This window comes from Chiloscyllium plagiosum, chromosome 26, assembly GCF_004010195.1.
Source record: "Chiloscyllium plagiosum isolate BGI_BamShark_2017 chromosome 26, ASM401019v2, whole genome shotgun sequence".
Lineage (NCBI taxonomy): Eukaryota > Metazoa > Chordata > Chondrichthyes > Orectolobiformes > Hemiscylliidae > Chiloscyllium > Chiloscyllium plagiosum.
In genome coordinates this window covers 8,025,406-8,097,494 of record NC_057735.1, presented here as the reverse complement: position 1 = coordinate 8,097,494, position 72,089 = coordinate 8,025,406, and the positions used below count along the sequence as shown (strand labels likewise).

Here is a 72,089-nt window from a genome sequence, read left to right as displayed (position 1 = left end):
CTAGGCTGACATTTCAACATTGTAATGCTCTAAACTGCAGGAATAAGACTCAAATCCATAACTCTTTACACTCATGAGAAAATGCCAGCATCTCAGCAAAACTGGTAGATGTCTGATGAAAGACAACCAAAAGCATATAACTAGAAGTGAAAAGGGAATGGACTTCTGTTTCAACTATAAAAATTTAGAATTAATGCTGTGTAATTTACAGTTGGCTGCCTTGGCAAAATAATGATGCAAAAACATTTAAGTATCAGAAATGGACAACATGTATTCTTTAATGTTAATTATTTGAGACACTGCACTGGATGTTACACCGTGCACCATTAGGCAATTATTATTCCTTACATCAAATGATTGTATGATGTAAACATATAATTGAATTTTTCCAAAGTACAATAAAATTTTAGCAACTGAAATGATAAAACAGACCAAATTCAAGGATTGGATATTTGTTTTCTTTTTCAACTGCAACTTTCCTGCCAATGAACTTATACAAATAGATCTGCAGTGCACCTTCTCACAGAGTCATAGAGATGTACAGCATGGAAACAGATCCTTCGATCCAACATGTCCATGCCGACCAGATATCCCAACCCAATCTAGTCCCGCCTGCCAGCAACTGGCCCATATCCCTCCAAACCCTTCCTATTCATGTATCCATCCAAATGCCTCTTAAAATGTTGCAACTGTCCCTGCCTCCACCACACCCTCTGGCAGCTCATTCCATACACATGCCACCCTCTGCGTGAAAAAGTTGCCCCTTAGGTCTCTTTTACATCTTTCCCCTCTCACCCTAAACCTATGCCCTCTAGATCTGGACTTCCCAACCCCAGGGAAAAGACTTTGTCTATTTATCCTGTCTATGCCCCTCATAATTTTGTAAACCTCTATAAGGTCACCCCTCAGCCTCCGACACTCCAGGGAAAACAGCCCCAGCCTGTTCAGCCTCTCCCTGTATCTCAAATCCTCCAACCTGGCAACATCCTCGTCAATCTTTTTTGAACCCTTTCAAGTTTCACAACATCTTTTCGATAGGAAGGAGACCAGAATTGCATGCAATATTCCAACAATGGCCTAACCAATGCCCTGTACAGCCACAACATGACCTCCCAACTCCTGTACTCAATACTCTGACCAATGAAGGAGAGCATACCAAATGCCGCCTTCACTATCCTATCTACCTGCGACTCCACTTTCAAGGAGCTATGAACCTGCACTCCAAGGTCTCTTTGTTCAGCAATACTCCCTAGGACCTTACCATTAAGTGTATAAGTCCTGCTAAGATTTGCTTTCCCAAAATGCAGCACCTCGCATTTATCTGAATTAAACTCCATCTGCCACTTTGCTGCCCATTTGGCCCATCTGATCCAGATCCTGTTGTAATCTGAGGTAACCCTCTTCACTGTCCACTACACCTCCAATTTTGGTGTCATCTGCAAACTTACTAACTGTACCTCTTATGCTCGCATCCAAATCATTTATGTAAATTACAAAAAGTAGAGGACCCAGCACCGATCCTTGTGGCACTCCACTGGTCACAGGCCTCCAGTCTGGAAAAACAACCCTCCACCACCACCCTCTGATCCAGTTCTGTATCCAGATGGCTAGTTCTCCTGTATTCCATGAGATCTAACCTTGCTAATCAGTATCCCATGGGGGACCTTGTCGAATGCCTTACTGAAGTCCAGATAGATCATGTTTACTACTCTGCCCTCATCAATCTTATAGAGTCATAGAAATGTACAGCACGGAAACAGACCCTTCGGTCCATGCCGAGCAGATATCCCAACCCAATCTAGTCCCATTTGCCACCACTTGACCCATATCCCTCTAAACACTTCCTATTCATCTACCCATCCAGATGTCTTTTAAATGCTGTATCTGTGCCAGCCTCCACCACTTCCTCTGGCAGCTCATTCCATACACACACCACCCTCTGCGTGAAAAAGTTGCCCTTAGGTCCCTTTTAAATTTTTCCCCTCTTACCCTAAACCCTTCTTTGTTACTTCTTCAAAAAACTCAGCTAAGTCTTTGTAGAAAATGATGAACTTATTACACAGTTGACCACCCTACCTCAAACCATCATCTTACGAGACAAAAGGCTGCCACTTGAATGAAATTCTTTAACATTCCTGGAAGTGCAACGCAATCAGACCCACACTCCACCCATAATTAACATTTTTCATTGTTAACTGCAGATATCAATCAGGGCAGTAAGCCACACAGACTTGCCTTTTTACTATCCATAAAGAACTGATACCAACTATAGTGCTACATTGTCTGTAGTCATTTTACTCAAGATTTCCCCCGCTATTATGTCACACTACTTTGGTACATTAAGCACCAAGTTAAGCAGATCCAGTAAAGTAATTTCACAGAGCAACCTGACAATAATCTGAAACAAACACTCTGATTTAGTGGTATATAATGTCATTGGACCTGCTCTAGCCAAGATGTGACTCCAGATCCACACCAATGTGGCGGACTCTTAACTACTCTCTGTTGCTGAGCCATTTCAGTCAGTTCTAGGTCAATTAGGGATAACAAATGCTGGCCTTGCCAGTGACACTTATGTCCAAAGAAAGAACACAGACTATGAATTTTTTTCCTGAAAGAAAGACTGAAATGTCAAATGCATCAATGAGAGTTTTAGTGGAGGAAACAGATTAAATAGAAAAGATACCACTGCAGGAGAACATACCTTGGAAAGCTTAAATGGAGAAAAGAGATTTCACAATTAATTTCTTCCAATTATTTCTTAATAAAGATATACTATTGAAAGAGGAGGACTATGTTAACCAACTTACCCAATGGTTTTCTTGATTTTGATTTCATGTGAATTTCTTCTGCATCATCCAAAACAAGGTTCATATATTCATCAAACCCCTGTGGTTAAAAAAAAAGTCATTATTTTACATAACAGCTGGGACTGTCATTTGCCAAGCTTAAGAGAAGAAGATTAATTACAAATCAGGACCAAAATCCACATTCACAAACTCAAGCTAGAGAATTTCAGCCATGCTCCAGAATTGTGCAGGGGAATACAGCTAATAGATTTTACTGAAATCAGAGACCTCTACTGCTGGAAAATCGATCTGACACACCAAAAACCCACAGAAAAGGTATCCAAAGATGTTCTTACTAATTGAGTACTTTTTTTTTGTCACATCTATGATAAATCATCAGGTTTTGAGGTTAAACCAAATGTTGCTCTCAGTATGCAAATCTTGAATGTTACCAGTGTTTGGGATCAAAACACACACAACTTAATGCCCCCATGAAAACAAAAAACCAGCAGCATTCCTGAAAAAAACTAAAATTTTGAAAAAGATATAATCAGTTGAGGGAGAAATAGTGACCAGGTCACCAGAACACACACATCTTGAAAAAGTGTCATAGTATCTAATATCCAGTGCAACAGGCAGACAGCACAGTAGCTTAACATTTCACACAAAGTGTCACCCCAACAACTTACAATTTAATCCATTGACTTCATTAAGTTTCAAGAGCACAACTATACAGATTACAAATAGTAGAAATGAACAGTCTTTATTTAAGGAATGATGCAGGAATGATTTAAGGGTAGGTCTTGCCTTACAAGTCTGATTGAATTCTTTGAGGAGGTGACCAAGCATGTGGATGAGGGTAGAGCAGTGGATGTAGTATACATGGATTTTAGTAAGGCATTTGATAAGGTTCCCCATGGTAGGCTTTTGCGGAAAGTCAGGAGGGAGGGCTGTTGTCGGCTGCAGAGGGACTTGGATATGATGCAGAGCTGGGCTGAGGAGTGGCAGATGGAGTTCAACTCTGCCAAGTGTGAGGTTGTCCATTTTGGAAGAACAAATAAGAATGCGGAATTCAGGGTTAATGGTAGGGTTCTTAGTCAGGTGGAGGAACAGAGGGATCTTGGGGTCTATGTACATAGATCTTTGAAGGTTGCCACTCAGGTGGATAGAGTTTGTAAGAAGGTCTATGGAGTATTATCGTTCATTAGCAGAGGGATTGAATTCAAGAGTCGTGAAGTGATGTTGCAACTGTACAGGACTTTGGTTAGGTCACATTTGGAGTACTGTGTGCAGTTCTGGTCGCCTCACTTTAGGAGAGATGTGGAAGCTTTGGAGAGGGTGCAGAGGAGATTTACCAGGATGTTGCCTGGAATGGAGAATAGGTCGTACGAGGATAGGTTGAGAGTGCTAGGCCTTTTCTCATTGGGACGGCGAAGGATGAGGGGTGACTTGATCGAGGTTTATAAGATGATCAGAGGAATAGATAGAGTAGACGGTCAGAAACTTTTTCCCCGGGTACATCAGAGTGTTACAAGGGGACATAAATTTAAGGTGAAGGGTGGAAGGTATAGGGAAGATGTCAGGGGTGGGTTCTTTACCCAGAGAGTGGTGGGGGCATGGAATGCGCTGCCTCTGGGAGTGGTAGAGTCAGAATCTTTGGTGACCTTTAAGCGGCAATTAGATAGGTACATGGATGGGTGCTTAAGCTAGGACAAATGTTCGGCACAACATCATGGGCCGAAGGGCCTGTTCTGTGCTGTATTGTTCTATGTTCTATGTCTATGTTCTATGATGCAATAGCATTACAAATATTTCAGTTAAGGTCCACTTGACTGATACTTAGGATACACAGGGAACAGCAGGGGTTCATCTTATGAGGAAAGGTTACACAGGCTGGGTCTGTACCTATTAGAGTTTAAGAGTAGAGGCGACACAATTGACATAAAGAAGATGCTGAAATGAACTGACAGGGTGCATGCTGAAAAGATCTATCTCCTTGTGGGAAAAACTGGGACACAGTTTAAGAAGGAAATGGCCTTCAATTTAGGACAGAAATAAGGAACTTCTTTTTTGCCTCAGACATTCGCGAGCCTTTGGAATTCTCTTCCCCAGAAAATAGAGGCGTCCGCATGATATCTTTTCAGGACTTGAGCAATGCCAATAACTTAGTGTAGATGCTCTCTAATTTTATAAACCACACACAAATCTGTCCCAGATGCTCTCAATAAAAATTTTTAAATTACAACAGAAGGATAGATTTTTTCGACAAAGCAACAACAAATTCTCCATATGTCCTCACTGAGTAAATGATAACTAAATCAGTAGTTTTCTGCAACTGCAAGTGGTTTGAACTTATACTGCTGCTCAAGCTGACAAAATGTATCATAGTGGTTTAGCGGAGTGAGCAAATTCTTGAATGTTTCATATGTTTTCAGGCCTCTGTCAGAAATATCATCCTTATCCTCCCCCATCGGCCATAATATCCATGATTAACAATTGGATTAGCAAGAACATTCAGGACACATCACACATGCAATGAAAAGTTCTTACGCAAACGTATTGTCCCAGTACCCCAATAATATCTATTTATGCAACCAACTTCAAAAAGGTTGTCCATGCATGTACAAACAAGTTTCCACCAAGATTTAATTTTAAAAACTTTTTCTCAACAAAAAGAATTTAATGAAAGCCAGTTTTTCTACTGGTTTGCTGGAATTTAAAAAATGAAATTTGATCAGCTAGGGATATATGCAATATTATCCCCACCAAAAAATGTAATACCATTACAGGACAGACAAGAACAATGTGCAGCACATGGAGTCACAATTAATTAAAAATTATTCCTGTACAAGCATATACAGTATACAAATAGCCACAAGAAGATATTATTCCAGCATGGTCCCAATTTACAAATGCAATCTCATACAGTGGTGTTTTTTAATTAAAGACCTAACAAATGTACATCTCCTGTACTTATGAACAACTCCTTTATATTGCCCTGTATTGTGTTCCAATTTGTGGACAAATCGACTTGCAAACAAACCCCAGAATAGAACCTGCTTGCAACCCAGAGACTGACTGTACAGATAAATTCCTGCCTAACAAGGGAGTTAATGGATATTGCGGGTAGGCAGGAATGCGGATGTGCTATTCAATCAGAACAGCCATAATCTGACTGAATAACAGAGCAGGTAAAGAGGACTCCTTATCTGTATGATCATTCATGTTAATAACTGCAGATAAACCACAAATTAAGGACTCCAATTTCATTAATCTATCTTGCTGTTAGGTTATAGATAAAGGTTTGCAAATCCTCTGTATTTTTCACCATTTTCTACTGATGATACCATGCAGTCAACTCCAAAAGCAAATAAAGCTAATTCTTTCAAGTTGCATTGTTGTATAGCTAGTCTTGAGATTAGGGCTCATGCTTGCATTATTGGGGTTGGTTATACTTTAAACCACCATCGTTCCATCTTGTACAAGTTTGCACAAGGAAACAGTACATCGCATTTATAGCTGGCATCACACTTATAGAAAACATCTGATGGTTGCACTAACTTGATGCAACTTCAGGTTTTCTGGTCTGTTGTCAACCAAAACAGCTTGATTCACTTTTCACAACCCAATTAACTACACAACAGAACTCCAGGCTAATTTTCATACTTACAATTATACAGCCTTCTATCCTCATGTTGACTTGTTCATATAACCATACTTGGATCCTGGATCTCTGAAGTAAAGAAAAAAGTCAGAAACAAATTATATCCAGATAGTTTGAATAAAACAGTATCTCTAAGCTGTCAACACTCCTTCAGTAATGCATTAGAGTCAGATTAGATTGTGTTCAAGTCTCTGGAATGGGTATGAACTCAAAATCTGACTCAGCAAAAAGAATACAATTAAGCCGAGATTTAAACTGCTCTTTGATGAACTACTGCAGCAGTCATTATTAAGCCGGGTTCACTTATGAGCAGGTACAATCAAACACCACTGCCACAATAACTTAATTATGTAAAAAGTTAAACAGTAAGTACTTACATTCTGAAGGTATCTGAAAATAAGATTCTGTTGCACTCAGTTAAGGAACATATTTACATATATCTGGATCAATGGTGCTGGAAGAGCACAGCAGTTCAGGCAGCATCCGAGGAGCTTCAGCAAAATCGACGTTTCGGGCAAAAGCCCTTCATCATTCCTGATGAAGGGCTTTTGCCCGAAATGTCGATTTTGCTGAAGCTCCTCGGATGCTGCCTGAACTGCTGTGCTCTTCCAGCACCATTGATCCAGAATCTAGTTTCCAGCATCTGCAGTCATTGTTTTTACCATATTTACATATATATTATATAATAAACATCTCCATCATAAGAGGCATCATATTTTCATTAGAATGGTGCCCATACCACAGACTGGTTATAGACAGCATACGAGGTACATAGAACAATATTGATTATCTGAATGAGATGGGCAGGCAACCTCAATTGTCTGAATATCGATTATCCAAATTTCGGATTATCCGAACAAGATCCCAAGGACCTGTAAAAACGGCATTAGGCAACTCAACATTCAGTTACCAGTTAAACGGCATTATAGCGGACATTGACAGATAACAGAGGCTTGTTTGAAAAACCGGCACTCAAATTACCACTTGTTTTACAATCAGATCAGTTATCCAAACAATACATTATCTGAACAAAATACTCACCACTCAGCTTGGTTGGATAATCAGTTTGTGGTATGGGCACCATTCTAATGAAAATATGATGCATAGTTATACCTACCTCAAAATTGTTTACAGTCACAGTACTGTTGTGTTTGCCTGGGCAGTCACTACGATTAATGTCAGCACTGAAGTCAATCCAAAAATAGTTATTAATAAATGTATCTCAAATAACTGTCTACAAACTGCAGAGCATCGTAAACTCAAATGGTACCCTCATCCCACATTCACAAACAACCATTTTCAGAATGCATATACTGGAGGATCAGGAAGATGAACCCCAGTGGTATTCCCCCTTTTAGCTTATAGAATTAAATTCAGAAGACAAGTCTATACCTGGCTCTGACAAAAACAAAAATCAATGAAGCTGGGTGCATCCAAATTTGTACTGACAGCTAACTCCACTACCTAGGTGACATTCAGGTCTGAGACTAAACCCATATTAATGTCCAGATCCTGATGAAAGTTTAGATTCGGTATGTTTACAAAAGTTTCCACTCAGTAAAACTGCCATACCCACATTTATCATGATCCTGTAAATACAGCAACATTATAATTATATTTTCTCGATAACTTCAGTTGCAGAATGGATACAAATACAGGGCAACAGTATTATACCAAAACTTGCTCTTATAAACATTGACATAGGAATTCATAATGGTAGCATAATAAAGTGGCTTCAAAATGATGCACAATTTTGCACATATTCCCATGTCATTTATCCTGCAGTATTTAACTTCAATTCAAACAAATGGATTGCTCTTTCATCCACCACCCCTACACTCAATCAATTTATAATGTTTCCTGGTCAAACAATGTTGCAATGTGAAAGTTTTCATCTTTGTTTTCAAGTTCCACCATGCAATATTGCTCAACTATACAAATCTGTCATAAAAACTAAAAGAATTGCAGGTGCTGTAAAATCAAAGACAAAAATACAAAGTGCTGGAAATGTCCAGCAGGTCTGGTAGCATCTGCGCAGGGATAGCAGTTAATGTTTCTAGTGACCCTTCCTCTGAACAGATGCTGACCGACCTGGTGAACTTCTCCAGCAATTTCAAATCTCTGCCCTCATCTGATTCAAACCTCTTGAGCATTCCTGATTATAGGTGCTTTGTTATTTATGACTGCATATATTTAACTGCATACCCCACTTTCCAGACAAATCATAAAATCTACCTCTTTAACCAGGCGTTTGCCATCTAATCAAATATCTCATATGGCCTGGACACAAATTTTGTCCAGTAATACTCATGGCTTTTCACTACTTTAAAAGGCGCTACATAAATGTCAATCATACTTTATGAGGGCTCCCCACGTGCCAAACAACTGAGCAACTACTTTACACTTGCCACAACATACCACACTGCATATCAGATTATTAGTTTCAACAATTCCTACAAAACATAAGAGAAGTAGGCTATTTAGACCACTGACTATTCTGCCATTCAATGAGATCATGGTTGATCGGATAATCCTCAATTCCACTTTCCTGTCTTTTGACCAATAAATTTAGATTCCTTTCCCGATTAAAAATCTACCTCAACCTTTAATACACTCAATGACAAAGCTTCCACAGCTGAGTGGTAAAGACTTCCACAGATTCACTACCACCGGTCAGGATAAGTTCCCCGTTTGTTTTAAATGGACTCCTTGCTCTGAGAGATTATATCTTCTAGACCTAAGCTTCCCCAAAAAGCGAGACGTTTTCTGCATCTCCCTAAAATCCCACTTTGTTTCAATAAAGTCTCTTATTGTTCTAAACTCCTAGGAGTAACCGGTCCTTCCAGGTCCTGAGGATGCTCTAAACACGGGACGGAACATAACTTTAAAACAGTGAGTTTAAAAAGCCGGGGTTCAATGGGAGTGAGGGCGGACTCCGGCAGCACATGGAGCTCGTGCTGCGGAGCCGCTCGCCATCCAATGACACGGCAAATTGACCGACACAGGAGGCCTCATGGAGAGAGAAAGGGGCAGGCTGGCTCCACGGCCGCGATGCCATTGTGCAGGCCCGGGCCGAGAGTCTGGTCCGGAGTGTCGGGTTCGGGTTCAGGTTCAGGCCCAGGCCCGCGGCCTCGAGTTGCAGCTTGATCCTCCTTCCCGCCCGCGATCGGAACCCTTCCCCACCCACTGGAAGGATACGATGGGCTGCACCATCACTTTCTGCACTTTCTGTGCCTGCCCGCGGTACGCCATGACTCCGGCTCCGATCCCTGCGACCGCCTCAAGAAGAAAACACAACCAACAGAAAACGGAGACAAAATGGCGGCTCCCGCTTCACGCACCGTGACCTCTGACCTCCCCCCGAGCTGCGCGGCGGATTCTGGGAGGCGGGCACCGCTTCTATGGTAATAAATGGGCGGGAACCCGCTTCTATGGTAATAAATGGGCGGGGCTTGAGGCTGTGACCTGCTCCACAGGGAGATATTGGTTCTGGGGAACTAGCCCCACAACAAGTTAGAATAACACTCTTATCACAACCTTTCTGTTTTACTGGAGTAGGGGGGCCACTGAACCAGCATTTAGAGATATTTATTCTTTCATCCCCTTCCCTCCGCCTGGTGTAAAGTTTAAACTCAGTCTGACAGTTAATTGTCACTCATCATTATTTGGTGTATTAATTTCTATGAGGAGAAAGTGAGGACTGCAGATGCTGGAGATCAGAGATGGAAATGTGTTGCTGGAAAAGCGCAGCAGGTCAGGCAGCATCTAGGGAACAGGAGAATCGACGTTTCGGGTATTAGCCTCCTTCCCGCCCGCGATCGGAACCCTTCCCCACCCACTGGAAGGATACGGTGGGCTGCACCATCACTTTCTGCACTTTCTGTGTCTGCCCGCGGTACGCCATGACTCCGGCTCCGATCCCTGCAAGAAGGGCTAATGCCCGAAACGTCAATTCTCCTGTTCCCTAGATGCTGCCTGACCTGCTGCGCTTTTCCAGCAACACATTTCCATCCCCGTATTAATTTCTATGCCAACACATTTATCCATGAGCGCCCTGCTGTGAAAGAAATAAACATTGGTTTTCCCATGAAGCTGTTTTTTAATTCACCTGATGAGTGCAAGAGGAAATCTTATGAGAAAATGTGTCTTCTGTTATGAGCAACATTTCCTTATTGTGTGGTTGATGCCACACCATTAATTTTAGGTTCTTTACAGACTGTTTGAAGGCAAAGCAAAGCCAAGGACCGAGCTCAAATTTAGATCTCAAATAAACACTATTGATTGGCCATGATCATATTGAATGGGGGAGCAGGATTAAAGGGCCCACTCGCCAATTTGTGCTACTTTCTATTATTCTATATTCATTATACATTAAATGTTGTTGTACATGCTAATCATTGACTTATTATGTTAGGTAAGGACTAAACTTCTTTGTGTGTTTATGTCCATATGCTCTCAAGACTCTGAAGTTCTAGTCCAGTATAGTGAGGTATGTTCCAACCATGCCTTTTCTGTGCTATTTATATTCAGTAATGTGCAACTTTGTGACATGATTGCAATTTTGGTCTTCTGTTCAGGCAATAAAAGGAGTGTTGGAGAAACTAAGCAGATTTGGCACTATCTGTGATGAGAAAGCAGAGTTAACATTTGAGTTCAACCTGATTGTTCAGAAAGCAATATCATGCTCTTAATCAGACTCTTGAGACCAAGGATGACTTCTTTCTACTCCGCAGTGTAAAGAATATATGTTTTAATGTTACATTATATTTGATTGTGTATTGATTTGGTCAAAGGACTATTTCATATCAAACAACTGAGGAAGGAACTGTTGTACTTTTAAAAGGTAAGTTACTGAGCCTATTGTAAGTGATATTACACTTTTCCTTTGCAAGCAGTGGGGGAGGATGTAAATAGATGGCATGATACCAGTTTCAAAGATTTGGCCAGCAACAACAAATTAATTAGTTTATGGAATTGTGACCAGTTATGGATGCTAATAATTGTCAGGTTAGTTTCTGGACTCCTGGTAGATTTGTGGGTGTGAACAATGCAGTAAGAAGCCCTTAGACTTCTGGAAGGAGTGGTAGGCTGTCTCTCTCTGTTAAATTACCTGAAGTTAAAGAAAGCCACTTTTCTTTCTCACATTTGTTGATGTAAGCTGTTGTTTTTAAAGTATAAGGCAAACATCATTTAATATGTGAAATAGTTGCTGTGTGCCTCCTGTAAGGAGTGAAAGAATCCAAAGGATAAGAGGACTGAAGGACTTAGAAACAAAAGGAACTCCTCCATCGAATCCTGAAGCCTGATGCTATTGAACTGTTTCACCAACATTTAATACCTTTTCATCCTTAAACTGTCTTTTTGTTGGCATGCATGTGTGTGTCGGAGGTGTTTATGAAAAGGGTTAGTAGAGTAATATGTTACTTGTTCATAGATTTTCCCTACAGGTAAACAACTATTCAAATCAAACAAATAGTAGCTCATTATGTACAGAAGCTTGGCTCACATTTACTGTTAATCTGAGTATGATCATATAGGAAAATTGGTAACTTTGTGACTTCTGATAAAATTTTCAACTTCTGGCAGGGCTTGATATCCAGCGGGCTGTTCCAGCCACTGGTAACATGAGTTGTGAATCGTGAGGTAACTGAACTGTCCGACATGAATCTGCACACCCTGCCATTGGTGAGGCTAGTCAGGTTCGATGAGGTGGATGTTCAGGCTGTTGCAAGCTATTCCGTTAATTCCTCTCCTCTACTCTTTCCCACTTATGTCCAATTTTCTTTTATAAGTTGGAGTGTACCTGCTTTCTTTACCCTTTCAAGTAGTGCATTATAGAATATAAATCACGGTATTTTAATTCTTTTCCCCCATTATGAAGTTGACCCAGTCAAACCCAATTGAATTTGAACTTTACAGTTTTGATGATATCAAACCAGTGAAATAAATCAAGTTTTGGGGTATAAATATCAGGCATTTTGAACAGTTAGCCAGAGCAGCAAATAGCATCAATACAGACTGCCCACAGCACCATTTTCTGAAAGGTACCTTTATCAATGAAAGACCTGGGCAGCCGAAGACTGAAGAACTCACACCGGAAAATCTACAAAGGGAAGGTCGACAGCTGGCTGGTTTTGAAACTCGATGTTTTTGTAAACCTTAATCAGGGTTTTTTAATTGGATCAGTATATTGTTGTAGAGTGGGAGGTAGATAAATCAAACAGACAAAGTAGGCTTACAGTGTGGATAGTTGTTGTTTAATATTCTCTTTTTGTGGAGTTAAAAAATAAATTGTTAAAAGATTTTTCTTTAAATAGTGCAATTTGGGTAGTTCTTTGTCATTCATACTTTAACAGATTACCAGGTGAGGTGAGCTTTTCTGTGTGTCTAGTTTAAATTAGCAGAAGAGTTTAGCCCATGTCATAACAGTTTGGGGGCTCATCTGGAATTTGGACAGGTTTGAATAGATTTGGGGTATGAGAAAAGCTGAGTAGGTTTAAATGCTTGCCAGTTAGTGTCCTAGATCTTTAAATAAAACACAGATGAGACACTTTGTTTAATTTTGGTTACTTGTAGTTGGTTAAATTAAAATAGAGAGAAATGGCCCTTAAAATTGCTAAAAAGGTTCTGGGTTTGAAGATGATTCCCAAATTTGCCAAGAAAGTTTAGAAGGAAAGAAAAAATATCATACTTACAGAATTAACAAAGAGGTTAAAATTGGGATAGAAGTAAATTTTAAGGGAATCACTGAAGGTGTGTCAGAGAAACAGACAAGTGCAGTAGAGTTAGAAAAAATTAAATTACAATTGAGGAAAATGGAGTTAGAAGATAAAGAAATAAAGAGAGAGAGGAAGCAGAGAAAGAGAGGAAAAAGAAAGAGAGAGAACGTTCTTAGCTGAGCAAAGAGAGAGAAAAAGAGAGAAAAGAAAGAGAAATAGTGAGAGAGTTTGAACTTCAGAAATTGCGTCTTAAGAAAATCAAGTTAACAGGATGGAAATGAAGAGAGAAGGTAGTATATATATATATATAAATTGTCACATTTTGATGAGAAAGATATCAAAGCCTTCTTTATTCCATTTGAAAAGTTGGCTAGGCAGACGGACTTGTGGGTAATGCTAGTTCAGACTAAACTGGTAGGCAGAGCTAGTGAGGTATTTGCAGCGCTGTCAGATGGGTCAAGGGATTATGAAGAGGTTAAATAGGCTATTTTAAGTGCCTACAAATTGGTACCAAATGCTTATAGACAGCGGTTCTGAGACATAAAGAAAGAACCAGGTCAGACTTAGGTTGAGTTTGAAAGAATTAAACAGTCATTTTGATAGATTGGTGCGGGCCTTAAAAATAGGTAAGACCAATGAGGCTCTCAGAGAGATTATTCTCCTGGAGGAGTTTAAAAACCCACTTCCATGTGGGTGAACAGAAAGTTCAGGAAATGAGAAGAGCTGCAGAGATGGCAGATGAGTACACATTGGTGTATAAGACAAGCTTCCAGCAAGAATTTCATTCTGTAAGGGATAGAAGTTGAGAGATGGGGAGATCTTACACTACAAAACAAAGAGTAGAGAACACTGGTAAATGTTTACCACAGGTTCCAAAAGAACCCCAAAAGGGTGAAAAGGAAGTGAAAGGCCTCAGCTGTTTCCACTGTAATGGAGTGGGACACAGAAAATTACAGTACCAGTGGTTTATGAAGGGCGCTGGGTGAAGGTGTTTTCACTGCCAGAAAGTGGAACACGTAAAGTCACAGTGCTGGTCGTTACAGAAAGGTACTGTAGGAATAAATGTGGGAAAAGAACATAAACATTAGTGAAAGTAGTGAAGGAAACCCTAAAAAAGGTCAAGGAGCTGCAGGAGTGTGCACAGCCTAGGCAGGGGCTGTGTATGGGGTTAGTGCTTGATCTCTACAAAGAATTCGCCTTTGTAAGTAACGTTTACTCAGAAAGAACAGGGGAGAAGGGCAAGAAGTTATAATTTTGAGAGATACAAGGTCTAACCAGTCGCAGATAGGAAGGGATGAGCGAATATGCATTCTTTCTGAGCTGTTACCCAAGAAAGTGGTAATTTGTGGAATAGATGGGCAGAAATTTAGCGCTCCCTTATGTAAGATCAGGTTGGAGTGCCAACTCAAGACTGGGGAAGTAACAGTGGGAGGGATTGACAGAATGTCAGTTCCAGGAATACAGATTTAGCAGGATCCAAGGTGGGAGTGACACCCCTTGTTGTGGAGAAGCCCAAGGAAGACCAGGAAACTGAGGAGTTAAAGAAGAATATCCTGGTATTTTCTTAGACTGTGTGGTAACAAGATTCCACTATCATAAGTCACTGCACGAAGCAAAAACTAAAGAGAAAGATGAAGGAGTTGAGGTTCAGTTAAATGTTTGACATAATGGTGCAGGAAAAACCTGAACAGGCAGAGGGTCAAACAGAAGTGTTTAGTACTGAAGGGCTAAGGGACTACAACAGAAAGACAAGACGATAAAAGATATATATGTGGATGCGTACTCTGAAAAGGAGGCAGAGAATATTCCTGAGGGTTATTATCTGAAAGATAGAATTCCAGGATGAAAGTGGAGACCATGGCAGGTTAGTGCAGTAAAGAAATGGGCAGAAGTGCACCAGATTGTGTTGACGGTAGCAGATAGGAAGTGTTACGGGGAGTACATGATCTATCTGTACGAGGTCACCTAGGTGTACAGAAGACTCAGGCTGAGATACAAAAGCATTTCTGTTGGCCTGGAATGCACAAGGATGTGGTTATATTTTGCCATACGTGTCATACATGCCAAATGGTAAGTAAGCCACAGGCAGTAACAAAACCAGCACCTGTGTTGCCAATTCCTGCATTCAAAGCACCTTTCACATGGTTGGGACTTGATTGTGTAGGTCCCCTCCCGAGAACTAAAAGTGGGAACCAGTAGTTGCTAACCATAGTGGATGTATCTATCAGATTTCCGAAAGCAATTCCATTACGGAATATTAAAGCAAAAAGGGTGGTAGAGCAGTTAGTAGCTTTCTTCACGCTGTGTGGGCTACCCAAAAAGATTCAACCAGACCAAGGGTCTGATTTTAATGCTAGGCTGTTTAAGGAAGTCATGGATAGCTTAGGTCTACAGCACTTTAAATCAAGTGCATATCATCCTGAATCCCAGGGAGCTTTAGAAAGGTGGCATCAGACCCTGAAGACCATTTTGAGACCATACTGTCAGGATTACCCGAATGATTGGGATAAAGGTATCCCATTCGTATTGTTTGCCATGAGAGATGCCCCAAACGAATCTTCTCAGTTTACTCTCTTTGAGTTAATATTCAGGCATGAAGTGAGAGGACCTTTGAAATTAATTACAGAGAAATTGACAGGAACAAAGTCGGGGATCTCACATTTAGATTATGTACTGGAGGTGATGGAGAGATTAAATTGAGTAGGTGAGTTAACTAAACAACCTAAAGAGGGCACAACATAGGATGAAGCAGGTGGCAGATAAAAGCTCAGACTCGGACGTTTTCCCGAGGAGTTCAAAACTAAATTGTTGAAAGATTTTCTTTAAATAGTGGAATTTGGGTAGTTCTTTGTCTCTCATAGTTCAACAGATTACAAGGCTAGGTGAGCTTTTGTGTGTGGTTTAAATTAGAATTAAATTAGAAGGGTTTACCCCATTTTTGTAACACCCCTTTTGTCACTACTGGTTCTATTGCCAGGTTTTTTTTTAATTCATTGCCTGACTTATCAAAATTTTTCATACTGAAAATAACATTTTCTTATTTATTCTAAGCAATTCATTTCATGATCTTATAAGCAACTTTACCGAATCTCCAATTTCTGAAGAAGGGCTTATGCCCGAAACGTCGATTCTCCTGTTCCTTGGATGCTGCCTGACCTGCTGCACTTTTCCAGCAACACATTTTCAGCTCGAATCTCCAATTTGTCTATTCTCTCCATCCCTGTTGCCCAGCTCATTAAGATCCTCTAAACCTAAAGCCTTGATATCCTTCCTACAGTGTGGCTGGTAGAATCAGATTCAATACTCCAGCTGGGCCTACACCAGCATTTCATTAATTTTAGAAAACAATCCTTGTTTGTGAGAAGACTTTTTTTTATAAAGCAAAGAATTTCATGTCTATTAAAAGCTTTCTCTGTTTTCTATGTGGAAATACACTCAAATTTCTGCTCCTTTAAATTTGTACCATTTAGTTCATATTTCTTTTGACCAAAATGTAATGCTTTACCTGGAGTTAAATTTCATCCATCCATGTGCCTACCCATTTTACCAGTTCATGTCCCCCTGAAGTCTGTTTACTACATTTCCCAAATTTATGCGATCTACAGACTTAGAAATTGCTAACTGAATCAAATTCATTAATGTCCTAAGAGCAGCAGTGGCTATCAACCACTGGGAAATGACACAATGTTTCAGACAAATGACCGTTTATTACTACTGTGAAATAATAGAAAATGTGGAAAATCTCCTCACTGCAGGTCGGCTACTTGACCCTTCATTAGAACGGAGGAAAGCCAGCAATAGGTTTTGAAAATCTGTTCTTTTGCTTTTCTTCCTCAGTTCTGATTGTCCTTAAACCTGAAAATGTTAACTATTTTCCTTCTTAGATACCACTCAGCCCATCAGTCTGCTCTGCCATTTAATAAGATCATGAATCTGATAATCTTCAACCCCTCTTATCTGCCATTTCTCCATAATAGTTTGACCTGCTTCCTGTTTCCAGCAGTTTTTTTTATATTTTAAATTTCCAGCATGTGGTATATTGCTTTTGTTTTCACCACTCTGCCTTGAGCAACTTTGCATTCAGGCAGAAGGGCCCCTTTGCTCCTTGATCATTTCAGTTTGGCTTTGAATGTTCTATTAGTATTTAAATAATGTAGAGGAGTCAGTTAGCTCAGTGGACTGGGTAGCTGGTTTGAGATGTTCAATTCCTGCACTTACTGAGGCTGCCACAAAGGACTTTTCCTTTCAGCCTCTCCCCTCACCTGTCATGGGGAACCTTCAGATTAAATCACTACCAGTCACCTCTTGAATGGGGGAACAGCATTATGGTCCAGCAGACTTTGAAGATGTTACCTTTTATTATGCAAAAAGTTATACTTGCCTTAAGGAGCACAACTGACCAACAGTTTGGTTTTTTTAAGTTTGATTTTAAGGAATGTTAAGGAGGGTTATAGTAAGGATTCCACCTCAAATTGATCCATCATGTTATGCACTTAACACATTTGAGTACTCAAAACTGAATTAGTCTTGAAGGGAATTGAGGGATATGGGAATAGGAGGGGAACACAAAGCTAAAGTAGTTCAACCCCCATTTAACAGAGCAGGCACTAAAGGCAAAATGGCCTATATTCAGACAAATATAAATGAAGAAAAAGGAGGGAAAAAAAAAGAGGCCAGCAATGAGACACAAACTCAAATCTTGATCTTTCTCCTGTGGTCAGTTAACAAAAGCAATGACCAGTTCTAATTTGTGCTGATAGTCAGGTGACATTTTCCTAGCCTTTTCCAAGGATGCAAAATTATATCCATAGCAAAATTTGAACAATATAGTCCTTTTATTACAAAGAAAAGGTCATATATTCAGTGTGTGCACAATCATAAATAAAATCACCCAGTAGCATGGATGTATGTCTGAACAATAAAAAGAAAAGTACACAAGTCAAAGGGCACAAATACAGAAATATTAGAAAAACAAGACCATCTGCTTTAAATCCTAAAACACACAAATTCTATTAGTCAACCTAAATGCAGACCATAATTGAACAAAAAGATTTTACAATGTTTCATAAAGAAAGCTAGCATTGCCTCTGCAGAATATTGACAGGCTGCTTTGAAGAAGCACCTCTAGTATTTTTACAGGATAGCAAGTCCTCTGGAACATGAAGTTGCATTTGTATAAGCATACAGTTCAGAGTAAAATGCAATGTGTAGGGTTTACAATTGTTTTAAAAACATTTGTTTTCTCATCAGCCAGTTGGGCGGGAGTGGAGTCCATCAATTTAAAGATACAAGTAAACTGGCAAATGAAAAAAAACACAAGTAGTGACCTCCATGATCACAACCAATTTATTTATTTCTCGTAGTTTCAGCAGCTAAAAAGTCTACTTTGACACTAAACAACCAGTTCCTGGATTTTAATACTGCAGCTCCAGCACTTTCATTCTGTTTTTTTTCTTACCAGCGCTGATTTCTACAGTGCAGTTCCTGCTGCTTTTCAAAGAGTTTCAGAATTATTTCTGGAGCACAGAAATCAGAGTTGCAGTGTTTTGGATGCATATTTATAATTTACTGCTTTGATTGGTGGTAGATTGGAGGTTTGGTTGGGCAAGGAGTGGCAGAAATCAAACTACTTTGCAGTGCAGAAAGCAAATAGTTTAAATTAAGGCACTACAAATTTATCAGACTTGGAGTGAACCAATTTGTCTTCCTCCATCTCTGTCAACAAAGATCCACACAAGATGGGTATGCTTCAACAACAACAGGCCTTTACCAACGATCTAATTGACTCTGCTCCTTGCAAAGCTTTTCGATGTTTATAAGCATCCTGTTGGAGCAGATTTTCTTCAGTTCTTTCAGCCCAACACATAGCGAGCAGAAAATCAAAAGCTTAGCTGTAACCCCAGTACAATATCAACAATTGGCATATAGCAGGCTTCACAGATAAACAATACTAACTTTTGCACATGAAGGCTGCATATTAAGGAGTGTTTAGGGTATTTATCTTTCAACATTGGCTAGACTTTGGCTGTTTTCAGGAAAACAAAATATAGTGGTTTAGCTTCTTGGACACCATTGGATTATTTACTGTTAGCTTTACTCCATCCTTGAGAAATCTCTGGTCATGTCTTCAAATGTGTTCAAGTTACAGATGCTGAATCTTCCAACTTTACACACCAAATAGAACACCCCAATGAGTCTAATCCTCTTCAATGCTCAGCCTAGCAACTGAAGTGGCAGCAAATGTATTTGATTTTTTTGTTAGAGACTATGCCACCTTCCCAAACCAAAACACTGATTGTATTCAGAAGATTATACCTCAAGTTAATACCAGTATCATCTCAACATCTTCTGTTCGCTGGCTATTACTTTAAGAAAACTTCAGAGTAACCACACTTTCTTAGACTTGCTGTTATACTATAGTCATAATGTGAACACGACAAATTATACAAAGGCAAGTAGCTATATATGTCCGTGGACAGAGATCAGAATGGTCTGCAAATACCAAGTATTCTCTGCAGATACCCATACATTCAGATCAGAGCCTCCTCCAACTTGACCAAAGCATATGGTGTGGTACAAGCGAATTTGCGACAATAATGATAGATTAACAATGGGTTGCAAACTGTTGGCAGAGGGAAAAAAAATACATTAAGAGATAAACACCATTTTTTTTTGCAAAAGTGACAAATTAACCACCCAAATATAAACCAGAACCCTCTGGGAACTAAAAACATGTTTCTCAAACTGTTAATATAACTTCATAATAGTCCCAGTAACATTCAAGAACTGCAGACAAGACAGGTTATAACAATATTCTGGACACAGACTTAAGCTTATCCCATTTTAAAATATGCTTAGAAGTCCTGAAATCCTAATTTCTCTCATAATGTGATTTAATGTGATTAAATGCTAAATTTGTAATCATTTTTCTGAAGCATACACCATCAGGATTCAATTATAAGTCCATGTGTACAATCTAAAAGTTTTTATTTAAAAAAAATATAAACCAGGCTGCTCCAAATACTTTCACTTTGCTTTAGATTAGGTATAGCTCCACATATAAATGAAATACCCAGTGAATTAGCCTTAAGTGTCCTCATTTCTGAAGTCAGGTGAGGTTAGGAAAGGCCAAGGTACCAAGCCCACGGGGGGGTTATCATTACAAAAGAAAGAACACACACAACTATTAGTGCTGAACTGTCAAGATACGGGCAAGGCTCTTTCAAGCAATGCTGACTGAAAAATATTGCCAGCTGCTAATAAGCTTCATCACTGGGTTTTCTTCAAACGGTGTAAGTCTGGATGCATTTTTTTTTTGGGGGGGGGGGGGTCATAAGTTCGTAATGAATCAATGAATTAAATTGGTCATAAAACCAGCATGTGCATAAAACAGATCTGGTTTCTATCTGTACACGGTATGTAGTCATAACTTTGTTTACAGCTTTATAAATTACACAGCCCCTTGGCATACAAAATGTAGTTCCACTGTTAATGTCTTGTTTATTCCAGAGGCAGAGTTGAATCTGTTTGAGTGGGTCCAAACAAAGTTTAAGTTTTTTAACTGTCAATCATCTCCGATAGTTCAAGTAACAAATCATCCTCATCCTTTCCAGGGTCCAGATCAATTTCTGCTTCAAGTTTATCATCTGAGAATTCTTTCATCAGCTCTTCAAAATCATCCTCACTTGTGGCAGACTTAGATGCAGTAGAGCTCAACCTCCGAGCTTTAGCAGGCACTTGGGGAGGTGAAAAACTTTTTATCTCTGACTGTGAGATGCTTGTCGACTTGCCCTGTCCAGCAAGATCAATGTTCCTGGAAATAAAAAGGAACAAAGTCAGCTTTCCAGAGAATTTGTTTTTGGCAATCACTTCAAGTTCACCATTTTCCTCGCTCTTCAATTTTTTCAAAACTAGAACTATTAACGTTAACCTGCAATAATCATTTGGTGCCAGACAACTACTGCAGGAGTGTGGTTAATTGTGCCACCTCCACACCCATGCAGAATTCGATCAATTACGCAGTACAACATGTTTCCACTTCCTCAGATACCCATTACTCCTGTCCGATTTTGATGGTAAGCATTAAGAAGCAAACTAACTATGATAACATTCTGATGAATCCGTGCCACATCTCCTCCAGGGCCACGATATCCTTTTTCAGACTCCGTAATGAGAACTGTGGCAGAGTTTGACCAAGGCTCTGTATGAGGGAGGTACTGCTTCCTTTTTATTTCAGACCTTACAGATAAGCTTTCTCTGTATGCTAGTTTTGAGTTCTGTGGCTTGACATACATTTCCCAGCCTCCCCCGTTTCTAGTTTCTTGTTATTACGACAGTGTTCAGATTTGTCTTTATTGTATTCAAAATAGATGTTCTTTTCTCCACGTGCTGAACTCAACATGCCAGGTTTGACCACTCATTAAACCTAAATCCTGTTGTTACTTCCTGTTCCGATCCACAGGATTACACAACCTGGCAATGACCCTGTAATGGCCCGCATTCAGAAGACTGCCTTTTTTTTTGGTCTTAGGCAAATTGCTTCTTTTAAACACTGAGGGCAAGATGAAGAAACTGACATCTCACCTTTCTTTGGACTTTTCTGGCACCTGTGAAGTCAGGGAGGTTACCTCTTCTGCCTGTTCTGGCAATGCTGTGGGCTGAAGACAGAAAACTTTAAAAATTACAGAAGTATGTCTTGAATATTCTCTTCAGAAGATGCTTGTTATGCTTCTGTGTCAAAGAAAGCTGATGGCAAGTTACTGTACAAGAAATTAACGAACACAACATACAGATCATACAAAAGGAAAAACGACCAACTTTTTTTTTATGAAGGATCTCTACAGGTGTATCAGATGTAGAGTATCCTGGAATTCAAAATTACATTCAAGGGGACTAAGTACAATTGGTGTATTTAGAAAATATACCAGTAAAGTTCCTGCAAGGCCTCCATTTGCCACAACATAAGGCAGAGCAGTTAACCAGATGTTACTATTTTGCACCTAAAACAAAACATCTCAAATCCAGAAAAGATTCTCTTGACTTTAAGAGCTGTAGAGAGGTTTGTCTTTGTGTTTGTTTTAAATAGGAAAGAAAAGGTTTTCCAATTGTTCAGTTAATTAGAATCATTCCTTAGCCCACCCACAGATCATAAAAATGATCTGAAATGTAGGTTGAATCATTTATTAGGGATATTAGCAGGTGAGATTCTTACTGCAATAGTAGAGCCTGCTGGAGGCTGCCTTGTCAGATCAGTAGCTCCAGTATTCAGTGGTTTAACTGCCATAATACTGGAAGGATGGCTGTCAGGCGATTTGCGTTTTGGGTTAGGTCTCACAGGACAGGAATTCTTCACAAATGATGGTTTCACATTTAATTTGGGTTTCACTAAAAAAAAAAGGCAAAAGATTAGAGTCATTTGTCAGAAAATACATTACTGTAACCCAACAAAAATTAGACATTAGAAACAAAATGTAACATTCTACAACCCTATATTCTTTTTAACAGTCCTTAAAAATATATTTAAAAATCCAATCTCCAGCTCCCAGCACAGCAAGAAGCGAGGTTAGCCTCCTGAGTCCAAGCTTCTATCTAGTGTTATGAAACATATTATCCAAAATATCAAGTTTCTAACATGAATAGCTAAACATATTATTTTGGAAATAACACCATAAAGCAGAAGACATAAAGCAACAATGTTTGCATTTGGAAAGAACATGTTGCTGGGATGGAGATGCCAAGTCTGCAACACTTTCTGGGATCACATGAGTCAGTTTGTAGGTTAAAGATGATAACTGGAGTGCAGAAAGTCTGTGATAACTTGTATCAAACACAGTCTGTGCTGGCGCTCTTTGCGAATTGAAAACCTGCTGGAAAAGCTCATCGGTATAAGTGACATTTAAGTACTGAGGTACCTCGATTATCTGGATTTTGATTAAACGAATGAAATACTCTCCGCCCGTGTCCTTTGGATAATCGAGGTTACTCTGTATAAACCACGCCCTCTCCAAAACAAAAGAGAGAGATTTCTGAACTTTTGTGTTTCTGGTTAGCTTACTCCAGATACTGATTACCAGATCCCCCAGATTTTCAGGTAACCAAGAGCGAGAGCGAGAGCGCGTGAGAAGAAACACAGAGAGAGAGAGACAGACAGACAGACAGAGGAGACAGAGAGAAGAAAAACTAAAGATGCAGGATTCAAGGGAAAACAAGCAAATTTAGTTAAAAAAAAAAAGGGGGAAGCAACATAGCAAAGCAGAGATCTTGGTGAAGTGAAAAGATTACATTCTTAAGAGATGGAAAAACTAAATTTCTTAATACAGAAACGCAGCACAAAGTTAGAGTAATGGATAGCTAGCTCACAGATAGGCGTAACTTCAATGAGACAGTTCAAAAGCTTTACTGTTGGTTTATGTTGTTGGCTACTATGCAAAAACATCATGGAAAGTCTTTATCTACTCATCAGTTACCCATTAGCAACTGAGCAGACAATAAATGGCATAGATACACTAATAGTCTAGAGTTAGGACAGACTTTTCAAACTCGGGGCAGACTCAGAAGCTCACTGATTAAGAACATGCCTTTGTCTCACAAAGAAACATATGCATCAGAATTAACCATAGTTCAAATGCCCATAAATATCAGCCAGAGGAAAGGGCTGTCAGGTCTGAGCAACATAACCTAGAGACAGTGCAACTGAGTGGAAGAAACACTCCAGAAGTGAAACACAGGCCAATGCTCCGACTCAACTTTGTGTTGAACCTCCATCAATGCTATGACACAGAAACATGTAATTACTTGTGCATGGTATTGCAATTAGTATTGATCTACTATGATCTTATGGAGGTAAGGGAGAAAAGGAAAACATAACATTTTACAGCATGCTAAAATTTAAGCAATCAAAATTGAATATTTATTAATATGATAACAATCAGTATTCTTCCTCACTAACTGGAAAAGCATTGGAGATACAGGTCAAAAAATGCAGCAGCAAACAAACAATAATCAGATGTAAACGAAAGTACAAATTCAAGAGACTAATACCTTTCAGAGCACGTGGTGGTTCTGCCACTTCAGGTCTGGCAGTAGTCAGCTTCCCATCTGTCATAACAACTGGTTGTTCAGTTCCAAGTTGATTGTTTGTTCTCGGTTCTGAAGCGGCAGACTGACTATTCTGGTCACCAGCCTGGATGTCACAGCCCATTTTATTTGTGGCTGCTTCTTCTCCTGGCAAAGTTTGATTTGGCGGTTTCTCAATTTCCTGCAGCTGCCGAAGGCGTTTTTCCTTCAGTATTTCCTCAAAACTTTTAACTTGCACCTTCTGCAACCTTAGGCTTTCTTTTCCATTTGCAGACTGCAACAAATTTGACAGAATTACATGCAATATATCAGACTGAATCAGACAAGCTGTTCAAAGTATCCACGCAACATTAATTTATGCGCTATTTGAGCCTTTTTCGATGTTTCCCTCATTTAAAATCTACCGCTACGAAGATGAAAACTGGAGGACATGGTGAAAGTGGTTTAAAAACAAATGCAAGGAGAAGTTTTTTCTCAATAACGGAAATTAAGAATGCCAAAATCTCTTCTCCAGAATGCGGCAGTGGACGAGTGCTCAGAATCCCTATCAAGTGAAAAGGGGTAATTTGGCCCGTCGGGTTTGCACTGACCCTCTGAAGAGGGACCCTGATCCAGAGTCTTGGCTGAGTTAGATAGATTTTTGACGAAGGAGGAAGTTGAAGGGGCGGGGAGAGAAAGGAGAAAGAAAAGAGAAGGAAGTGGGGGGTGGGGGGGCTGAGAGGGAAGTGGAGCTGAGACAACAGCCACATCAACTATGAACTTACTGAATGCTAAGGATAGACGTGAAGGTCCAAATGACTGCTTCATACTCCTAAGCCCTACATACTTATTCACACTCTCCCTCTCTCTCAAACTCAGCTTCCTCCTATGTTATTCACTTCATCTAATCCCTGAAATACCAAAAAGTTTGGGTAAGGAAGTTGCTTCTGAATTCACTATTAGATTTGTTGATAACTATCTTAAAAATGTCATTATTTATATTCTTCCTCGTGAGGAAGCCTTGTCTCTATTCACTATCAAAACCTATCAGTTTGTCAGCCTGCATTTTTGTACCCCTCAAAATAAAAAGATCCAGGCTATCAATCCTGCAGTATGCACCTTGATAAATCCTCTCACCACCCTCTCCAGTCACTCTACATCCTGTCTTATAATGTGGCAACCAGAAGTGCTCAGTAATCTTCAGTGTGATCAAACCAAGGCTCGATATAGTTTAACTCCCTAGCTTTTCAATTTTATTCCTCTGGAAATAAACCAGAGAGTTTGTCCATTGGTACTTCTTGTTCCCTTTGCTCTACTACCACACTTAAAGATTCTTATTTCCCAAGTAATATACAGTCTCTATTTTTCTTATCAAACACTGAAAAAGCGTTGAAATTCATGTCAACTACGTTCAAGGTTACTCCTCAATCTGTGCTAAGGCTCTTTCTCTCTCTCATAAACAAACACACAAAATATTAATTTGCAGATTGCTTTAGATTTTGCTTACAATATTTTTTCCAGGATTTATGTCCAGTCTAAAAGGACAAGTGCAGACTATCTTGTATGCAAAGAGTTTTTGAGCGTATTAACAGGCTATTGCAAAATCAAAACAGTGCCAAACAGAAAAACGCCACAGTTTTCACTTCAATTGCTGAGATGACAAACGATCTTTAAAGTCTATAGGATCCTTAATGTCCTCATATACTGTACTGACCTTATTAAGTTCCCTTGTGTCTCCTTGGGCGGTAGCAGCATCCACTGATTGTACATCCATCGGTTCAACATCAGCCTTTTCTGGCTGGACAGCCTCTGCACAAAAGATTGCACAATGTTCTAAATTATGTACTTCACATAGATAGATAGAAAATAACAGTTTAATTAAAAAGACAGGTGTCAAATTAACTGGCCTATATTTTCTTTTATGCCTCCCTCCCTTCTTGGTTAGAGGGGATACATTTTACTTTCTAGTCTGATGGAAACTTTCCTGAACTCAGGAATTTTGGAAAATCATTAACGTACCCACTCCCTCATAAGCCTTTAGGATGAAGTCTACCCGGACATGGGGGCTTTTCAGCCCAGAAGTCCATCAGTACCACTTACCCTGTGTTTACAATTTTGCTAAGTCTCTCTCTCACTCTTCCACTTCCTGATATACAGCTATTAAAGTCATAGAGGTACAGCGCAGAGACAGACCCTTTGGTGCAACTCATCCACGCCAACCAGATATCCACATCTACTCCAGTCCCGTGTACCAGAACTTGGTCCATACCCAGATACACACACACACACAAAACCTATGCCCTCCAGTTCTGGACTCCCCACCCCAGGGAAAAGACCTTGTCTATTTATCCTATCCATGCCCCTCATGACTTTATAAACTTCTATAAGGTCACCCCTCAGCCTCCGATGCTCCAGGGAAAACAGCCCCAGCCTATTCAGCCTCTCCCTATAGCTCAAATTCTCTAACCCTGGCAACATCCCTGGCAATCCTTTCTGAATCCTTTCATGTTTCACAACATCCCTGACAGGAAATGCAAACAATATTTCAAAAGTAGCCTATACAATGTTCTGTACAGCTGCAACACGACCTCCCAACTCCTGTACTCAATGTTCTGACTCTTTAAAATAATATGAATTAACTTTGAGTCATTCATTGATCCTGTCACATTACACAATGCTAAGTCTAATACAGCCTGTTGCAGAACATGCTGCTCTAAGAAACTAGCTTAATAGAATCCTTTGAACTCCTCATCCATACTCTTACTTCTAATGCGATCTTTCCAGGTTTTATACAGATTGAAGTCACCCATGATTATTACTGTTCCTTTACCACAAGCACTCAATATTTTATATATACTTTGTCCCTCATTGTGGCTACTGTCAGGAGGTCTGCAGCTCACTCCCAATAGTGACTCAATTCCCCTTTTTCCATCCAAAAACTTTCCACACCATGGTCTTGTGAACCAAGGCCATCTTTCACTGCCACACTCTTATGAAGGTGTAGAGGTACTGTACCTTTAAGAGAGTTGAAAAGCTAGCAAGGACAAAGCACAGAGAGTCTGGAACAAGGTAACAATGTAACACTTAGTCAAAACCAGTAGTACAGCTGTGTTGCTATGGAACACAAAAATCAAATTCAAATTCAGCCAGCCAATTTAAGTTATGCCCCAAGATACCAGAATCCAATCAAATTTCAAATTAGTATTTTGATAATATTAAAATCAATGAAACAATCTGATGTTTTGTGGTATAAAACCGGACATTTTGAACAGCTCGAGGGAGAACTGCCAAGCCACCAACAAGCACAGACTGCCAGAACAATTCTCTGAAAGGTACCTGTCTGTAAGAAGTTTGCACAGCAGAACATTGAAAAGACAGAGGAAAATCTGAGGAAGATACAAAGAGAAGATTTGACAGGTGACTGGTTTTGAAAGTTGAATTTTTAAAAATATCTTATTCGGGATTTTTAAAAATCGGATAGTATTGTAGATGGGAGGTAAAAGATAGGTTTAAGAGAAAGGAGTTGTAAATAGTTGTTGGTTTTAATAGTCTCTGTTGGACTTAAAGAATAAAAATTGTTAATTTTTACTTTAGTGACCTCTGGGATGGCTTTTTGCCTCTAGAAATTTTAACAGAGGACAGCACGGGGTGAATCTTTCCTGTGTGACTGGTTTAAATTACCAGAGGGGTTTAACCCATGTTGTAACAACACCGATGATTAACAGTATTACATCTCCACCTTGATCTAGCCTCATTAAATCACAGCACACCTATAGGTTTGGTGATTCGCAGCAGTCTCTTGCGGGTAGGTGGAGTCTCATTCCTTGGCTTCTCACTCTCCTGAGATGTTGCGAGACTCTCTTGGTTCCCATGTCTTCGCAGTGCCTTCTCACGTCGTATCTCTTCAAGAGTTTTAACTCTTATTTGTTCCAGCGGCTTTGGCTTAGTTACAGCTTCATCAGGGGCTACCTTCTGACCTTTTCCTGCAGGACACCACATAGATTAAAAAAAGGAGTGAACAAGGAACTTTCAATGAAGTAACAAGTCCTAAGTAAAAGCTTTCAGGTGAAGCGGTACTGCAAATTAAAAGAAACATTTTTTTTTAAAAAAAGCAAACAAGAAAATAAAAACATCCAAAGAACATTTGAACATACCTGAAGTACAATACCTATTGGTGATGTGGGAATTTGCTTTGCATTTGACTGGCTAGCATTCCCTACATTAGAACAATGCCTACACTTCATAAAGTGCTTTGAGATCTTATGGTCATAAAAAGCACTAGGTAAATGCAAGTCTTGTTTTTCTTTCTAAGCTCTGTGCTGTTTTCCCTGGAACATCAGAGGCTGAGGGGTGACCTTACAAAGGTTTACAAAATTATAAGGAGCATGGATAGGATAAATAGACAAAGTCGTTTCCATGGGGTCGGGGAGTCCAGAACTAGAATGCATAGATTTAGGGTGAGAGGGGAAAGATATGAAAGAGACCCAAGGGGCAACTTTTTCACGCCAAGGGTGGTATGTATATGGAATGAGCTGCCAGAGGAAGTGGTGGAGGCTGGTACAATTGCAATATTTAAAAGGCATTTGGATGGGTATATGAATAGGAAGGGTTTGGAGGGATATGGGCCGGGTGCTGGCAGGTGGAACTTGATTGGGTTTGGATATCTGGTCGGCGTGGATGGGTTGGACCGAAGGGTCTGTTTCCATGCTGTACATCTCTATAACCATACACATATGCAGGTATGATATGTTTGACAAAGTTCTACAATTATATTTATAAGCCAATTTATTCCACCAGAAAACATCCAACATCTATTTATACAGCGTTGTTCATTCAAAAGGAGTTTTGCAGCAGCATTATCAAACAGATAATTTATTACTGAGCCACACAATGCGATAATAGGGCAGTTGATCAAAAGCTTGGTCAAAGAGATAGATTTTGAGAAATGCCTTACAGGAGGCGATTACAGAAGGAATCCCAGGGACTTTGATAGCCAAAGGGACAGCCAAACAAGCAGCATTAAAACTGGAGGCCAAAAGGTGAGTATTTAAAGAATATTAACAGCTTAGAGGTCTGGACAGCTAGAGGAAATGACAGTGAAAAAGGGAGGGGCAAGGCTATTAAGGGATGTGAAAAAGGACAAATTCAATGCATATTTGTGATTTAAAGTTAATCTTGGCGGGCAACATGAACAGTGTGGCTTGGCTGCAAACAGTTGCTTAGGAGAGGAATGTGATAGGTGTGTAAGAAACGGAGTTTGTGATAGGGATCAAAAGGCAATTGTTTTGGCCTTCCAATAATTTTGATATGCAGTAGACACAGGCTGCTTGGTAGAGCTCTCATTTCATCTGGGGTAACAAGGGAAAAAAAACAACTTGTGCTAATGAATACATAGACAGCTGTCAAGCTAAACTATTATGTTGTGTTCTTTTTAAAATAACAGGCCACAAAAAGGGACACCACTCACCCTTTCCTTTTCCAAGTCCAGGATTTTGTTCCTTTCTTGGAGTGGCTTCAGGGTGCTTTTTGGATAGATTGTTCTTTCCAGTTTCCTCTGGAAGCTGCCCCTGCTTCTTCAGTAGAGACTCCGAAGCCGTTTTTACTCGTACTGTCCTAATAATTTGAGATGCTTCCTCCAGGAAACTAGAGGCCTGGGTAGATTTATTAAGACCTGCAACACCAACTATAAAGTCTCCATTGCCATCAACAAGGTCCCTCTTTGCAGCCTTTTCCTTGCGAATCTCATCCAAGGTTTTCACTCTTATTTCTCCAGAGCCTTCCGTTTTAGTAACAGGTTTTTCTGTAAAGTGAAATGAATTTTGTTACTTGGTAGAATGCAAATTGAAAGCTGATTTGCGGACAACAGACAAGAACAAGTAGTCAATAGAAGTGCAATATCATGCCAAAGTCCTGTATGTTTCTATAATTGTCATATGTATATCATTTGCTACCCAAGATCTGTAATGCTGCATGGCAAAGAAAAAGAAATGTTTCTGGGATGAGCAGAGTATAACAAGTCACTGCACCCGGCCAACAAAACAAGGTTATGGATTGGGATGAAGAGACGCTCAACAAGTAAATAACAAGGTCATTTGATAATATTTTGGCCATCCTCCCAATGCAAGTCTTAAACATTCATTGTTTCTTGATATAGATACAGAAAGAAAAATAAGAGTACAGTATATTGGTCCTTTGAGGGACAGAAGCAAGTGTGCCAGCTCTTATTTGTGTTCACTGGTTTGAACAGACTAACTGAAAAATGCAGAGGTTTGACCAGACTTGAAATGACCCAGCTAAATTGTTTCAGTGAAATGGAGAAGAACCTGAGGGATAGATATAAAGCTCTGTGGTTGGCACAATCGCTTTTGGAATGGGTCACGGTGCAAGCATGATCCACTGAAGTATTGGATTGCAAGCGATGTTTCTGAATACAAAATTCACATTTCACAACTGAAGCCACAGGGTAAGGTGTGAAAATAAAAAAAAAGCTGTCTGCTAAATACATACAGATTAATAAGCGAGGAGCAGTTGAGGAACCCAAGACTACAACACAGCCTGTCATCTAGGGATAAGAAACAAGTGTTGGAAATATAAAAGTGCCCAATTGCTGAAGATAGATTCAGGTCAGGGGAAATAAACACTTGTCATTCCAGACTACAAGAAGTAGCTTTTCAATCTTTCCACTTACCATTTTCTGCTGTGGTAATATCTGCAGGCAGACCAAGCCTCTCTCTTATGGACCTGGGATTTTGAACTGAAACAAAGAAAGAAACACAGATCTCTGAGTGACTGTAGAGCACTGGGAATCATTCATCTCAATATTTAGAAGATATAACACTGAATTTTGTGATGACTATGCAGCAATAGAGCACTGAGTAGGCAAATATAGTCAAGGCTACGGATGTTTATTACAGAAAATGGAAAATAAATTCTAGGTCAAATCACTAAGCCACCCTTATGTACCTTTCAGTGAATAGGGCAAAGCTGAGAATTAAAGATAACCTGAATTCTGAACTTTATGCAGAAGGTTGGGGGCCGATGTGCAAAATAAAACAGAAATGGGACAAAGTAAAAAGTGTATATATGGCACTAACTGATTTTCTACAGCACTGCCACTATGCTGACACGGGTGAGAGTGAATGGAAGGCAAAAAATAAACCTGCTACTTGGCAGTCCCGTTCAAACATAACAACAGTCTTTGAATTGGTTCCTACAGGTGTCTTCCCTTCATACACTAATGCACTTTGGGTCACCTTTTCCACTTTAGGTTGATGCGTTCCACAAATGCTCGAATGGGATTTGCCAACTTCGATCAGGAGTCAGCATGGCATATTTAGTGCACAAATTGTCTAATAAATGCAAGCCTTCCAAAGCGAGATATACTAGTCATCATTTTTGGTAGTCTGAAGAACTGCTTCTGACTGACTCAGAAAAATTAGCAAGCATCAAGGTTTGCTGACTCCTGAAACCCCACAGTTCGATTACTGAGCTTGTCACAGATCGGAGAGAAGACTTTCTTCTGTTGCTAGACATGCCACCTTGAACTGTGGATTACCAAAGGTATTCCATATTCCTATTCATCAAAATAGCTTCAGTGTCACACCGCAGCTGAGCAAATTCTAATTTGCACCAGTGTTTTCTATACCTTTCTGTGCCACTTCTTCAGAGCCATCCTCAGCCAGTATCTTCCTTTTGCCAAGTCTCTCAGAGAGGTTGCGCTTTAAAGTTGTTTCAATCTCAGCTTCAAAAATTAAAATGGAAACCTTATTTAAAATGCCATTTTTACAAAGTATGTAATTAGTAAAACGATAGTCAAGAAAAGACTCTTTTGCTTCACTACAAATAGCATGGGATATAACAACTAGATTAATGTTTTCATTTGCAATCTCCAGATACATAGGATGGTTGGAGAAAAGCTTATAGATTTAGAGGGAGGGAGTGTAAAAAATTAATCTTGGTCAAAATTGATTTGGAGTTACAACATCTCAGTAGACCAAGTCAACTCAATGTCTCTAAAACATAAGAATTAAAAATGTCAAGAACACAAGTAATTAACACTGTTACATAGCAATTGTGATGAACATCCAGAGGTCAAATTATATTGGTGTGTGTAAACTTGCTGCACATAAGTTGTCTGTCACATCTCCTAAGTCACAACAGTGACAATATTCCACAAATATTTGGTTGTGAAAAGTGCTGTATAAAACATGAGTCCCTTTTTCAGAGAAAGGGAGATCTTTTGAAATGTTCAACCACATAGCTAATGTTAGCAACTGGAGCATGGAGCAAAAGATACCTTTGACTGGCAACTCTTCAGGGGTTTCCTTTGGCATCACTTTCTTTTTGCCAAGTCTTTCGGCAAGACTGCGTTTAAAAGGCAATTCACCTTCGTTAATGGCTACTGGAGGAGAAAATAAAATGAAAATAGATATCCTCTTTGGCAAATGGTGAGCAATCCAACCCGATTTTAGGTATTCTATCAAAGAACAAATTATGCCAGGTTTTGCACTTTACATCTGACACCTTCCTGACAAAGATGCTGGAAATCTGAAACAACAGAAGTTGCTGGAGAAACTCAGCTGGGCTGGCAGCATCTGTGGAGAGAAAACAGAGCCAACTCTTCAGGTCCAGCAACCCTTCTTTAGACTGTATTCTGATGAAGGATTATTGGACCCACAAATGTTGACTGTTTTTCCAGCACTTTCCTTAACAAGGAAAATTATCTTTAATTCATATCATCTCACTATTTGTTTAGTTCCTCATTATATGACCATTATATAATACATACGGGAACAGGGGTCCAAAGCACTGTATACAAACATGTATATGGCTGCATAATTTAGTGTAGAACAAGACTCAGCAAATTTTGACAGAGCACATGCTCGGAATGACACGGTGCAATTTCATTCTTAATCCCCTTACCAGAGAAATCACCAATTGTCAAACTAGTTTCTGGAGTATCTTTAGTCTTTAGGACTTGCAGGTCCTTCACTGACTGAGTGACAAAAGTACTCTGCCAACTCCCAAAGGTTTGGTGAAGAACTTTAAGTGTACATTTTAACACAGAAATAATTTATTTGGCTCATAGCCCCGCAACTGTCTTCATGCGTTTAACCAAGTCCCTGTTAAAAGCTTTCTTTGAATCCACTGCCTTCTGACTTTTAAAAAATACTCCCAAGAATAACTGTACTCAAACCTTCATTGTGACCACACTTCCAATCTCTTTAATACACTATTGATTAAAATGGTAATCACAAGTTGGATATTATTTTAAATATCAGCTCTAAACAAACAAACTCTAAGATTAAATAATTAAACGTTGTTTATAAAGTTGTTGTTTATAAAGACTCAACTAGGAATGCCCATTGTTCAAAGCAATTAGACAATGACAAATATTAATGTAATCAATGAAGTACTGTTACAGCCTAACGTCTCTTCCATTTTCTAAGTTCTATGAATTGTCACGAAATACTACCCTGCCTTGACTTAAAACACTCACATTTCTTTGGAGATACAGTTACTTTTCGGAAAACTGTTCTGACATTTTCCTTTTCAATGACTAGGTTTTCACGATTCGGCTCCACCTTTTGAGTCTGTGTTGCCAGATCTGTTGGAAGCTCATCTATGATAAGAAAATAGAACAAAGTTTACGTTCTCCACACAGACCACCCTTCAAAACAATAAATACTACCATCACCAAACCTTCCCAGAACACATACACAACATAGAATCCAAGAAACTAGGAGCAGAAGTAGACCATTCAGCCCTTCGAGCCTGCCCTGCTGTATAATATGACCATGGCTCATCAAATAAATCAGACAGCAAGCATGTGGGCGGCACGGTGGCACAGTGGTTAGCACTGCTGCCTCACAGCGCCAGAGACCCGGGTTCAGTTCCCGCCTCAGGCGACTGACTGTGTGGAGTTTGCACGTTCTCCCCGTGTCTGCGTGGGTTTCCTCCGGGTGCTCCGGTTTCCTCCCACAGTTCCAAAAGATGTGCAGGTCAGGTGAATTGGCCATGCTAAATTGCCCGTAGTGTTAGGTAAGGGGTAAATGTAGGGGTATGGGTGGGTTTCGCTTCGGCGGGGCGGTGTGGACTTGTTGGGCCGAAGGGCCTGTTTCCACACTGTAATGTAATCTAATCTAATCTAATCTAATCTAAAACTTACCCATTTTCTTCACTTTCTCCTTCATGAATTTCTTCTGTCTAATCTGCTCCAAGGTTTTTATACCAAAATCCAAAGTGCAATCTAGTGATAGAAAACAAGATCTTTACTAGCTCAACAAAGTGAATCAGCATCCATTGGAAAAAAAACTAGTTTGGTCAGGACAGACTGTAGAGAGCAACACCGGAACAATAGATATTTTCTCATTCCCTTCTGGAAGCATCTGTCTCCCTTTAATTTCATCCACATGACATCCACTTGAACTGTAGTAACAAGCTTGTAAATAGATACTAGGACTGTAACCTCAAATACTAATTCCAGCAGGCCCACATTTCTAGTTAGTTCTGGATTACCTTTCTTAACAGGGACAGCCTGTCTCTTGGCAGAAGTAATGCGGATGCCGTTCTGTTCTTCTGCAGTAGGAGGCTGAGTGTTTTTATTTTCCTCTCCTTCAGAAAATTGATCTGCAATGAGAATGGAAATATTAGTGACTAACCCTAAAGTACCCCAGCCTTTCCTTTAAAAAAAAAGTAAAATGAAATATATGTTTGTCTCTTTACAAGCCACCATACTAGAGCATTGGTAACCACAGGAGGGGTAGTAGAGCTTAAAACGTTTTCTGATGACCCTAGTTTCATTATCCCCTGAACTTGAGGGCATGGATTAGACCCAATTGGAATCTCAGGCTGTTGCAACTGGTTTACAGGTAACTGTGGCAGTTCTCAAATAAAGGCAATGGTCATCCAATACACTTGTAACTATACAAGGTAAAGTTGTCATAGTCCTACCAGATCATAGGACTACTCTCTCATTAAATGACTGGCAGTGCTTTAACCAGAGGGTCACCATGCCTCAGGCAAGGGGAGAGGCCGAGAAGTAGAATCTTTCATGTTAACTGTTCGCCGAGCTGGGAATTTGTGTTGCAGACGTTTCGTCCCCTGTCTAGGTGACATCCTCAGTGCTTGGGAGCTTCCTGTGAAGCGCTTCTGTGATCTTTCCTCTGGCATTTGTAGTGGTTTGATCACAGAGGAAGGAAAGATCACAGAAGCGCTTCACAGGAGGCTCCCAAGCACTGAGGATGTCACCTAGACAGGGGACGAAACGTCTGCAACACCAATTCCCAGCTCGGTAAACAGAACCACAACAACGAGCACCCGAGCTACAAATCTTCTCACAAACCTTTCATGTTAACCTCAGCAAGTGAAGGAATTAAGCCCACGCTGCTGGCATCAACTCTATCATAAACCAGCTGTTCAGCCAACTGAGTCTATACAAAATCTCTGACTGACTAAAGACCCATTAACCAATGGTGGCCATCTTTACCATCATATTAAAGTAGCAACACAGTGATCTATAAAACAGGGTTGTTACAGTGGTAAATTGGTTAAACATGCAAAAAAAGTAACATTTGAGAAACCTGCACATAAAGTGAATACAGTTACAAACGCGAAACTAAAAAAAAAAGACAGAACCTGACAACATGAAACACAGCAGCTCATGCCTAACACACTACTACCAATTTTAAAGCACAACCATTTCAAACATTTGAAGATCTCAATGCAGGCAATGGAGAAACTTAAACACTACTAGCCAGTTATCGAGGTTCCAGAAAACTACTGAACGAAGTACAGAGGAATCTCGATTATCCGATAAACAAGGGCGGGGAGTATTTCATTTGGTTAATCGAATTCCGGATAATTGAATACCAGTTAACAGTTTAGCCAAGTATCAGGACCTCGTGATCTTGCTGGATAATCGAGGTTCCTCTGTAACTACAAAATCAATTTGGTTTGAAGATAAACAAAAAGAAAAAAAAATGGTCCTATACATTAGTGACATTATGTTTTAGATGAGAGGAAGAATCAACCCCAAACTCTCATTTATAATTTTTTGCCTCAATGATTCTAAAGAGACTTTGGTTGCAGATGAGTTATTATCCTAATTGGTGATCTGAGTCCCACATCTGAATTAAACTTTATGAATAAACAAATGGAAACGAAAACGATGGCAAGTATTCTGCTGACAACTGATAATATCCCAATTAGATTTTACATCTCTTTACACTCTGGATGTGTGAAAGTCTGAAACTGACCAGATAAGTCACAAGCAGCAAATGAATAAACTGAAGGTTCGAGGGTGGAGAACACACCAGCTAGACTTTTTTTTAAAAATGGGCTTACTGGCTGAAATGAGGGAGCCTTACAAATGAGGGAGATGGAAGTACAGAATTCATTTATAATTAAATAACAACATTAGATCCTGTTCGGATACTCAATTCCTAAATCCAGCGAGACTTCAAATTATCTTGAAGGGAGGAACTGAACTCCTGAAGACACTTTTACTTCTAGTGTTAATTAAAGGCATGCCAGATAACTTCCTGACTTAATATGGACTATGACACAAGACTGGTAGAGTTTATAAATACTGCAAAAGAAAGTTTACATACATGGAACTCTGAAACAGTACCTTCAAATCAAAAATGGGAAAGAGAGGGAATAAACTGTCAAAAAGGAGGAAGAAACAGGCACATTACAAGAATATAAAACTCACTCACCGTCATCATCTTCATCGTCATCTGCAGCGTTGATAACCACCGGAGGGTGAGTGGGGCTTGGAACATTTTCTGATGCCTCTAGTTTCATTACTCCCCGAACTTGAGGGGATGGATTAGATTGAATTGGAATCTTGGGCTGTTGCAGCTGGTTTACAGGTAACTGTGGTAATATGGGCTCATCAGCTGCCTCAGACACCTCCTGCTTGGTTTGGACACCTAAGAACAGGAGTGAAGAAATCACTGTGAGCACTAGAATTGAGATTAAATATTAAACACTAAAATCACAAGAAATTCACCTGTTGGAAAAATCTGCAGTCAGTCGATAACTGGCAATGATGCATTTTGGAGAATCACAGCAGCAAACATACAGCAAAATATACACATTATACAGAATTTTAAGGGGGAAGATAATATTAACATTGCTAAAAACATGAAATGACTTGTAAACAAACAATGTTAAAAAAAGGATAAATAGGAAGGAAGGTTAGCTGTGCAGGAAGGGATCCTGCTGGTATACAATACAAAGTTACAGAAGATAGTTAAAAAGATTCCACATCAAAAGGCTATTGCACAAAACAGGAGTAAAGGGATAACATACCAGCAGCAATACAAGATTGCATACTGTTTTCAGCCAGACAACCAAAAGAAGTGTCTTTTTCTAGAATGGCAAGTTGCAACAAGTAAGAGTCTTGTACGGGATCTCAACTTTTACTATTTACGTCAATAATTCAGATAAGCTAAGTAAATGTATAGTGGCTAAATTTGCAATTGATACAAAGGCAGGTGCGAAAGTAGGTTTTGAAACCTGTTGATCTAGGCGAATGGCAAAAAAAAAATGGCAGATCAGGTATAATGGGATCAAATGTGAAGTAGTTCATTTTGGCAGGAAGAATAAGTGTATTATTTAACTGTAAATAACTATAGAACCCTAAGGTGCAGAGGGATCTAGGTGTTCTAGGGCACAAAACATACCAAGTTAGTAAGCAGGTACAACAAGTGATAGAGGTGGCTAAAGGAATGCTCTCCTTTGGAGTAGAATTGAACAAGAAAAAAGCAAAGCTTTTATGCTTTGCTTTTCAAGACCACATCTTGAATAGCTTTGATCTTATTTAAAAGGAAGGATGTAAATGCAATGAAGTGGTTAAAAGGAGGTTCACTACATTCATAACTGGAATAGAGATGTACAGCATGGAAACAGACCCTTCGGTCCAACCCGACAATGCCGACCAGATATCCCAACCCCATCTAGTCCCACCTGCCAGCACCCAGCCCATATCCCTCCAAACTATGAAGACAGACGATGATTTGGGCTTGATTTCAATAGAGTTGAGAAAACAGAGGGATGATTTATTTGAAATTTATAAGCTTCTGAATGGTCCTGACAAAGTGGGTGTTGAAAGGATATTTACTCTTATAGCTAGTAGACACTTTTGAAATTTGGGCTTGCTCTTCCAGGACATAAGTGTTGATTTTTTCTTTCAGAATGCTGAGTCTTTGGAACTCTGTGCCTCAGGAGAGATGGGATCATTGAATACTCTTTAATAATTAGATTAGATTACTTACAGAGTGGGAACAGGCCTTTCGGCCCAACAAGTCCACACAGACCCGCCGAAGCGCAACCCACCCAGACCCATTTTCCCTACATTTACCTCTGCACCTAACACTATGGGCAATTTAGCATGGCCAATTCACCTAACCTGCACATTTTTTGGACTGTGGGAGGAAACCGGAGCACCCAGAGGAAACCCACGCAGACACGGGGAGAACGTGCAAACTCCACACAGTCAGTCGCCTGAGGCGGGAATTGAACCTGGGTCTCTGGCGCTGTGAGGCAGCAGTGATGAGGGCAACAGAATCAAAAGGATATTTTGGTAGAGGAGGATATGAGCCTTGATCTTACAGAACAGCAGAGCAGACTTAAAGGGCCAAACAGCCATTTCTGCTCAGAATTCATATGATGCAAGATTTTGAATACCAAAATGAAAAATTTTAGTTCTATCACAATTGGTTTGTTGCCACCCATTGTTCTGAACTCCCCAAAACTAAAACAGCTTTATAATTGCTGCTATTGAGTGAACAGATTCACAGAAATACAATTGTAAAGAAAAAAAAAGGTAAAATTCCTTTCTTAAAAAAACATTCACAGGATATGGCCATTGCTGGTAATGACAGCATTTATCGCCCATTCCTCAATGCTCAGACAGCAGTTGTAAGGCAACCATATTCCTATGGGTGTGGATCACATGCAGGCCAGACCAGATAAGGATGTCAGACGAGCTGTTAAATAATATGGAAGCTGTATAATGACAGCTCATTAGATCAAATTTGAAAGGAAACCAAAAATGTGGCACAAATTATTCCAGATATCAACTTCGCTCCCCCCTCAGGCATCATCCATACCACTGAACAAAATGGAAGCGCTTCCTAGTTTGCATAACTCAAGAGTTTCGTATTACCACGTGTAATGTAGCAGAATTGGGTAATAATGAAGAAACATTTATAAAGAATGTGACTGCCAGAAAAAAGGCCAGACTACTAATCTCAAGGTATACGCCAGCAATGTATAGACTGCTCAGACCTTTCGTAGCAGGGAAGAAGACTCCTTCAACGAAGCGAGGCATGCTGTGGCGGAAAGCACAGTTCAACTTCGTACACCCTGTGGGCTGCTTCTCCCAGTAGCATGGAATCTCACTCCGCCGTTTCTAAAAGGAAAATTAAACAAGATGGCACATGACAATTTAGTAGCAATATCACACATATTCATCTCATTACAAATCACAATCTGACAATAGTCAGAATGAAGCGCTTTTGCCCAAAACGTCGATTTTCCTGCTCCTCGGATGCTGCCTGACCTGCTGTGCTTTTCCAGCACCATTCTAATCTAGACTCTGGTTTCCAATATTTGCAGTCCTTGTTTTTACCTAATAGTCTAAACAGCACAACTCAAGGGCGCAGCTTCAGAGAAGCGAGAAAACTACAAACACCATAAATATTAAGTGAACACAAAAGATTGCAAACATTGGGTGCACATTTGGAAAATATGATCTGAAGCATCTTTCTATACATACTCGAAACCTGGAAGCTACATGTACTTATAGAGAAGCTTGATTGACAACCTACATCAATCTCCATGTGACGAAATTTGCAGACCTGGCGAAAACAACGCCCTTCCTGCCATAAGGTACAAATGGTCTCACTGCCAAGGGCTGCTTCACAGTGCCGAAAAAGACAGTTGTCGCCCTGTCAAGCAAACATAATATACATGAGAGAGCCTGCTCTTCATCTCATTAACAAACACAACCTTAGTTAATATATCCCCCGCCACTGAATTAGAGATACACCACAAGGATAGGTTACCATCAGTAGTTTCTTAATAGCACTCAAGTGCTGAGAGGAACGATATTCTCAAAAGATTATTGTTGTGTGTATTAACAAAAATAAGTAAAATATATTTTTGTTAAATGCCTATTTAAACAAAATTGCATTTTGGGAAAGCTAATTTCCAGACATTTTAGAATTTGTTAAAAATATTCTACATTATTGGCATCCAATGCTTAGTTGATAAGTGTGCAAGTTTGCTGAGAGTGTAAGTTCAGTGCTTACTTTATCTAGTGGTATACACTAACTATTTACTAGTTTGACTATTTATCCTACTAGTCAATTAGAAGGTTGCTAGTTGAGAATGATATTAAAAAATACTAGAAGAGTTAACCTCACTAAAGGACAATTATTTTAGCTATGTTCTGGTCGACTTCATTTAGAACTGCCTACCAACTTTGCAATAACTCAATCAAATGCAGCATTCTAACCTTGGCACATGTAGAATAGAAGTAAAAGTAGCAATCATCTCCTTGATGAGTCATGGCTGGATTATAACAGCTCCTTCCAAACAAACCAAAGATTTCAATGTTACTTTGTCCACACTCCTATCTGTTCAGTTGCAATGCAAGATAATCTGTTCGGCGCGACGATAAGATGCTAATCTTCTGGAACGTTCTTCACCTTTTATCTAAACCAAAAGAAAAACACGATTGCAAAGTGAGTGATTTACACAAGAGGGTAACATGCTGTAGTTACAATATAAAGTTTAAATTTCATTAACTTCTATGAAATACAAAAGGCTTCACCCATTAGAGACAACCAACATGGCAGTTTTCATCTATTTCATTCTAATTCACTGTAACGCAATTGATGAACTAGGGACACTGTTTCTAAAGAACGAACTTTTAAAGCATGTATTGGTTACAAAGCAATTCCAGTCCCATTAATTTCAATCGTGCTGCTACGATGCAACTTTCCTAGAACACGGGATTGCATGAGAACAGAACTACCACATTATAGCAGAACCGACTGTACACAAAATAACTTCAACTCAAGTGGTGGTTTACAATGAAGGACTTCATATTAGCAATATGCTACTAATCTATGATGTTTTGCTGAATAAATTAGGAAGGCAAAGTAAAGAAAATTGTACTAACCATGCCTTAATATCAAAGGACACAGTCAATATGTAGTCTACAGATATTTTACAGGCAGCATTTCAAATGCAATGGTGAAATGCCTCAAAAGTAATGAATATATTAGCTTCAAGGACCAAGTGAATTGGTCTCAATCCCCGACCAAATCAATACTGCATTGGCTTTATGTACATCAGCTCTTGGGCCAGATAATGTGAAAACTAATAATAAAACGGTTAATACAAGGAGGGTGTCTTTTAATCCATGCTTGCATGAATACTAAAGCCAGTACACACTTACTGCAAACTAATACTACAGTAGCAGAGGTAAGTTATTGGAAAGTAACAGTACATGTACCTTTGAATAGTCAGCAATATGGTTGGTTTTCTTCAGATATCCAGTCAACGTGATCCTGCAGGCCAACCAACACTCAATCCATCAGTTATAAATGGATCAGCATCACCTCCATCTTCACACACTGCACAGAAATATTTGGGATCTGCATGCACAAAGTGCCTGAGAAATACTCTACTTGAAGGTGTTAGCATGAGTCCATCTTCTTCTCTGTTGAACTGCAGGAAGCCAGGGATTAAAAAATCAACTCCTCCGATAAAAGTTCATAACCATGCAGCCAGGCATCGGCTACATTTACAGCGGATGGGAAACATCCTATTTTTTTTCTATAATCTTCCACGAGATTCCGCAGCCTTGGTTGGCCTTGGATTATGGATTTGTTTTGTGGTGAAAATGGCTAATTTAATTAATTTAAAAAACACACGGGGTCCAATTCTGCTTCTCCAGGACAGCTGCACCTATTGAAGAAAAGCACAAACAACCTCCCCAAACTTGTAAGCAGCATTCCCTGCATGCTTTGATACTCAGACCTCTGTCAACAAAAACACATTTTCACTGGAGTATCCCCATTTGCAAAAAGACTTAACACACCCTGCAGTGGGGTTATTCTCTGCTCCTGTCTGAACAACTCCTCAGAATGTGATCAAAGATTGGTAAGCTCAAGCAGTGCCAAATGATGCAAGTGAATCAAAATAGACACTGCAAATATCCTGCCAGGATTCAGTACCTGCAGGAAGAATATTTTGGAGAAATTAGATTTTACAGGAGTGTACCCAGAGAGGACTTTTCATAACACCCACCATAGCCAACAGCATGCAGAAGTCAGACTTGTGTGAGAAGTCACTGCAGCTTTTTCATCAAGTGAAGGCACTACAGATTTCTGTGCAAAGCACCATTTTGGCAGGAAACTGAGTACTTGAAGCACAACTCATCCACTTGATAACAGGATGAAATATTCTTCCAAGTGACCATAGCTCATGATCAACATATCACTAGACAGAGAAACACATTATGTGCAAAAGGAGATACTGCAGCTTTAAAATCAGAATGGTTCAATACTTTCAATGTGAATGCCTAGAGTTATCTGCAACCAGTTAGCTTTCAAACAACAAAATTACAACTAAAAATTAGTAGTAGCTAACACTGCATTCAGAAGGAGCACCTCGTCCATACTGGGATTCAAATTCAGATGAACTGAATCTAAAAGAGAAGGATTCAGTTAGGTTGTGTCAAATAAGAATACATGGGGAAATAAAAATTCTGCAGTTATACCCATTGAAGAGAACAAATGGAAATTTAAAAACTTCCAAATGCAAAACAAAGTTACATTTTCACTCAGGAACTGATTAATTTAAAATGGGATTTGAATGCTGATCACTCAACAACCACCAGGGTACAAAAATGACAGGTCTCTTAACACTGACACAAAAACAACAAAATGAAGCGTTGCATTTTCACAGCACTTCACTATACTGATACATCTCAGGAGTGGTTGCACAATGCATTACCTGGAGAAGGGGGTGGGGTGGGGTTTTTGAATTCTGGGGATAACTGCAAATGTTGAAGTCAGTGGGCTTGGTCTCCATCTGAATACAAGATATTTACAAAAGATGCAACAATCGGGTTAATTACTTGATGTTCTGAAAATAGACCATGCTTGTGGTAGGGTTCCCAGATGTATAGCTCCATCAGAGCTTCACCTAGCTCGACTACCAGCTCAAGAGCTGGGCAGGAGCATAGAGAACAAAAATACACCAATTTGAGCAGAATGCCCACATGGGGAATGTTATGCATAAGAGACATAATGCTGCTCTACATACTGGTATCTGCATTCATCTGTTACTCATTGCGCTTTACTTAAGTAAGATACCAAAAAAGTGGTTTAAGCCTGTACAAACACATGCTTAAGCTTTTGTTAAAATGCACCTGTTTTATGGTTTGCAGAGTCCCCACAGACAAAGGTGTATTAATAGTGGGACAACATAGAAAAGGACATTTAATCACAAATAGAGGCTAGTGTTGCCCTGCTTTCTGCAGACAATCATGCAAAATTTAAACATAGCCTGGGGAAGAGCACAAACTTAGTAAAACGCAATGAGAAAGATGCCTTCCCCCAGTGCCAATTACATATTCTCTGCACTTGTAAAACCATGTCATCTCATCCAGGTCATTCTATAGTGACAACCTAAAGGAAAGCCATACGTTTGCTCAGTCAAAAACTGAGTTTTCATTAAAAAAGAAATCAATGGGAACTTACATCAAAAGAATGCTTTGTTTAAGGACTGCTCTTCACAGAAGGAAATTAAGTTAACAATCAGAAGAGGTCTTAAAACAAAACAATGCTACAATATACAAAAATGACACAGATTTTATGGCATAGCAAGCAACTCTACTTAATTTAGCCAACGAACCACCCATAATCATTACTGTCCTATCCATGACTTTTAAATCATATTCCATTTACATTTACCCAACAGGTAAATTATGATGCACTCATCGCATATCACCTACCATGCAATTTACAAGGCAGGATTGCAAAAAAAAATTTCAAGAGGAACCAACTTAAGCATGGGACAAAAAAGGAAAAATATCAAGTCAACCCAAGTTGAAGGGCAAATAGCCAAAAATGTTTTTAAAAAGTTCAGCACACACTGAAGCTGAGCATAACCATGTTTTTTTTAGAACCAGGAACACCAGGCCAACTTCCTTCAGCCTGATCGATCTATCTCACCCCTCAGAAAAGGGCAGATTGGATTTCACAAACTCATATTTAGCCAACAATGTCAGTACCTTTACAAGGGAAGTTAGGTTACCCCAGTGGCAAAGTCCAAAGGCATGGGTACCTCACACTGGTTATCAAGAAAGAAGAGCCCAACAAAAAGATCAGCTGAGGGTTTAAAACTTTAAATGCCATGAGCAACACACACACGAAAAAAGACAGCCAGCAGCACTTAGGCTTTACAAACATAAAATGGGAGATAGCAAATGGAGTTAGGATTAATACCCAAGAAGGGCAATGGTGTTGCCACGTCAAATCCGAGTGAAGGTAGACCTTCAGGAAGTCCACCCCAGGCTGATTACTGACATATGCCAGAGAACTAAAAATCAAAAAAGGTTCATTCAAAATCTCCCACCCACACAAAAAAAAATCAAAAAAGGTGCTCGGATGCAAACATTATAAAATCAATTAAACTTGGAGATGCTGGGGAGGGGAAAAAAACACAAGGTTAGAGATCCACTGGTCGAATCTCACCCGTACTTCCTGCAGTACACCGGCCTCTTTGTCTCAGCCGGCTACTGCGCCCGGGAACCCTCTCAATCGAGTTCGAGGCTTCTCTCCGACCCCCTCGCGGCCTACCCGCTCCTTCGATCCGCTCGATCTAAAGTCATTCAAAACCCGACTTTGCGCCACCTACGCTCATCCCTCACTGACTTAGCGATGTAATAACGGTAAAACCAGTACCAAGAGCGGGTCTGGGACCGGCAATCCGCGGCTATAATCGAACCCCCCCCGTCGACCAAACGCCGCGGTGCCGCTATCGCCGCCTGCCTCTGGAGCGCCAGCAATAAACATGGCGCCCGCCGGAAGCGGTCTGGGGCCCTGCCAATAACTAACATGGCGCCTGCCAGGAACTGTTCGTGGCGCCCTGCCAGCTCAAAACATGGCGCCCACCGGAAGCTACTTCTTAAGCCTCACCAAGCAAAAAAAAGAGCCGGCTCCACCCGCCTTTGTGCCCTTCTGCCAGCAACAAGCATGGCGCCCATCAAACCGTTACGGGAAGCTTACCCTTCTTCCTGAGTGCAGCTAACTTTTTGAATTTACTTCTGTGCAATAAATTTATTCGGTATCTTCGGCAATTTGATATGCATTTAATTTCATGTATTGTGTGGCGTTTTTATGTGGTGAATTGAAGCATCCAATATAACTCAATCGTAAAACTATTACAGCTCTGCTGTTAAAGGTTTTATAGGCAGTGGGTAGTGTGTTTCTTCAGAGCCCGGATAGCTCAGTCGGTAGAGCATCAGACTTTTAATCTGAGGGTCCAGGGTTCAAGTCCCTGTTCGGGCGTTCATTTTTCTTGTTGTTTGATATCTGTGCTTTACAGTATATCTGCAAATGTACAACTTCTCAAAGGTGGCAACCTTTCTAATAAAATAATAGTTATGTAGAATTGTTTAATTTCAATTAAGGTGCAATTTCTGTACTCCACAGCCAAGACAGAGGTGGAGCAGACTCATTGGGCTGAATGGCATACAGCACCTGCACCTAAAGGTCTTGTGGACTTTGCTGATCCACCTCCAGAGCGTCACTTGTTCAAAAGGAGAAAGTGAGAGAGGCATTGCAATTACATAGTGCCAGCATCAATGTGCGTAGCATCAAATCGGCTACGCGATGTGTTTCTACGATGGCCTTCCTGGCCAATGTTAAAGCCTACACCCTGTTCCTGCAGGAGTGTGGGATACCGCACCTCAGCAGCTACAGGGGGTGGTCGAGTTTGTGGGCCCATGGGCCGTCAGTTTGGTCGGGGGGCAACGATAGCCGCGCCTCCGGCCTGGGTATCCTGTTGCGAGGAGGCAACTTCACCATCTCCGAGGTTAAGGAGGTGGTGGGTGGGCGCCTCCTCGTTTCCGACATCATGTACAGGAATGCTCCCCTAAGACTGATTAATGTGTACGCCCCAGTGGGTAAGAGTGAACGGTTGGCCGTCCTGCAGCAGCTTCCACTGTTGCTGGCCGGAGACTTCAACTGTATCATTGATGCAGATGGACAATCTGGCAGGAGGGGGACAGTAAACTGGACGCCACGTCCAGAGCCCTGATGGACACGGTAAAAGATGCCAAGCTGCACGACATCTTCCGGTGTTCTTCTCCGACCACTGCCTCCTGCTGGCCGACTGTCACCTACAGGACGAGCAGCGGGCTGGTAAGGGAACGTGGAAGCTGAACACAAAGCTGTTGACCCCGGAGCTCAAGAGGGACCACGCAGGTTGGAGAACCATGAAGCTCCTCTTTGAGTCCCCAGTGGACTGGTGGGAAACAGTAAAAGGGAACATCAAGAGGTTCTTCATCCTCAAAGGTGTTCAGGAGGTGAGACAGAGGCGGGGAAAACTGTCCCAGCTCCAGGAAAGTATGCAGAACGTGCTCCTGCTGCAGACGATGGGGTTAGATGTCATGGAGGACCTCAAGGAGGTGAAGGGTCAGCAAGCCTCGCTCTTTGCCTCGGAGGCCTCCAAGATAATCTTCCGGTCCAGGGTCCGCTTGGTGGAGCAGGACGAGACGTGCTCACGTTTCTTCTTCCAGAAGATGCACAAAGAGAGCTCTGTGCTCAATAGCCTGAAGGAAGAAGATGGCTCGGTAACATCATCTCAGGCTGGCGTCATGAGGATCAGTAAATCCTTCTATGCCAGTCTGTATAACGCGAAGCCGACCGACAGCGCGGCCTCCCAGTCGTTCCTGTCCTCTATCACGGAGGTCTTAGACGACAGAACACATGAGAGGCTGGACTAGCCGCTATCTCTGGACGAGCTGACCAACGCCCTCGAGTCCTTCGAAAAGAATTAAACTCCCGGAAGCGACAGCTTACCGGTCGAGCTCTATTCTGCTCTGTGGGACTTGATTGGCCAGGACCTGCTGGAGGTGTATGTCAGTATGCTTCGGGCAGGTACCATGAGTGAATCCATGAGGAAAGGCATCATCAACCTGATCTACAAGCGGAAGGGGGAGAGGGAGGAACTCAAAATTTGGAGGCCAATCTCGCTGTTGAATGCAGATTACAAAATTCTGTCAAAGGTAATCGCCAACCGGGTCAGGTCTGCTCTGGGGTTGGTGATTCACCCTGACCAAACCTGTGCTGTGCCGGGCAGGAAGATCGCTGAGAGTCTCGCACTCCTCAGGGATACGATCGTCTACGTGCAGGATAGAGGGTTGGACACCTGCCTGATCAGCCTGGACCAGGAGAAAGCCTTTGACAGGATATCACATAGGTATATGAGAGATGTTCTCTCCAAAATGGGCTTTGGGGACGGAATCTGCAATTGGATCAGACTGCTCTACACCAACAATGTCAATGCAGTCTCAATCAATGGGTGGGAATCAGATAGCTTCCCAGTCAGATTTGGAGTCAGGCAGGGCTGCCCTCTCGCTCCTGCCTTGTTTGTGTGCTGCATAGAGCCATTTGCCGAGTCCATCAGGAAGGATGCGAGCCTGAGAGGGGTGACTATTCCTGGCAGCGGGGGCCTGCAGGTTAAGGCCTCCCTGTACATGGATGCATCGCCGTTTTCTGCTCGGATCCGTTGTCTGTGTGCAGACTCATGTGCATATGTGACCAGTTCGAATGGGCCTCGGGGGCCAAGGTAAACCGAGGCAAGAGCGAGGCCATGCTCTTCGGGAACTGGGCCGACCAATCCTCGATCCCCTTCACTGTCAGGACCGAACACCTGAAGGTGCTGGGTATTTGGTTCGGGGGGGCTGGGGTGTGTGCCAGGTCTTGGGAGGAGCGTATCAGCAAAGTGAGGCAGAATCTGGGCAGATGGAAGCTACGGTCACTCTCCATTGTACACACCCAATGCATCCCTCACCCTGATGGCCACCTTTGTGTGTGGCTGCATCAAGTTGTGCGTGGATCCCCGGTACGCAAACACCAAGTGTCACTATGTACTGAGGTTCTACCTGTCCCTGGTGTTGCGAAGGATGGGCCTGGCCTCGCTGCCGCGTAACGCTCCGAGTAGTTGGACCGTTCTGTATCACCTGTCCTTCGTGGAGAAGTTTGTGAAGAAAAACACCTTTGACCACAAGTCCATCAGGAAGTGGTCAGCACGTAGTGTCCTTGAGACCCTTCGGGAAAAGGAGAGGGCGGATCCTATCGAGCGGTTCCCTGAACAGACTGTCAAAGCCATTTGGCAGAATGCCTCATCGCCAGAACTTTCCAACAAGCACCAAGACATGGCTTGGCTGGTGGTGAGAAGGGCTCTGCCTGTGAGATCCTTTATGTACGCCCGGACTCTCAGCTGCACCGCATGCTGCCCTCGAAGCGGCTGCAGGTGGGAGGAGACTGTCACACACCTCCGTCTGGAATGTGCTTATGCAGAAGACGTCTGGAGAGGAATGCAGTGGTGTTTGTCGAGGTTCGTCCCGAGCAGCGCCGTGACGTGGGACTCCGTGCTCTGTCCCTGTTCCCCGGGACGCACACTGAGACGAACATCAACTGTGCCTGGAGGATCATCAACTCGGTGAAGGACGCTCTCTGGGCAGTCCAAAACCTGTTGATCTTCCAGCTGAAGGAGTTGACCCCGACTGAGTGTTGCAGACTGGCACATTTCAAGGTCCAGGAGTACGTGTTGAGTGACATGCTGAAGCTTGGGGCAGCTGCCGCCAAGGTGCGGTGGGGAAAGACCACCGTGTAACATCTGCCTGCCTAAAGAAGAACAGGCAGCCCGCGCAGTCGTTTGGGCTCTGCTGACGCCTCAGCTAAAAATGTAATCGTACAGACCTGTAAATAAGAATGATTACTCTGTTTTCGGTATGCAAACAAATGGAATGTTTACATATGTATGGCATGTCCAACTGTACAGACCATTAAAGTATTTTATGAATAAAGTATATTTTTGAAATAAAAAAAAATTTTCACAATGGCAGCATGACCCTTTACAGCCAATTAAGTACTTTTGAAGTGTAACCATTGTTGTAGTTCACAAACAATGCCTGTACCATGCATACAAACAGGTTATCTTTCTTTGTTATGCTGATTGAGGGACAAACATCCCCATTTCTCTTCGTGCTGCCTGTTAGCAACATTGTCTGAAAACACAACTCTGGTTTCCAAATATTCACTAACAAACCCTCAGTTCCACCTCACCACTACCACTCTTCCAGTGTTGCTAAATTATCAGATTGCTGCAAACTGTACTTTTAGCTACAGACTCCATCCTACCCTCCAGCAACTATCAGTGGGGTGGTGCTAGAGTCTGAGTTCTGAAGAAGAGCCATACTGCACTTGAAACAATAACTCTGTTTCTCTCTCCACAGATGCTGCCAGATTTGCTGATTTTCCCCTGTTTGTCTCAGATTTCCAGCATCCTGCCTTTACAGGTCTGTTTGTAAGGGAGTCATGCTAGTTCAGCAGTTCAGTTTGATGTAAGACTATAGGTATAGGAGGAGAATTAGTTCGTCCGGCCCATCAACTCTGCTTTGCCATTTGATTTCATGGTTGATATGTTTCTCAACCCCATCCTCCAGGCTTCTCCCAATAACCTTTGACCCCCCTTATGAATCGACAACAAATCTATTTGCATCTTACATGACTTGGCCTCCACAGATTTCTGCAGTAATGAGTTGCACAGATTCACTACCCTCTGGTTGAAGAAATTCCCCCCCTCACCTCAGTTCTAAAGGGTTGTCCCTTCATTCTGAGGATGTGCCCTGATGTCCGATTCTCTCCTGCTAATGCAAATATCTTCTTGTCTAATCTATTTAGGCCTCCCAGTATTCTGTAAGTTTCAATGAGGTCCAAACTCACCTTCTAAAGTCCATCGAGCACAGACCCAGAGTCCTCAACCACTCATCAGATGACGATCCCTTCATCCCTGGAATAATTCTTGGAACCCTCTCTGGAATCTCTCCAATGCCAGCACATCCTTCCTTAGATATAGGACCTAAAACTGCTTGTATTATTCCAAATGCTGGTCTGACCAGAGACTCATACAGTCTCAGCATGAAGGTTTGCATTCTAGCCCTCTCGAAATGAATGCTAATTTTGCATTTGTCTACCTAACTGCCAACTGAATCTGCATGTTAACCCTAACAGAGTTCTGAAGAGTACTGTCAAGTCCATTTGTGCTTCAGATTTCCAAAGCCTGGCCTGTTTTGAAAATAATCGACTCCTCTCTTCCTCCTATCAGAGTGCATCACGCATCCCATCTGCCATTTCTTTGCCCAGTCTCCAAGCCTGTCCAATTTCTTCTGCAGCCTGACTGTCTCCCTAACACTATCTGCCCTTCCATCTATTTTTGTATCATCTGCAAACTTAGCAACAATGCCCTCAGTTCCTTCGTCCAGATCATTAATATATAACGTGAATAGTTATGGTTCCAACACTGACTCCTGCAGACTTCTACTAGTCACTGCATGCTATGCTGAAAAATACCCCTTTATCCCTACTTTCTGCCTTCTGCCAGTCAGCCAACCTTCTATCCATGCCAGTACTTTGCCCCTAACACCATGGGTTCTTATCGTATTTAGTAGCCTCTTGTCCAGCACCTTATGAAAGACTTTCTAGAATTCCAAATAGGTCATGTTCAATGCTTCTCCTTTGTCTAACATGCTTGTTATCTCCTCAAAGAATTCTAGCAGATTTGTCAGGCATGATTTTTCCTTGATGAAGCTGTGTTGGCTCAGTCCCATTTTACCTTGCACTTCCAAGTACTCTGCAATCTCATGCTTAAAAAATAGACCCTATTGGCTGGCTGAGGGCCCCCCTGGACTTTCAAATTGGCACAGATTAATTATGGAATGTATTCCCCTTGAATTCCTTACAAATATGGTGCATCAAAAGACCGGATTATTCCATAAAATATGGCAGCTCTTCTTGAATTATATAAATACAGATATTTCGACCATCCTAACAAGGGCTTTTATTTAATTGAGATGGCGAACCTGGCTGGTCCGGGGCCCCTTGGGAGAGGAATCCTGCACGAATATGGGTTTTTATTACGATTTTATGTTAATACATTCCGAGCATGTATCTCACTACCCAATTTCTATGTTATCCATCAGTTGGTTTTTTTTCTCTTATTTAAATAATGTAAGAGAGTTAATTATACATGCTGGTTAGTTGTAGGTTAGATTAGTAGTTAGTTGAGTTTTGTTTTTTTTTCTCTCGGTATTTTTCTTTTGTTAAATTTTGGTTGTTATTTATTTAAGATTTAATTGTATATCAATGTTTATACTTGGGTTTTTTTTTATTTGTAAACTTGTAAAAATATGTTAAATTTTCAAGAAAAAATACCCATTAAAAAAAAGACCCTAAAATCTTACCAATAACTGAGGTCAGGCTAACCAGCCTATAATTTCATGACTTCAGTTGCCCTTCCTTCTTTAACAGGAGTGTTTAATTCGCCACTTCCCTGTCCTCTGTGGCCCTCCCTGACCCCAGTGATTCCCAACAGATCACCACCAATGCTTCCACAATCTCCTCAGCTACCTCCTTCAGACTTCTGGGTTGTTGTTCATCTATGATTTATCCACCTCAGACCTTTTAGCTTCTGCAAGTTATAGAGTCCCCCATAGAGCCATAGAGTCATAAAGTCAGACATCACTGAAACAGTTCCTTTGGTCAACTCATCTGTGCAGAGCAGATATCTCAATCTGACTTAGTACTTAGCCCATATCCCTCTAAACCCTTTGTATTCATATAACTTTTCAGATGTGTTTTAAATGTTGTATTTGTACCAGCTTCCACAACTTTCTCTGGCAGCTAGTTCCATACACACACCACCCTCTGCCTCAAACAATTAGGCCTTATATCTTTTTTAAGTCTTTCCTCTCTCACCTTAAACCTACGCCCTGTAGTTTTGGACTCACCACCCTTGGAAAAACCTTGGCTATTTACCCTATCCATACCCCTCATTATTTTATAAACCCCTATACGTCACCCCCCCAACCTCTGATACTCAAGGGTTAAAGCCCCAGCCTATTCAGCCTCACCCTAAAACTCATACCTTCCAGTCCTGGAGACATCCTTATAAATCTTTTATGCACCCTCTCAAACTTAACAACATCTTGCCTATAGCAGGGAGACCAAAATTGTATGCAGTATTCTCAATAAGGCCTAACCAATACCCTGTACACCCACAACATGACATCCCAACTCCTATACTCAATGTTCTGACCAATGAAGGCAAGTGTGCCAAACACCTTCTTCACCACCTGTGATTATACTTGCTAGGAACTATGCACCTGCACCCCACGTCTCTTTGTTCGACAGCACTCCCCAGGGTCATACCATTAACTGTATAAGTCCTGCCCTAGTTTGCCTAACCAAAATACAATACCTCACACCGATCTAAATTAAACTCCAGCTGCCACTCCTTAGCCCATTGGCCCATCTTATCAAGGTCCCATTTTACTCTGAGATTATCTTCTTCACTGTCCACTATACCACCTATTTTGGTGCCATCTGCAAATTTGCTAACCGTGCCTCCTACATTCACATGTAAATCATTTATAGTGGAACTGAGAAATAAGAAAGGGATGATCACCTTATTGAGATTGTATTATAGATCCCCTAATAGTCAGTGGGAAATTGAGAAACAAACTTGTAAGGAGATCTCAGCTATCTATAAGAATAATAGGGTGGTTATGGTAGGGGATTTAACTTTCCGAACATAGACTGGGACTGCTATAGTGTTAAGGGGTTAGTTGGAGAGGAATTTGTTCAGTGTGTACAAGAAAATTTTCTGATTCAGTATGTGGATGTACCTACTAGAGAAGGTGCAAAACTTGACCTTACTCTTGGGAAATAAGGCAGGGCAGGTGACTGAGGTGTTAGTTGGGGAGCACTTTGGGGTCAGCGACCATAATTCAATTTGATTTAAAATAGTGGTGGAAAAGGATAGATCAGATCTAAAAGTTGAAGTTCTAAATTGGAGGAAGGCCAATTTTGATGGTATTAGGCAAGAACTTTCAAAAGCTGACTGGGGGCAGATGTTCGCAGATAAAGGGACGGCTGGAAAATGGGAAGCCTTCAGAAAAAAGATAGCAAGAACCCAGAAAGTATATTCCTGTCAGGGTGAAAGGAAAGGCTGATAGGTACAGGAAATGCTGGATGACTAAAGAAATTGAGGGTTTGGTTAAGAAAAAGAAGGAAGCATATGTAAGGTATAGACAGGATAGATCGAGTGAATCCTTAGAAGAGTACAAAGGCAGTAGGCGTATACTTAAGAGGGAAATCAGGAGGGCAAAAAGGGGACATGAAATAGCTTTGGCAAATAGAGAATCCAAATAGTTTTTACAAATATGTTAAGGACAAAAGGATAACTAGGGAGAGAATAGGGCCCCTCAAAGATCAGCTAGGCGGCCTTTGTGTGGAGCCACTAAACGAGTATCTTGCATCAGTATTTACTGTGGAAAAGGATATGTAAGATATAGACTGTATGGAAATAGATGGTGACATCTTGCAAAATGTCCAGATTACAGAGGAGGAAGTGCTGGATGTCTTGAAATGTTAAAGGTGGATAAATCCCCAGGACCTGATCAGGTGTACCCTCGACCTCTGTGGAAAACTAGGGAAATGATTGCTTGGCTCCTTGCTGAGATATTTGTATCATCGATAGTCACAGGTGAGGTGCCAGAAGACTGGAGGTTGGCTAACTTGATGCCACTGTTTAAGAAGGGTGGTAAGGACAAGCCAGGGAACTATAGACCAGTGAGTGTAAAGTCAGTGATGGGCAAGTTGTTGGGGGATTCCTGAGGGACAGGATGTACATGTATTTGGCAAGGCAAGAACTGATTAGGGAGAGTCAACATGGCTTTATGATTGGGAAATCATGTCTCACAAACTTGATTGAGTTTTTTAAAGAAGTAACAAAGAGGATTGATGAGGGCAGAGAGGTAGATGTTATCTATATGGATTTCAGTAAGGCGTTCGACAAGGTTCCCCATGGGAGACTGGTTGGCAAGGTTAGATCTCACAGAATAAAGGGAGAACTAGCCATTTGGATACAGAACTAGCTCAAAGGTAGAAGACAGAGGGTGGTGGTGGAGGGTTGCTTTTCAGACTGGAGGCCTGTGACCAGTGGAGTGCCAGACAGATCGATGGTGGGTCCTCTACGTTTTGTCATTTATATAAATGATTTGGATGCGAGCAAAAGAAGTACAGTTAGTAAGTTTGCAGATGACACCAAAATTGGAGGCGTAGTGGACAGTGAAGAGGGTTAGAGCTGAAAATGTGTTGCTGGAAAAGCGCAGCAGGTCAGGCAGCATCCAAGGAGCAGGAGAATCGACGTTTCGGGCATGAGCCCTTCCTCAGGAATGAAGAAGGGCTCATGCCCGAAACATCGATTCTCCTGCTCCTTGGATGCTGCCTGACCTGCTGCGCTTTTCCAGCAAAACATTTTCAGCTCTGATCTCCAGAATCTGCAGTCCTCACTTTCTCAGCGAAGAGAGTTACCTCAGATTACAATAGGATCTTGATCACATAGGCCAATGGGCTGAGAAATGGCAGATTGAGTTTAATTTAGATAAATATGAGGTGCTGCATTTTGGGAAAGCAAATCTTAACAGGACTTATACATTTAATGTTAAGGTCCTTGGGAGTGTTGCTGAACAAAGAGACCTTGGAGTGCAGGTTCATAGCTCCTTGAAAGTGGAGTCGCAGGTAGATAGGATAATGAGGGTGGTGTTTGGTATGCTTTCCTTTATTGGTGAGAGTATTGAGTACAGGAGTTGGGAGGTCATGTTGCGGCTGTACAAGACATTGGTTAGGCCACTGTTGGAATATTGTGTGCAATTCTGGTCTCCTTCCTATCAGAAAGATGTTGTGAAACTTGAAAGGGGTCAGTAAAGATTTACAAGGATGTTGCCAGGGTGTACAAAGTTAAAAATCACGCAACACCAGGTTATAGTTCAACAGGTTTAATTGGAAGCACACTAGCTTCCAATTAAACCAGTTGGACTGTAACCTGGTGTTGTGTGATTTTTAACTTTGTACACCCCAGTCCAATACCCGCATCTGCAAATCGTTGTCAGGTTTGGAGGATTTGAGCGATAGGGAGAGGCTGAACAGGCTGGGGCTGTTTTCCCTGGAGCGTCGGGGGCTGAGGGGTGACCTTGTAGAGGTTTGCAAACTTATGAGGGGCATGGAAAAGATAAATAGACAAAGTCTTTTCCCTGGGGTGGGGGAGTCCAGACCTAGAGGGCATAGGTTTAGGGTGAGAGGGGAAAGGTATAAAAGAGACCTAAGGGGCAACATTTTCACGCAGAGGGTGGTATGTGTATGGAATGAGCTGCTAGAGGAAGTGGTGGAGGCTGGTACAATTGCAACATTTAAGAGGCATTTGGATGGGTATATGAATCGGAAGGGTTTGAAGCGATATGGGTCGGGTGCTGGCAGATGGGATTAGATCGGTTTGGGATATCTGGTCGGCATGGACAGGTTGGACTGAAGGGTCTATTTCCATGCTGTATATCTCTATGACTCTATATAAATGACAACAAACAGCGGACCCAGCGCTGATCCTTGTGGTACACTATTTGTCACAGGCCTCTACTCTGAAAATCAACCATCTATTACTAAACTTCTACCTTCAAGCTACTTCATATCCAATTGACTAGCTCCCCCTGGATCTCATGTGATCTAGGTAAAAACAATGACTGCAGATGCTGGATACCAGATTCTGGAGTAGAGTGGTGCTGGAAAAGCACAGCAGTTCAGGCAGCATCCGAGGAGCAGGAAAATCAAAGTTTCGGGCAAAAGCCCTACATCAGGAATATACCTGATGAAGGGCTTTTGCCCGAAACGTCGATTTTCCTGCTCCTCGGATGCTGCCTGAACTGCTGTGCTTTTCCAGCACCACTCTACTCCAGAATCTCATGTGATCTAACCTTACTAACAAGTCTACCAGATGGTACCTTATCAAGCACTTTGCTGAAGTCCTATAGACCATGGCTACCACTCTGTCTTCATCAATCTTCTTTGTCACCTCTTCAAAAAAAAACTGAATCAAGTTAGCGAGACACGATTCCCACACATAAAGCCACACTGACAATCCTTAATCAATCCTTGCCTTCCCAAATACATGTAAGTCCTGACCATCAGAATCCCCTTCAACCATACTTATGGAAGAATATTAATGTGTTGGAAACAGTTCAGAGAAGGTTTACTCGACTTATATCTGGAATGAGTAGATTGCCTTCTAAGAAAAGAGAAGACAGACTAGGACTGTCTCCTTTGGGGTTTAGAAGAGTTAAAGGTGATTTAATTGAAATAAATTAGCTCCTGAGGGGATTTGACTGGGTGGATAGTATAAAGAATGTTGGCCCTTCTTAGAGAAAGTAGAACTCGGGGTTCATCGTTTAAAATAAATGGTTGCCCATTGAGAGGGAAAACAAATTATCTCAGAAGGTGATACATTTTCCGAATTCCCTTACTCAAAACAAAGTGGATGCAGATTCTTGATGATTGGGGAATGAAAGATTATCGAGGGTATGCAGGAATATAGAGTTGAGGTCAAAATCAGATTAGCCATGACGTTATTAAATGGCAAACAGGCTGGAAGGGCCAAGTGGCCTACTCTCGTTTGTATGTCTGTATGTTTGAAATGTCAAACAGACACATAAAGCAGGTTTAAAATTTAAAAGTTGGGAATGTCTTAGTTCAAAAAGAAAGAAAAAAATACAGTTTAAAAGTCCTTAAAATCTTTGAGGCATTATATTTTAACTTGGGATCATGGTTGTTTAATTGATGAGTTGCATCCTTAGCAGTAATGAAACTTCGAGGAGAAAGTGAGGTCTGCAGATGCTGGAGATCAAAGTTGAAACTTTATTGCTGGAACAGCACAGCAGGTCAGGCAGCATCCAGGGAACAGGAGATTCGATGTTTCGGGCCTGTGCCCGAAACGTCGAATCTCCTGTTAAGAAGGGCCTGTGCCCGAAACGTCGAATCTCCTGTTGAGAAGGGCCTGTGCCCGAAACGTCGAATCTCCTGTTCCCTGGATGCTGCCTGACCTGCTGTGCTGTTCCAGCAATAAAGTTTCAACAGTAATGAAACTTGTAGATATCCTGGAGTTATGTTGGAGAATGGATACTTCTGTGATTTGCTTTATGGATGCTGTTTCTGAAGACATTGAGAGAAAATCAGGAAGCCATCCAGTTCTGAAGAGAGCTCTTCTCTCTGCTCTGCCCAAAAGCAATTGCCTAAATTGCAGAAACTTCATGTGTTTCTTTGCTTGACTTTGTTTTTTTCATCCAATAGATAAGGTGGCTTTCAACCCAATGTGTGACATTTCCAGCAAGCTAAAAATCAAGTAGGGGATACAGCTCTGAGTGACTGGTTTCAGACATTTTGATGACATGTTAATTTCAGTTCGGACTGGGTCTTGTTTATTGATACTTTTGATATTGATATTGACATTGATATTGAACTGGATCAGCCTGTGGTGTGAGGGTATTGCTGTGACCATAAAACCATTTTAGTCTGTGAAGTTTTCCAGGTATTATAATCCAGATGATGGAATTCAAAAAATGATATTTCATTTTTACTATTAACATAACACTGTTGTCTATTTTATGTGAGGTGTTTTGCTCACAAACCTGTCATTTTCTGTTTGGCTAAATCAGATAAATGTAAATTACAGTCCAGGGACAGGCCAATCAGTTCAAGTAGTCTATGTCAGTGATTTATAGTTCATAAGTTCATAAGATAGCGGGGCAGAATTAGGCCATTCGGCCCATCAAGTCTGCACCGCCATTTGATTATGGCTGATATGCTCCTCACTCCAGTTACCTTCCTTCCACCCATAACTCTTCAATCCATTATCAGTTGAACATCTGTCTAACTTCTCCTTAAATTTACTCACTGTCCAAGCATCCACTGCACCTTGGGTAGCGACTTCCAAAGATTCACCATCCTTTGGGAGAAGTACTTTCTCCTCAGCTCGGTTTTAAATTTGCTGCCCATTATGTCTTGTCCTAGAATGCCCCACAAGAGGAAGCAACCACTCCATGTCTATTTTATCCACACCTTTTATTATATTGAATGCCTCAATTTGATCAGGTTAGGAAGGCGGTGCTGGATTTGATGGATTTGACTGAGACAGGGTGGGGGTAGTGGAAATGAGGAAACTGGTGAAATCCGAGTTCATCCCTTGTGGTTGGAGGGTTCCTAGCCGGAAGATGAGGCGTTCTTCCTCCAACCGTCGTTTCGCTGTGGTCTGACGATGGAGGAGTCCAAAGACCTGCATATCCTTGGTGGAGTGGGAGGGGGAATTGAAATGTTGAGCTACAGGGTGGTTGGGTTGGTTGGTCCGGGTGTCCCAGAGGTGTTCTCTGAAACGCTCCGCAAGTAGGCGGGCTGTCTCCCCAATATAGAGGAGGCCACATCGGGTACAGAGGATGCAATAGATGATATGTGTGGAGGTACAGGTGAATCTGTGGCGGATATGGAAGTTTCCTTTGGGGCCTTGGAGGGAGGTGAGAGGGGAGGTGTGGGCGCAAGTCTTGCACCTCCTGCGGTTGCAGGGGAAGGATACAGAGGATGCAATAGATGATATGTGTGGAGGTACAGGTGAATCTGTGGCGGATATGGAAGTTTCCTTTGGGGCCTTGGAGGGAGGTGAGAGGGGAGGTGTGGGCGCAAGTCTTGCACCTCCTGCGGTTGCAGGGGAAGGACATTTCCATCTCTGATCTCCAGCATCTGCAGACCTCATTTTCTCTTCATTGAACTGGATCAGCCTGTGGTGTGAGGGTATGGCTGTGACCATAAAACCATTTTAGTCTGTGAAGTTTTCCAGGTATTATAATCCAGATGATGGAATTCAAAAAATGATATTTCATTTTTACTATTAACATAACACTGTTGTCTATTTTATGTGAGGTGTTTTGCTCACAAACCTGTCATTTTCTGTTTGGCTAAATCAGATAAATGTAAATTACAGTCCAGGGACAGGCCAATCAGTTCAAGTAGTCTATGTCAGTGATTTATAGTTCATAAGTTCATAAGATAGCGGGGCAGAATTAGGCCATTCGGCCCATCAAGTCTGCACCGCCATTTGATTATGGCTGATATGCTCCTCACTCCAGTTACCTTCCTTCCACCCATAACTCTTCAATCCATTATCAGTTGAACATCTGTCTAACTTCTCCTTAAATTTACTCACTGTCCAAGCATCCACTGCACCTGGGGTAGCGACTTCCAAAGATTCACCATCCTTTGGGAGAAGTACTTTCTCCTCAGCTCGGTTTTAAATTTGCTGCCCATTATGTCTTGTCCTAGAATGCCCCACAAGAGGAAGCAACCACTCCATGTCTATTTTATCCACACCTTTTATTATATTGAATGCCTCAATTTGATCTCCCCTCATTCTTCTAAATTGCAGAGGGTATACTGTTCAATCTCTCTTCATACGACAAAACCCTCATCATCTATATTCTACACTACTTCATCAAACCCTATTGACATCATTTCCTCCTTGTTTACTTTATCTGGTTACTTCTAACATATAATCCCAGATTTGGTAAGGAAAGACCCAAAACTTGATTGACTCCTAATTGTTGATTGAAACCGCTTAGAAAGCCACTCTATTGTACCAACCCAGCACGACAGGGTCATAAAGCACAAGGAATATTAGCTAAGAAAAGGCATAATTTATTGAAGCTTTTCATCTTGCACTCATCAGGGCAGTTCTGAAGCATAACGTATAAAAGGAAAATAATATTTCTAATGAATGATAGGAGAATGCTGATTGATCTCGTGCAGTGTCAAACTACCTCAATATTTTTGTGATATTAAGCCAAACTGGTAATTTCTTCAAAACACATGGAATGATTTACCACATTACCAGTAGTGGGCACTGCAGAGCCATTGATGATAAAGAATGCAGGAAACAGACTTTTCTGAGGTATACCTCAGGCTGCTTGCTGTATTAATCACACTAACAAGGTTACACATAATGCATATAAATACAATTCAAACTTACAGTAAAGTCACTGATACAAAGAAGTGATCACTAATATTTATGTTTATTAGTTTTATGTTTAAACACTCAACAGCAGAGAGTTTCCTCACATCCATGTAGAAACAGGGTAGGTGATGTTAGAATGGACCTAAACAAAATTATTCTTACAATTTGAACATTTGCTGACCTTCCCTCATCGCTGGTGAGCCCTTATGTTAGTGAGCTACTGCAGTCTATTCGATATTGGAACTTGCTGTGCTTTTTCACCCTGTAGTACAGTATTTGAATATTGACTGAAAAAAATGCACCCTTCGTCAAAGGTTTTCATCTTACATTGACCAGCACACTTCACAAGAAATGTCAATGTATAAAGAAAATAACATAGATACTGTATGAGATCAATCAGCATTCTCCTATATTTTGTTGGAAATATTATTTTCCTTTTAGATTGTTATTCTTCAGAACTGCCCTGATGAGTGCAAGATGAAAAGCTTCAAGAAATTATGCCTTTTCTTAGCCAATACTCCTTGTGCTTTATGGCCCGGTTGTGGTGGGTTGATACAACAGAATTGCTTGCTAAGCCTTTTGAAACAACAGCTAGAAGGCAATTAAGTTATGGGTCCTTCCTTACCACGTCTGGGACTGTATGTCGGTCATTTAGGAATGACAACTATCATTTCCAAAACGGTGTTCATGAAAACATGCATTTACGTAACAGCAAAGTAGTTTCTTGATCATTGCTACTTATTTGAACTGACACCTAGAATGAAATGGAAACAGGCCATTTGGCTCTAAAAGTCCACACTAACCCTCCGAAGAGTAAGCCATCCAGACCCATTCCCCTGCCTTATTACTCTACATTTCCTGACTAATGCACCTAACCTACACACCCCTGAACACTATGGGAAATTTAGCATGGCCAACCCACCTAACCTGCACATCTTTGGGCTGTGGGAGGAAACCCACACAGACGCTGGGAGAATGTGCAAACTCCACACAAACAGTCACCTGAGGCTAGAATCAAAGCCGGTTCCCTGGTGCTGTGAGGCAAAATGCTAACCACTGAGCCACCGTACCACTCTTTTCAGCAGTATCCCAGTGACATAATGGTTATACTTCCCCCTCCCCATCTTCCTACCTTTCCCTCACCTTTGACGCTTTACATTGCCCTTAACGGGCTTAGCATGTAAAACATTCGACTGGAAAACATCAGTGATTTACTAATGGTGGTTAATAGATAGAAAAAAAAGGATGACTTATTGATGGGAAAAACAAAGTTCAGTTGTATGTAAGAACTTTGGGCTTTTTATTTTAAATCACAACACTACGCTACATTACAAGAGTCAAGAAAGTGGTGATGGAAAAGCACAGCCGGTTAGGCAGTATCCAAGGAGCAGGAGAATTGATGTTTTAAGCATAAGTCCTTCATCAGAATTCCTCAGAAAGATACGGAGATAATGGTTCAAGTCCGATGTGACTCTCCTTTGGGTTCTCTACATAGGTGTTGTCAGACCTGCTGACGTTCTTGAGCAATTTCAGTTTTTCGTACAGATTTCCATCATCTGCCTTAATATTCTTGAATGAGAGGTAGCTCCAAGAACCTCAGGCCCTCAGGGCATGCTCCCTGTAACACAGATGCCATAATGCCACCAATGCTTATAATGCAATAATAATACCATAATGCCATGGACATACTCAACAATATCGGCTGGGTCTTCACAGACAGTCTCGTGGTTTTGGGGGGAGCTTGTGGGGGGGAGGTGAGTGGGATGGTGATCCTGATCTTCTGCAACACTGCATTATGAGTCAAGTTTCCTGACTGCCAACAGTTCTTTTTTCCCTTCTGTGAATCATAAAGAGGGGATTTTCTGTGGCTAAAAACTATTAACGGAGCTTTTCAGGAAATCCCCGAAACAGGAAATTGCCTCATTCAGAATAAATCAAGCCCCACTGAAACTAAATTAAATGTGTTTTATCACACAGAGAGTACCCCAGAGTAGCACAATAGCATCTACCAACACTATAATTCATATCGAAATTACAGTATCTACTTTCCTCAGTTGGAGATCTCAAATGGAAGTTTTATAGTGTTTCAGATTAGATGGAAGGGGCTAATTGGCAGAGTTGGTGCTGGGAGGCAGTTGCCCCCCGGGCTCCCTCCTGGATGGAGGGCGTGCAGCATAAATTTACCAACCCAATTCCTGGGATGGCAGGACTGATATATGAAGGAGGACTGGATTGGCTAGGACTTTATTCACTGGAGTTCATTAGAGTGGTGGAGAGGAAATCTCATAGAAGGGTGTAGAGTTCTAGTAGGACTAGACAGGGTAAACGCAAGAAACATATTCCCAATGATTGGGGAGTCCAGATCCTGGAACACAGTTTAAGGATACATGGACAGCAGCACTCTCAAGGCCATGATTTGTTGCCCATTCATAAAATTGTCCCTGAACTGAGGCGGAGGGGCTTCTTACTTAGCTGGGTCAGAGGTGTCAGCATCTCTGTTATCACCTGTATCAGTATTTTATCAAGATTCATTAATTTAATTTTGAAATATATTGCTTATAGTCAAACTGGGTGCTGCAATATCTGAGGAGTAGTGAATGGTGCTGAACATTTTGCAATTATTGGCGAACGTGCCCAAACTTATGATGGAGGGAAGATCATTGAGGAAGCAGCTGGAGATGGTTGGGCCTAGGACCCTCCCCTGAGGAACTCCTGCAGAGATTTCCTGGAGCTGAGATGACTGACCTCCAACAATCTTGACCATCTTCCTTTGTGCCATGTACAACACCAATCGGTGGAGAGTTTTCCCTCGATTCCTATTAACTCCAGTTTTGCTAGGGCTCCTTGATCCCTGACTTGCTTTCTGACCATTTATCTATCCAGCACTTTCTGTTTTTATTTTATATTATGAACAATAATATTAACCAAGTACACTGAGGACTCCCTTTGTGATCGGACAGATACTTCTTCATTAGTAAAACATGCTTTGATTTTCTGCAACAATACTGTTACTTGCCAATTAGAACCTAAATTAGCATCCAGGGAAACAGTTCAGGGGTAACATTTATGTTGCAATTTATTAAGACAAATCAAATACATCCTTGAGACACAAAATATTGCAAATCTTGCCTTTTTTCTTATCATTTGCCCTCAAAACTTAATGGTTGCAAAAGCCCACACCGGAGAACAGGATACTAAGAAATGATTGCAGCTGGGCCTGTCTTTCTGAGAACTAGCTTCTGTTCTTAGCTCCTTATCATGTGTGAGAAATAAAATGTGGGCAGAGATCAAAGATAGTTCAACCTAATCTTTCACCAAACTCAGTGCAATTTCACGACCATCTGCTCAATTGCGTGTGTGAGTAGGTGAGTCCAAGAAATTGCACAGGGTGGTATACTTGATGACCCATTTTTATCATTTTCATTGGTTTAGCAGGTAAGGAATTTGTTATTGCTTTAACTCAAAAGGAAAAGTCATCATTGTCACTTCATTGCTTACAGTGAAGTTAGTTAACTGTGGTTACCATGTAGTCAAATATACATGATGTAGAGGAGCCGGTTTTGGACTGGGGTGGACAAAGTTAAAAATCACACAACACTAGGTTGTGCAGAATTATATTCGCAGATACATTCTATTCTGCTCAAAAAATGTGCAATTTGCAGGCAGTCAATGCAGACAATTAATCCATGTCATATTCTCTAAATTCCACTTTGGAACCAGTCTGACTCAAAACCTGACAGACTCTAACCTCACACCTTTGATGCGTTGTCTGAGCTGAGGTGTCACTATTTTTTTGTAAAGCCTTAAGTTATCTTGAGAATATAACTTAAAAGAAGTTCTGGGATTTACACATTACTGAACTGAAACCTGCAAGCTATTCTCAAAGATGAAAAACTTAACAGCAATCTAGGTTTCTTCAATACATCATTTCAGTTGCATGACACTGTAATCTTTTGCTATAAATTCTGTGTCTTTTGATCCTGCTCCATAACCACTTGATGAAGGAGCAGCGCTCTGAAAGCTAGTGCTTCTAAATAAACCTGTTGGACTATAACCTGGTGTTGTGTGATTTTTACTTTTGTCAACCATACACTAATTGGAGAGGAGCATAGCTTTTTGCTAAAATGAACTTAAAACCTTCATTGTAATCAATTGGGAGCGTTCAACTAAGGGGAGCCAACTTACCCCTTCGCATTGGGTCATAATATTGAATCAGGTTAAGTGAAACTGAAAAATGAAACTGGGAAGCTTTCTTCAGAGAGTTGCAAGAATGTGGGGCAACTCAATCTCTGAAGACCAAAGCTATTGCATAAATTGATGGTTTCCTCTATGGTCTCTTGTTTAATCAAAATGCTGACCTGAATGCGTACAGCAGCATACTAACCCATGGGGAAGACTGGTCCAAATGAGGATCTTCACGTAGTACTTAATGTCTCCAAAATTCTTGAATTACACTGAATCAAGAAAGTTTTCACGGAGCATCAGGATTTGTTAAGAGTCATATCATGCACATTCATGCCAACAGCATGTAGGTGTAATATATTGTCATTGTCAATGGAAAATTATGTTTTTTGAGTTCGTGCCCTGGAAATTTCCTTACCAATATATATTTTACTATTCTCTCTCCTGTGTACCAAAGTGGAAAGGGTTTGTGTTTTGCTTTTAAAAAAACTTTTATCAGCAGCAAAGTGTCATCGGAGCAGAAGTCATGACCCTAACCCCCTCCTCCAGCTTTCTCACTTTACTCCAATGTCACCATTCCTGGGTTGGCAAAAGTAATAAATTTGTGTGTGAAACTAGACTTTGAAAGATGAGAATTAAACTACATTTTTAGAGGAGCTAAAGTCCCTCTTTTCTCTCACCTCTTCTATCAGAGGATAGAGCTGATGTGAACTCTTTACCACAGAGAGTTGTCAAGGCAGAGTCATTGAATATATTTGGAGATCGACAGATTTTTACTCAGACAGGGAATGGAGAATTATGAGGAAAAGGCAGGAAGGTGAAGCTGACGGTTGTCAGATCAGCGATGATCTCATTGAATGCTGGAGCAGACTCGATGGGCTGAATGGCCTACTTCTGGTCCCATATTACATGGTCTAAAGTGAAAATTAATCAAACAAGCACCTACTATCTTCTATGACTGATGGCTAATCACTCCTTTCAGAGATGTTATCACAAATGTGACATGCAGACGGGTTCCTAAGGCAGCAGCTTGATGTGTATGTGAGACCACATCCTTGATGAATCTTTGTTTTGGGTTTTTCCACTGCTTTCAGTTGCTCTTCTTCAACACACAGGCTTTGGGCTTGTGTGTCATCAATGTTCATGACGAGTAATGCAGAGGAGAAGGAGGAGGGCGCGTAAAATCCCAGGATGGAGCGATAAACCTGACTATAGTTGGGACATGGAAGAGCTGCTGATTTTAACATCAGATTCCTGCCCCAAAGTCTGGGCTGTCATGTAATGAATACCTGGTCAGCAGTAGGAGGCACAGAACCCCATGGACAGAGGGCTACTGGCAGGGACACATGAGAACCTAGTAATCAGCAGGTTTGATGGGAATGATTGCAAGCCTGTGTAACTATCAGTTAAGAGTGGGTTAATGCAGGGAGATGCTGGGAAAGAAACAGGATCCATGCAATGTAACCTGACCACCTGAAGTACAGCCTCCCAATTCCATTGCTATCAGGTTAGCAGAATTACTAAGCCAATAAAGTGAACTTTAAAGCTCATTTCTTCAGGATCTTCTACTTAAGATTAACTAAACAATCTGTGGAACTTCAAATCTTAAGTGGCACTCGATTTTTGTATCCTACAATTCTGCCTGTCAAGAACCAAGTCCACTTTGAGACAGGAATCATGTTCAGTATTTGTCTTTGAATGATGTCCCATCTCAATGTTGCATGGACCATATGTTTTTCTTTAATATAATATATTTCTCTCCTAGATTTTATATCCACCTCTTGCCTTCTGTACTCTGCTGGTTTTCAACAGGACATGATGCTGCAGACATCAACTGATGGTGTGATTGTTTAGCCATTCTTTATCAGGCTTGAAGCTTCCTTCCATGTAGAGGCAGTTTCCATCAGAGGCAACTGGCAAAGTGTCTCAGATAATTAAAGGATTTGACACGTAGGCTGGCAGTTTCACTCCTAAAGGGCATAAGTAAATCAGATGGCTTTTTTTCATTATCATCAGACTCTTAATTTCAGATTTTTATTGGATTCAAATTTCACCATTTGAACCCAGGTCCCCAGAATCTTACCTGTATTTCTTGAATTAATAGGTCTGGTGATATTGTCACTTGGCTGGCATTTCCCCTAATCAGCCTTGCTCTATAACTGATGAAAGAACAGGGTTGAAGGACTGAGTGATGTAAGTTTCTATGAGAGAAGAAACCTTGGGGGAATTTTCTTCCCAGAACATTATATTCATTTAACCAAAAAAATTTAAAGCCACAAGGTTCTACAAGTTGTAATTTCTATTCAAGTTTTTTTTTAAGAAACTTGCTTTAAGTGAAGTGGGAGATGAGTGAAAGATGAAAAGGAATCAAGAATTGACCAAGTCATCATAGACAGAGGAGGGAGTGACATGGTGGCCCAGTGATCAGCACCACTACCTCACAGCACAAAGGAGCCAGGTATGATTTGGGTCTTGGGTGACTGTCTGTGTGGAGTTTGCATGTTTGCATGGCTGCATGGGCTCCATCTGGGTTCTCTGGTTTTCTCCCACAGTCTAAATACATTAGTTGGATTGGTCATGCTAAGTTGTCCTGTAGTGTCCAGGGATATGCAGTCTATGTAGATTAGTAATGGTGAACGTAGAATTACAAGGATAAGGGTAGGGGTGGGGTGCTCTTTGGAGGGTTGATGCAGATTCAACGGGCCAAATGGCCTCTATCTACATTGTGGGAATTTGAACACCCTGCACAGACTGAGGATAATCTGGTGCTTTCCTATTGTTGTGCACTGTACTGACTTCTTTGCCGTTTTGAATGGTTTAAAAGTAGACCCCCCACTCACCCATCTGAAACTTGCTTCTGGGTGCACCTGCTCCTCTATTGTGTTTATTTTATGATGTGATTTGCTTAAATGTGGCCGACAATACAAATCTAATATTTCCTGTTTGGTATTCCATATTAACTGTGGAGCCTTTGTTCCTGTGACTCTTTCTGTATTGTGTTAAAATTACAAAAATAACCAGTTTTAAAAGAACAAATAAACCAAACTGAAAGACCTCTTTATTAATCTCAACAGCTGTGTGGCAGTTTTCCACTGCAAGTTTACTCAAGTAATTCATAAGATGCAAACGCATAACTTTAACTGAACTGTTGGAAGAAGATCATTGATTACTCACATATAAAAGACTGCAAAATGTGCTTAGACTTAGTCAGCTGAACAAAATGTGCTGACAGGTGATCTAGATGACTGTAACCCATTCATTGTATTCCACCACTTCTTCCGCTCCTTATCAGACACACTGTCCATGACTGAGAGGATGACACACATCATATAGAAGAGGGAATCAGTTATTCATTAGCAACATGCGGAAAGTCCAATGCTAGCAATATGGGAGGTTCAATAAGAAGCCATGGGACTCCCACTACAGGCGCTGTGGGTGGTCCAGATGGAGGGAATGTTGGAAATCCCACAGTATTATTCAAGAAGAACCAAAGAGTTTTCCTCAGCATTCTAGCCCCATAGTCATTATCAATCAAGATCTCAAAACCATGAAGTGGTCTATCTCATTGCTGTCTGTGGAACACAAACTGTGTGCAAAATGATGACAATGCGCTTTTTATTTTACAATGGTGTCTGTACTCCAACATAGCTATGCTATTCCAACATACATTGGGATGTCCTGAGGGCAGAGTAAGCATTATAGAAATGGTGCAACCACTTTCTCATCACTGCACTTCATTACAACTGGGTAGGGTAAGCAAACTTGTAAATACTATCACCACATGCTACAGCTAACCAAGTGCTTATCCAATATAATTGTGACAACTACTGTTATCAGTACTGCAGCAACATTCTAATGATGGGAAGCTCAGAGCAACATCTGTCATAACTGCATCTCCATTCCACTTCAATCTCAATTCTTCTCCCTTCTGGGACTGTACAGTATCACAAATGCCAGGTTCATGCTTTCACACCAGGAAACACATGAAAAGAAGCAGCTGCAAACGGATTGAAAAAAATTTAATACTAGTCTAATACAATGCAATGTAAAACAAGTTTGGGACATGGGTTAGAAGAAACTGAGAGGTTCCCACAATTTATTTGGGGTTTTCAGGAACTGTGAGACATTATTCACACAGTCTTTCACTAATGATCCTCCAACACAGTTATGAAATTTGAGAGTGCTCCTATTTGTCTAATTAAATCACAACAGAAGTTATTTCTTTCCCTTCAATTACAGGTGCATTCAATAGTCTCATTTGAATGGTTTAGTCTTCAGTTTCACTCTGTAACTGATCTGATGGTGAGGATAGCCTCAAATTATACCTTGCAATTGATTTGATTACTCTTAAGTAGCACCTTGCAACTGGTTGATAGACAGGTTCCAATTCTCGCAAACGGGAGTTGATGTTTGGTCTACCACAACATGTAGATTCATGAATTGGATTGTTCACTATGATCAGAAAACTGAACAATAGTACACGAGATGGAACGCGATGTCCGTATGAGTTTCCATTAATGCTGCTGAGAATAGTTAAGATAGCAAGAGAGCACAAACAGAAGCTTTGACATAACCTGTAGGCCTTTTTATAAAGTAGGGTGACTTCAGATTTTACTTTCTTTAATAATGGGTGACATAGATCTTACATATTGATTATATACTTAGATACCTTGCAAGACTATGAACAGTGAACCAATTGAACAACTATTCCAAAAAGCTGGCACAGGTATGAAGGGCCAATGGGCCTATCTCTGGGTGCAAGATGCTTTTACTGTTTAAAAGTCTAGTTCAAAATACGTTCTTCCTTTGGTGCTTTAATATATTAGAAGCTGTATGTTAGAAGCTATTACTAAATATGTTATGGCAGGGCACTTAACATATTCAAAGTACTGAAGAAGCTGCCAAAACGTTAACTGATTTCTCTCCACAGAAGCTGCGAGACCTGCTGAGCTTTTCCAGCAATTTCTATTTTTGTCCCTGATTTACAGCATCCGCAGTTCTTTTGGTTTTTAGATACAATCAAAGTACTGAGGCAGAGTCAACATGGTTTTGAGAAAGGGAAATCAGGTTTAACCAATTTATCAGAGTTCTTTGAGGAAGAAACATTTGCAGTGGATAAAGGGGATGTACGGTGCAGACTTTCAGAAGACACTCGTTAAAGTGTCACATCAAAGTTTTTGTTGTAGAGAAGTAAAGCACATTAGCCTGTATAGAATAATGGCTGCAAAGAAGGCAACAGTGCATGTGCAAACTTATATCTTCTTCAGGTTGGCAAGGTGGAACAAATGGCATGCCACATGAATTAGTGCGGGAACGTCAACAGTTCTCAATTTATATAACAGTCTTAGATGAAAGAATAGAAGGGATGGTTACCAAATTTGCTCTCGATGCAAAAATGGGCAGGAAAGCATGGATACTACAGACAGATATGGATTGTTTAAGTGAGTGGACAAAATGAGGCCCAAGGGATATAATATGGGAAAATATGACATTGTCCATTTTGGCAGAAATAATAAAAAAAGAATATTATGGGTGGCACGGTGGCACAGTGGTTAACACTGCTGCCTCACAGCGCTGGAGACCCGGGTTCAATTCCTGTCTCAGGCGACTGACTGTGTGGAGTTTGCACGTTCTCCCCGTGTCTGCGTGGGTTTCCTCCGGGTGCCCCGGTTTCCTCCCACAGTCCAAAGATGTGCAGGTCAGGCGAATTGGCCATGCTAAATTGTCCGTAGTGTTAGGTAAGGGGTAAATGTAGGTGTATGGGTGGGTTGCGCTTCGGCGGGTCGGTGTGGAACTTGTTGGGCTGAAGGGCCTGTTTCCACACTGTAAGTAATCTAATCTAATCTAATCTAATTATCTAAATGGTGAGAGATTGCAAGGCTTGGAGATGCAGACAGATCTGGATAGTGCATGAATCACAAATGTATTAAATAATTAGGAACGCTATTAGAGTCATTGAGTCATAGAGATGTATAGCATGGAAACAGACCCTTCAGTCCAACCTGTCCATGCCGAACAGGTATCCCAACCCAATCTAGTCCCACCTGCCAGCACCCGGCCCATATCCCGCCAAACCCTTCCTATTCATATACCCATCCAGATGCCTTTTAAATGTTGCAATTGTACCAGCCTCCACCATTTCCTCTGGCAGCTCATTCCATACACGTACCACCCTCTGCGGGAAAAGGTTGCCCCTTAGGTCTTTTTTATAACTTTCCCCTCTTACCTGAACATATGCCCTCTAGTTGTGGACTCCCGCACCCCAGGGAAAAGACTTAGAATATTGTCATTGGAATATTATCACTTACCATGAGGGGAATTGAATACAAAAGTAGGAAGGTTATGCTTCAATTATGCAGGGAATTAGTGAGATCACATCTGGAGTATTGTGTACAGTAGTGGCCTCTTTATTTAAGAAAGGATGTAAATGCATTGGAAAATGTTTAGAGAAGTTTGATCAGACTAATATTTGGAATGAGTGGATTTTCTTATGAGGAACAATTGCACAGGCTATCTGCTGGAATTTAAAAGAGGAAGAGGTAACTTGATTGATACATAAGAGATCTTGAGGGTCATAATAGGATATATATGGAGAGGATGTTTTCTTTTATGGGAGAATCAATAACAAGGGAGTCACAGTTTAGAAATTACTCATTTAAAACAAAGATGAAATAAAATTATTTCCGTCATAATATGGTGAGTCTTTGGAACTGTTTTCCTGGAAAGGTGGTGGAAGCAAAATCTTTCAATATTTTTAAGACAGAGGTAAATAACTCTTTTTAAACAAAGGGGTGAAAGGTTATCCGTGTAGATGGGAATGTGAATTTGAAGTTACAGTCAAGTTAGCCATGGGAGCACAGTGACACAGTGGTTAGCACTGCTGCCTTGCAGCTCCAAGGACCCAAGTTTGATTCCAGCCTCCGGTGGCAGTCTGTATGGAGTTTACACATTCTCCCCATATCAGTGTTGGTTTCCTCTGGGTGCTCCAGTTTCCACCCACAGTCCAAGGATGTGCAGGTTAGGTGGATTAGCCATGGGAAACGCAGGGTTGTAGGTCTGGGTGAGATGCGCTTAGGAAGGTTGATGTGGACTCGATGGGCCAAACAGCCAGCTTCCACACGGTATGGATTCTATATAGTAGCAAATGGTGGAACAGGCTCAGGGGGCTGATGGACCACTCCTGTTCCTTGTTGGTATTTTTGTATATTATGGTTATCTTAGCAACAGGACATTGTATTATGGAATGGGATTCCACTTTCTCTTCCTCCAAATCTGTCGTGCACAATATAATTCACTTACACACAAGGTCAAATTTATCTGACTGCTGTGAAATTATAGGACAGATATGTGTATTGACATAAAATATCACTCTTCAAGTTATTGACTGATAGGGAGCAGCAATGTTGAGAATGTGAACTGTTTCCTAATACTGAAGGCATCACTGGATAGCACAAATGGCGTGCCAACATTAAGGAA

The 72,089-nt window shown here is 41.0% G+C and overlaps 2 protein-coding genes and 1 non-coding gene across 9 annotated transcripts in view; 1 reads left to right on the top strand and 2 right to left on the bottom strand.

The window, feature by feature from the left end:
- The window catches only part of snrpe (small nuclear ribonucleoprotein polypeptide E), an 11,056-nt gene extending 1,249 nt beyond the window's left edge, over window positions 1-9,807 (bottom strand). The window contains exons 1-4 of the mRNA XM_043716423.1: window positions 9,652-9,807; window positions 6,831-6,857; window positions 6,460-6,522; window positions 2,811-2,889 (exon numbers count right to left, since the gene is read on the bottom strand). Of these exons, the coding sequence (XP_043572358.1) occupies window positions 2,811-2,889; window positions 6,460-6,522; window positions 6,831-6,857; window positions 9,652-9,705 (223 nt within the window). The 5' untranslated portion in view covers window positions 9,706-9,807. The remainder of the gene's footprint in view (window positions 1-2,810; window positions 2,890-6,459; window positions 6,523-6,830; window positions 6,858-9,651) is intronic.
- Window positions 9,808-17,988: 8,181 nt separating this feature from the next.
- On the bottom strand, window positions 17,989-45,318 carry zc3h11a (zinc finger CCCH-type containing 11A). Of its 7 annotated transcripts, none has more exons than XM_043716418.1 (19): window positions 45,221-45,310; window positions 41,761-41,975; window positions 40,756-40,955; window positions 40,067-40,186; window positions 39,525-39,648; window positions 36,947-37,162; window positions 34,746-34,856; window positions 34,396-34,476; window positions 33,727-33,849; window positions 32,524-32,628; window positions 31,873-31,968; window positions 30,916-30,981; window positions 29,695-30,027; window positions 27,998-28,210; window positions 25,942-26,036; window positions 24,213-24,522; window positions 22,384-22,556; window positions 21,756-21,829; window positions 17,989-20,985 (listed from the first exon to the last, which is right to left on the bottom strand). In XM_043716418.1, exons 3-19 carry the CDS (start codon window positions 40,807-40,809, stop codon window positions 20,730-20,732), a joined length of 2,550 nt encoding a protein of 849 aa, XP_043572353.1. In that variant the 5' UTR covers window positions 40,810-40,955; window positions 41,761-41,975; window positions 45,221-45,310; the 3' UTR covers window positions 17,989-20,729. The 7 variants fall into 7 exon arrangements, with proteins under 7 accessions (XP_043572353.1, XP_043572352.1, XP_043572354.1 ...); XM_043716417.1 differs by having other exon boundaries at window positions 41,761-42,215; window positions 45,221-45,303; XM_043716419.1 differs by having other exon boundaries at window positions 41,761-41,815; window positions 45,221-45,295.
- A 435-nt stretch (window positions 45,319-45,753) lies between these two features.
- On the top strand, window positions 45,754-45,826 carry trnak-uuu. The gene has a single exon. It is a non-coding gene; the product is annotated as a tRNA-Lys (tRNA).
- Window positions 45,827-72,089: the final 26,263 nt, after the last annotated feature.

Bases quoted from the DNA above. Each gene is read 5' to 3' on its own strand.
- zc3h11a (XM_043716416.1), bottom strand. From the start codon at position 40,809: ATGACTCATCAAGGAGATGATTGCTACTTTTACTTCTATTCTACATGT. The intron at 30,982-31,872 runs GTATAGAAAACA...TCTTTGTTTCAG, and splicing joins TGAAGAAGTGGCACAGAAAG to TTCAAAATCCCAGGTCCATA. The intron at 22,557-24,212 runs GTATTAGTCTCT...TTTTTTTTTTAG, and splicing joins ACCACCACGTGCTCTGAAAG to TGAAACCCAAATTAAATGTG.